The 72,089-nt window shown below is 38.1% G+C and overlaps 2 protein-coding genes and 1 long non-coding RNA gene across 15 annotated transcripts; 2 read left to right on the forward strand and 1 right to left on the reverse strand.

Moving 5' to 3' along the window:
* Positions 1-8,901: 8,901 nt before the first annotated feature.
* LOC129726566 (uncharacterized) lies at positions 8,902-44,938 on the reverse strand. 3 transcript variants are annotated; one of them, XM_055683547.1, is made up of 12 exons: positions 44,786-44,938; positions 44,600-44,730; positions 43,775-44,185; positions 43,334-43,583; positions 10,959-11,203; positions 10,228-10,370; positions 10,078-10,168; positions 9,830-10,027; positions 9,614-9,773; positions 9,438-9,555; positions 9,263-9,378; positions 8,902-9,212 (listed from the first exon to the last, which is right to left on the reverse strand). In XM_055683547.1, the coding sequence occupies exons 1-6, from the start codon at positions 44,811-44,813 to the stop codon at positions 10,362-10,364; spliced, it is 1,074 nt and encodes a 357-aa protein (XP_055539522.1). In that variant the 5' UTR covers positions 44,814-44,938; the 3' UTR covers positions 8,902-9,212; positions 9,263-9,378; positions 9,438-9,555; positions 9,614-9,773; positions 9,830-10,027; positions 10,078-10,168; positions 10,228-10,361. The 3 variants fall into 3 exon arrangements, with proteins under 3 accessions (XP_055539522.1, XP_055539436.1, XP_055539600.1); XM_055683461.1 differs by having other exon boundaries at positions 10,507-11,203; XM_055683625.1 differs by lacking the exons at positions 8,902-9,212; positions 9,263-9,378; positions 9,438-9,555; ... (3 more) ...; positions 10,228-10,370; positions 10,959-11,203 and adding an exon at positions 16,725-17,163.
* Positions 10,695-13,482, forward strand: LOC129726921 (uncharacterized). Of its 3 annotated transcripts, XR_008728435.1 has the most exons (4): positions 10,695-10,979; positions 11,042-12,202; positions 12,266-12,354; positions 12,420-13,482. It is a non-coding gene; the product is annotated as an uncharacterized LOC129726921 (long non-coding RNA). The 3 variants fall into 3 exon arrangements; XR_008728434.1 differs by having other exon boundaries at positions 12,266-13,482; XR_008728442.1 differs by having other exon boundaries at positions 11,042-11,242; positions 11,322-13,482.
* On the forward strand, positions 42,214-49,816 carry LOC129726105 (uncharacterized). 9 transcript variants are annotated; one of them, XM_055682784.1, is made up of 4 exons: positions 42,214-45,254; positions 45,370-45,528; positions 45,586-45,864; positions 45,918-49,816. In XM_055682784.1, the coding sequence occupies exon 4, from the start codon at positions 46,774-46,776 to the stop codon at positions 47,989-47,991; it is 1,218 nt and encodes a 405-aa protein (XP_055538759.1). In that variant the 5' UTR covers positions 42,214-45,254; positions 45,370-45,528; positions 45,586-45,864; positions 45,918-46,773; the 3' UTR covers positions 47,992-49,816. The 9 variants fall into 9 exon arrangements, with proteins under 9 accessions (XP_055538759.1, XP_055538956.1, XP_055538921.1 ...); XM_055682981.1 differs by having other exon boundaries at positions 42,214-43,317; XM_055682946.1 differs by having other exon boundaries at positions 42,214-43,135.
* The last annotated feature ends 22,273 nt before the right edge of the window (positions 49,817-72,089 follow it).

Consider the following 72,089-nt stretch of genomic DNA (forward strand, 5'->3'; position numbering starts at 1 on the left):
TTCCGAGTCTGGCTGTGAAGAAGGCCATCAAAGAGGCCCCCAGACTATTTCGGGAAGTCATGCAGACGTGCCTGGATGACTGTACATTCCCAGAGAGATGGAAGCGACAGAAGCTGGTCTTATTGCCGAAGACAGGGAAACCACCTGGTGACCCGTCGGCATACAGACCGATATATCTGCTCGATACGGCGGGTAAGGTGCTCGAGAAGGTTATTCTCAATAGACTTGTTAGGTACACCGAAAGTGCAAACGGTCTGTGGAGTAACCAGTTCGGCTTCCGAAAAGGCAAGTCTACGGTGGATGCTATTCTGTCCGTCACCAAAACAGCAGAGGTAGCACTCCAGCGTAAAAGATGGGGCATTCGCTATTGCGCAATCGTCACGTTGGACGTGAAAAATGCGTTCAATAGTGTTAGCTGGGATTCCATAGCCCACTCGCTCCGGAAACTAGACATTCCCGTGTCTTTGTACAGGATTCTGGAAAATTATTTCCAGAATCGTGTGCTAGTTTACAGCACAGACGAGGGTCAAAAATGTGTCCCAATTACCGCAGGGGTTCCACAAGGTTCCATCCTGGGCCCGGTACTGTGGAATATCATGTACGATGAAGTGCTGAAACAAAAGCTCCCCCAAGGGGTTGTGATCGTTGGATTTGCGGACGACATCACACTTGGGGTCTACGGCGAGTCGATCGAGGAGGTTGAGTTGACGGCTTCGCACTCTTTAAGCGTCTTCGAGAACAGGATGCGCTCCAAAAAACTGGAGCTGGCGCATCATAAGACGGAGATTTCAGTTGTCAATAACCGCAAATCGAAGCAACAGGCGTTGATCAGTGTCGGGAATTGCACCATCGCCTCTAAGCGCTCCCTGAAGCTGCTGGGGGTGATGATCGATGACAAGCTCGCCTTCGGGAGCCAGGTCGAATATGCCTGTAAGAGGGCTTCAATGGCTATTGCAGCATTATCTCGCATGATGTCCAATTGCTCAGCAGTGTACGGCAGCAAGCGGAAACTTCTAGTTAGCGTGACTTCGTCCATACTGAGATACGGCGGGCCAGTGTGGTCCAAAGCACTAGGTACTAGTAAACATCGGAGTAAGTTGGAAAGTACCTACAGACTCATGTGCCTGAGGGTTGCGAGCGCGTATCGAACTGTGTCATACGACGCAATCTGCGTCCTGTTCGGCATGATGCCTATCAGCATAGCCATTAAGGAGGACGTAGAATGCTTCGATCAACGCGACACAAGGGGCATACGAGGTACCAGAAGATCATTCTCGATGATCAGATGGCAGCAGGAGTGGTCCAATTCCGCGAAGGGTAGATGGACGCATCGACTTATTCCGGATGTATCCGGATGGGTCGGGAGGCGCCATGGAGAAGGTGAACTTCCATCTGACACAGATTCTGTCAGGCCATGGTTGCTTTAGGCAGTATCTACACAGATTCGGGCATGCGGGTTCCCCCAACTGTCCCGAGTGCGTGGATGCGGAAGAGACTGCCGAGCATGTCTTCTTTGTGTGCCCTCGTTCTGCGCAGGCGCGGAGTGACATGATGGTAGTGAGTGGACCAGATACAACCTAGTTCAGAGGATGTGTAAAGACCCGAACATTTGGAGGGCGGTTAGTGCAGCCTCTCATATAGTTTTAGAGCTGCAAAACAGGCGACAGGTTGACCACCGACAAGCCAGTGTTAGCTAATGGCCAGTCTCCAGGTTAGTTAGCTAAGTTACAAATATCTTAAATACCAATATAGTTCACTTACGTGAAATTATGAAGACAAATTGAAAATGACAGAAGCGTTAGTCACCTTTTCGACCGCTAGGTGCGCAGCTTCTGATTTTGTTCTACACGACATGCGAAAAAGAGTAAATTTGACAATAATATTACCCTAATGGGTACACTAAAAAAAATGCACATTTTATTGTGAAGTGGACCATAGTTTGCTGCCGAGCTTACTCAATGCTGTAGAGAATCAAAACAATTTCAACATAAACTAGAGCATTAGCTTGCAGAAGAGTTTACTTAACTCGCAAAAAACCAAGCTACAATAATATAGCATTCTAGAGCATCCTTATTATGAATTGTTGGCTGAACAGAACGACATCAAGGCATTTTTGTATTATAAACTCAACCGAACAGAACAAAACATCCTTATTATGATACCTTCAGAACAGTATATATATATATATATATATATATATATATATATATATATATTTTTTTTTTTTTGTTTCAGGTGGAGGGGAAATTTGCATCCAAACCCCTGAGGTGACCAACCTCAGGGAGTGTGGGGTTGTTTGAATCAGTGACCGGACCCGCTAAAACCCCTCCAGTCTCCAGCCCATAATACTCCCCGGGACCACCGCTAGGTATTGCTTCGGGGAGCGGCTTTTGTGCTCTGTGCACCCTCTTGGTTCTATAGATCTCTTTGCTAACTTAGCTAACTAACCTGGAGACTGGCCGTTAGCTAACACTGGCGTGTCGGTGGTCAACCTGTCGCCTGTTTTGCAATTCTAAAACTATTTGAGAGGCGGCTGTACAAACCGCCCTCCAAATGTTTGGGTCTTTACACATCCTCCGAACTAGGTTGTCTGGAGTGGTGTCTGGCCCGCTCACTACCATCATGTCGCTCCGCGCATGCACAAAACGAGGGCACACGAAGAAGTCATGCTCAGCAGTTTCTTCCGCATCCGCGCACTCGGGACACATGGGGGACCCCGCATGCCCGAATCTGTGTAGATACTGCCTGAAGCAACCATGACCTGACAGAATCTGTGTCAAGTGGAAGTTAACTTCTCCATGGCGCCTCCCGACCCATCCGGATACGTCCGGAATAAGTCGATGCGTCCATCTACCCTTTGCGGAATTGGACCATTCCTGCTGCCATCTGATCACCGAGAATGACCTTCTGGTGCCTCGTATACCCCTTGTGTCACGTTGATCGAAGCATTCTACGTCCTCCTTAATGGCTATGCTGATAGGCATCATGCCGGACAGGACGCAGATTGCGTCGTATGACACTGTACGGTACGCGCTCACAACCCTCAGGCACATGAGCCTGTAGGTACTTTCCAGTTTTCGACGATGACTGTTGGTACCTAACGCTTTGGACCACGCTGGCCCACCATACCTAAGTATGGACGAAACCACGCTGGCAAGAAGTTTACGCTTGCTGCCATATACCGCTGAGCTATTGGACATCATTCGAGATAGTCCTGCAGCGGCCGTTGAAGCCCTCTTACAGGCATAGTCGACGTGACTCTTAAATGTGAGCTTATCGTCAACCATAACCCCCAAGAGCTTCAAGGAACGCCTTGAGGTAATGGTGCAGTCACCGACTCTGACCACCGCCTGTTGCTCTAATTTGCGGTTGTTCACAACCGTAACCTCCGTTTTATGGTGCGCTAACTCCAGTTTCCTAGAGTGCATCCAGTCTTCGACCTTGCGTATGCAATGCGCGGCCGTCAACTCGACCTTTTCGATCGACTCGCCGTAGACCTCTAGCGTGATGTCGTCTGCGAAACCGACGATCACAACCCCTACAGGGAACTTTAGTTTCAACACCCCGTCATACATGACATTCCACAACACCGGGCCCAGGATGGAACCTTGCGGTACCCCTGCGGTGATTGGGACGCACTTCTGACCCTCCTCCGTGTTGTAAACTAGTACCCGATTCTGGAAATAATTTTCCAAAATCTTGTACAACGACACCGGTACGTGGATGCTCCTAAGCGCGAGCGCTATGGAGTCCCAACTGGCGCTATTGAATGCATTCTTCACGTCAAGCGTGACGATTGCGCAATAGCTGGAGTGCTACCTCTGCCGTCTTGGTGACAGAGAGAATAGCATCCAGCGTGGATCTACCTTTCCGGAAGCCGAACTGGTTACTTGCCAGACCGTTTACACCCTCTGTGTACTTCACCAGTCTGTTGAGGATAATCCTCTCAAGCACCTTGCCCGTAGTGTCCAGCAGACAGATAGGTCTGTATGCCGATGGGTCCCCTGGCGGTTTCCCAGCCTTCGGCAACAGCACCAATCTCTGTCGCTTCCACCTGTCCGGAAAGAGGCAGTCATCCAGGCACTTCTGCATGACTGCTCGAAATAGATCGGGGGCCACTTTCATGGCCGTCCTGATGGCCAAGTTCGGGATTCCATCCGGTCCCGGTGCCTTGCTCACCTTTAGGGAGTTGGCGATCACGATGAGTTCCTCATTCGTAACCCTTACCTCCTCCACAACCTCTGCACGGCTGCCGTCTCTCACGGATTGGATGCCCGGCAGGTTGGCCGACCATCCCTGGTCTGTGTCTGAGATACTGGAACGTCGGACGTGAGACTCAGCAACCGGAGGCCAAGGATTTGGCTCGTGTCGTGGAAAGAGTCCCTCGATGATACGCTCCAGCATCGCTGGTGATCGCTCTGCAGGCGCCAACACGCCTTTGGTCTTCGCCATTACGACTCTGTAGGCGTTGCCCCACGGATTCGTATTGGCACTCGCGCATAGCCTATCGAAGCAGGCCCTTTTGCTCGCCTTTATCGCACTTTTAAGCGCCGATCTTGCAGATCCGAATACTACACGGCGCTCTACCCTCTGTGCATCGGTACGTGCACGTTGCAACATCCGTCTTGCACGGAGGCACGCGCTACGGAGGTCCGCTATCGCGTCGGTCCACCAGTATACCGGTGACTTACCATTCCTAGGTTGGCGGGTCCTAGGCATGGTGGCGTCGCACGCCCGCGATAATGTGGCAACTAATTGGTCAGCACTCGGGCGGAGCCAACTGCCCCCCTCGCGCTCTCTTCTCATTGCTTCTGCAAATACCTCGGCATCGAAATGCGATGTCTTCCACCCGCGGACGGTCGGAGTATTGGCTCTACCCGTCGCCTGCCGCCTCACGTTCTGGACTACGCTATAGCAGACCGACTGGTTGTCACTGTAGGTGTAGCCATCGTCTACCCTCCAGTTCACGATCAGTCCTGGGCTGGAGAACGTCACGTCGATGATCGACTCCGCACCATTTCTGCTGAATGTACACTTGGTTCCAACGTTGGCCAGATCTAGGTTGAGCTTTGCCAAAGCTTCCAACAAGATCTGACCCCTCCGGTTCGTGCGGCGGCTTCCCCACTCAACAGCCCAAGCGTTGAAGTCGCCCGCCACTACTAAGGGTGTTAGTCCCGTCAGCTCCATAGATAACAAATCGACCATCTGGGTGAACCTTTCGATAGACCAACGCGGCGGAGCATAACAACTGCAGTAGAACACTCCGTCCACCTTGGCAACCGCGTATCCTTCATTTGAGGTTGACACAACCTCCTGAACCGGGAACTTGCTGGTCGTGCATATGGCCGCCGTACTGGACTTATCTGCAACCCAATTACCGTTTCCGGGAGGAATGCAGTAGGGGTCCGATACGATTGCGATGTCCGACCGCGACTCAGACGCTGCTTGGTATAGCAGCTGCTGTGCCGCATAGCGTATATATATATATATATATATATATATATATATATATATATATATATATATATATATATATATATATATATATATATATATATATATATATATATATATATATATATATATATATATATATATATATATATATATATATATATATATATATATATATATATATATATATATATATATATATATATATATATATATATATATATATATATATATATATATATATATATATATATATATATATACATATTTGTTATTATTATTATTTATACTAATTTAAAAATTTACTTATTTAAAAAAAAAACCTAATTAAAAAAAAAAAAGAATGAACAGTGGATCACGGCTTACTTTAGCATTTTCTTATAGATGGAGGAATCGAGACAAATTCCATGTTTTCGTTGTGAGAGCATTGAAAAGAGCAAGTTGTCACAACAATGGGAGGAATGGAAAGGTTGTTTGGAGTGTTATTTTGAGACATACAGTATTTCTGATCAGCGGATAATGAAGGCTAAGCTTCTACATTTGGGAGGTGTTGATCTTCAACGAGTCTTCAAGAGTTTACCGAATCATGATAAGATTCCGGTGGTAGCAGTAGAACCGAGAGTCTACGACATGGCGATTGAACTGCTTGATGGTTATTTTTAAGCAGGTCGGCAATTTATCATTGAGAGAAGGAAATTGCGACTAATGAAACAAGAAGAGGTTGAAAATTTTTCACATTTCGTGGTTCGTCTGAGACTACAAGCGAAAAATTGTGGGTTTGATAAGTATTCCAGTGACGTTAGTGACATTTTGAAGGAGATATATTTAATTGATGTGGTAGTAGAGAATTGCCGATCGGACGAGTTGAAAAGGAGCATTTTGAAGCGAGATAGGTCGTTGCAGGCAATTGAGGAAATCGCCAGTAGTATTGAAAGTATGGAAATGCAGATGAAAAACTTAAATCAGGTGACTGGATCTGAACATGAAGGGGCTGTTTATGAGGTTACAGGTAGAGCGCGAACCCAACGAAAATACAATGCATTAAGATCTTACGTAGATCAACGTAAGAGTGAAACTCTTGTCTCTATGAAACTCTTGTCTCTATAGCTCCTCTAATGAATTTGTATTCATTAGAGGAGCTATGGAGACAAGAGTTTCTGCAGGGCAGTACAACAAAGTTTGTTTTGCATGTGGGAACGAAGGGCACTTTGCGACTTCCATTGATTGCCCAGCAAAAGAAAGAACTTGTCGCCGTTGTCAACGGCTCGGTCATTTTGAAAAAACTTGCCGAAAGCGAAAAGCTGAAAGTCAACCATTCGTTAAACCGAAGAGAGTCAACCAAGTGAAAGAATCATTGGATACCAAAGATCTTCATCAAAATGAAATAAGAAAGGATTCAGAATCAGATGAGAAGGTGCTGCCTGTGATAATTGGAGGTGTACACATTGAGCTTTTGGTGGACTCCGGTGCAGAGGTAAATCTCATCAACCCTGAGACTTGGGAAGAGATGAAGAGGCAACGAATTCAAGTAAAAACAACTGTGAAAGGCTGTTCGTTTGATATTGAAAGCCTATGGAAGTGATATGCCACTCAACATAATCGGATCGTTTGAAGCTGAGATTGCAGTGGATGCCAAGAAGGTCGAAGCCGAATTTTTTGTAGTGACAGGTGGTCAGCGAAATATCCTTGGCGATCGAACTGCAAAACAGTTAGGTGTTTTGAAGATCGGCGTGAATGTAAATAACATAGAACACACTTAGATTTTATTACCGAGAACTCAACAGCTGATAAACTCAACGAAATGTTCTACAAGTTCTCGGCAGAATTTTCAAGAACTTCGGCAAACGAAACGTCAATACTAGCTGGTTTACGGTAAATCGATATATTTGCTGAATGTTCGTCGAAATATATTGCTGACATTCGTTAAAAACTTCGCCGAGCTCAATCAGCTGTTGGGAAGTTTGCCGAGATAGATTAAGTGTGAAGCAAGGAAGGAACCGTTCAGTAAAATATCCGGAGTTCAAGCGCATATTCGCATATATGCTCATATCAAACCGGTCTTTCAACCACTTCGTCGGGTTCCGATTCCTATGGAAAAAGCAGTGAATAGAAAACTGGAAGAACTTTTGAAACGTGACATCATCGAACCCAAGAAAGGGCCGACTTCTTGGGTTTCACCTTTAGTGGTTGTTGGTAAACCATCCGGAGAACCAAGGATTTGCTTGGATTTACGAAGGGTAAACGAAGCAGTTGTTCGAGAGCGTTTTCCGATGCCAGTGGTCGATGAATATCTGGCTCGCCTTGGTCGAGGAAAACTTTGGATTAAATTAGATATTCGAGAAGCTTTTCACCAAGTCGAGTTGGCACCAGATTCGAGGGACATCACCACTTTTATCACAAACCGAGGTTTGTTCTGTTTCAAAAGGAAGCCGTTTGGTTTGGTCACAGCTCCGGAAATCTTTCAGCGAGTAATGGAAGAGCTGCTCACCGGATGTGATGGCACGTTTTGGTACCTAGATGATATCATGTGATCATGAGGCAAATCTTGTATTATATCTTATGCCTCGAAGTCACTTACCGATACAGAACGTCGTTATTGCCAAACGGAGAAAGAGGCTCTAGCTTTGGTATGGAGCGTAGAGCGTTTCAGGATGTATTTGTATGGCAGATCCTTTGATTTGATAACCGATTGTAAGGCTCTCGAGTACTTACGGCGCGATCAAAACCATGTGCGCGAATTGAGAGATGGGTGCTCCGTTTGCAATCGGTTGACTATCAAGTGATACACGTTCCAGGGAACCAAAACATCGCAGATGCTCTGTCACGTTTAGCGACATTGAAGCCTGTTCCGTTCGATTCCGAGGAAATTTTCATTCACGAAGTAGCCAAATCAGCAGCAATTGCGTCAACGCTAAAGTGGACAGATATCGAAAAAGAAAGTAGATTGGATTCCGAAATAAGAGAGATCATTGATAAGATTCACAAAGGAGCTTATCAGGATTTATCTTTAGCTTATAAAGTGATTGCCAATGAATTATGTTCTGTGGATGATGTGCTTCTGCGAGTCGATAGAATTATTGTACCCGAAAAACTTCGAGAACAAGTTCTTCAGCTAGCTCATGAGGGACACCCTGGAATGCGGCTTACACACTTAGAAAAAAACACCGAATCCGGTAAAATTTTACCGAATTTCAAACAGCTGAACGTTCGGTGAACCGTTCTGTAAATCTTTGATTTACCGAAAAAATCTGCAGAGCTGGAATGTCAAATGTACCGATGATTCCGTAAACTTTACAGATTTATACGTGTTTTCTAATGATTTTTCCTGCTAAACGTACCGAAAAAAAAACGTAAAAACAAAACGTAATTTCGGATCAATTTCAGTTTTTCAGTAAAATTCAAATTAGGTTTGTTTTTATATTCAACCGTTTTTTCGGTTGAGCGTTTATTAGAATCTTTTATAGAACAAAAAATAAAGAATACAAATTACAGGCCTTGTAAAAATTTGGTTCCTGTAGTACTTAATTGTTTGATATTATAAATCGCTCCCCAAAAAAAAGAAAGAAATGTTTATCAGATGGACTAGGAGCAATTTTAAAAACTAAATATAGCTGCAATAAAATCTCGAACGCTGACTTGAGGTTTTCTGTCGTCACTAATTCACCTCGCCAGTATATGGCACAGTCTTCAGAGTCATCTAATTGTCCTCGAACTACGATGAATGGAACTTTAAGTATTTTGGATGGCTCATCTGTAATCTTTAAAAAAAAACAATAATTACTGGGCACTCGTGTTGAAGAAAATTTACCTCTTCCCATTCAATGATTCCATAGAAAGGGTTTTCTCTAGAATTAGCATTTTTGTTTTTTTCAAGACCACGGGAAGGATTTTTAATGCGAACTATTGCTAAAGCTCGTAAAAAATCTGCCAATTGAAATACACTTTTTAATACGATAATTGTAATTATACTGTACAAAAGTTACCATTTTTCAAATCTCTAAATTCCTCTCGATATTTTAATAAAATCTTTGGTTCGAGCTGATCCCACTTTTCTACGAAGTTCATTGCTGATGGGTTTAGCTGATAAAAATCCAAAGAAATCTAGAAAAAAAAAAACTCAAAAGAAATAATGTTAATTAAAAGATTACCACACTCTTACCAACAAACCATTGAAGGCAAAAACAACTGGGAAATCATTTACATACTGCTCTGTTCCTTTATTCAAAATACTCGAACGATGCGTCAAAGTTTTTTTTCCAGAGTTCCAGAATTCGTGTCTTAGAATGGTTGTTTGGTTTGATGTACTTCAGCTCATCCGTCTGAAAAAGGAATCGGTTTTTGCATAAGAATAGTTGAGAAATTTATAACGAATAACCTTTGCAATAAAATCCTCATTAGGAACATTATCGTTATTTATGGAAACATTTTCAGACTGATTTGGTGGTGACAGCTCTTTAATTCGACGTCGTTTAGAGATACGGTCGGCGGACTTTCTTGCCAAATATTCCATGCGGTAATGAATGCGACCAGCGTGGCGGTTGATTCCTCTAGCATGCGCATGAAACCAGAGGGCCTGCACAAGAAAGTGTTATGACTAGAATTTATGCTAGATACGATCATTACCTGTGGTACATCGGATCCAACAGCTGCCAAAATTGGATATGATTTAACCAAAGAAAGCGCAATTTGATTTTTATAATAATTACTCGGACGGCTAAAAAGGTTTCTTTTAGTATCATATAAATATTTAGAAACCTGCATTTTTGTTCATACCACCCGTAGAGATCATGCAAACAATCACATAGCACGCATGTAATTTTCTTTAAAAGAGCATCTGTCGGCCGAGTTCCTTGTTTAAACGTTTCCATTATTATTCTTCCTTCATCTGTTTTTTTCCAAAACTTTGTCTATATACACTAACAAGAATAAAATCGTATAAGAAAACTTACTAAAACCTAAAGAATTTCGCAGAAATGGCAATTATTCAAACGCGGAAGAGTAAACATTTGTATTAAAGATATTTTAAGAAATAAAATTCCAAAATGTACTTACAGCAGTTAAAAAAAGAAAAAGAAAATATTATTTTACGTCGACCAAGCTGAAATCTCAAGGTCAAGCTGTTTTATCTCTCGAAATTATTAATATTGTTTTAAAGTTTGCGTGAAAGAAACAGGTAGACAAAAAATTTTGATTATGTGTCACTTATAAACAATTTTAAGTTTTTTTAGATCTTTTGAAATTACGAACGAACATCTAAGGGTATCCTCAACGCTTCTATACCCAATTTGGCACACTCTATCGTCACTTCGTATACCGCTGCTAAACGCGCTAGAGAAATAGTAGCCGCGCCGTGCGCAGTCATCATAACAACTTATGTAGTAGCGCATCGTTGAGGATGCCCTAAGTGAAAACATTGATATTTGCCCAATGATCACATGCATTAACGGAGTAATCTGCACAGCTAAGATCTTTGCTCAAAAATCTGCCAGTCTTCATTATCTTACCTGTTCAAAATTGAGTTCACCGTAGGGATTATTGTTTACATCCGTAGCATGATTTTCAACATTAACAGCCAACGCCGTTTCAGATGGTGATTCCAACAAATTTTCATCGATCGATTCTTCTGTGCAGCGATATTCAACTTGGAGTTTTTCAATCAATTTAATCATCTTGGTAGTTAAATTCAAGCGTATATAATCAGACTGCCGGAGTGACAGAAATGTGTCAAGGTCGTCAATCTCCTCCTTTCCTGAAAAATGTTTTTTATTTATCCTACATTTGTATTAAGGTATTTTGAAGTTACATTATGATTTAGTAATCTCTATTATAAAATCGCCGTGAAATATATTTCTTTGTGCTACCGTAAGGTGTCCAGAAAGAGAACGTGGCATGTGTGAAACAGTCATCAATCGGTATTAATTTATCTGTTTTTAATGCTACTACTTCGTACGATTCCTAAAAGTGGTCTTTGTCAAGTGTGCTACAGATTCTAAGTAATAGAAAATTACAAGAACTAACTGTCACAATCTCACGGATCATACCGTAAGTAGGAAACAGGGCATCGTTCTCATCAAACTTGTCATTTTTTGAACAGACAACGTTGTTGCAGCGGAACTCAATACTGTTAATAGTGAGGGTTTTTGGTAAGAACACGTATTCAATGCTATCGTCCAAGTATGGCTGGCTAAGACAGTTTGCTGTTGTTACTATTTTACCGGAACCAAAAACTGTTTTATCGGAGAGAGGGTTGTCGATCATGTCTACAACCATTTTCAGGCACTGCCGCTTCGCTAAACTTAGACATATGTTTTTAAAGTTTCTGCAAGTGGCCGATTGTTTTTTTCCAACCTTATTTGCTTGTTCAAACTGAAAGCAGTTGAACTGTTTCATAGAGCCGCTTTTCCTAATGCACATTACGTAGTGCCGTAAATGGTGAAGTTTATTCAAACGACGATCGAATTTCTTAATGAAAGCTGTTTCAAAGAAATTTATGTGTTCATCTAATTGACAAAGTAAATTTTCCGATACTACTGGAGACATTATAATCCTCACAATATTAATCAGGTGTCCTATCATATCCATGTACTCGCAATTATCTGGAACTAAGTGACCAAACAAGAACGGAAAAGCTCGAAGAAATAAAATAGACTGGGCCGCAGTTTGTCGCAGCTTATGTTTCGTTGGATGTTGCATCATTTCTTCCGTGATATTCGGTGACGGTTTATTACACCGATCAGTGTAGCCATACGTAAAAAAATTTAAACGTCTATTAATATATTTCACAGTGATTGTCGAGTTTTTCTCCTTGCAGTAATGCGCCAGCACCAACTGGATGGTAACTGGAACATCACCTTCTGCTAAATCATGCATGCTGTCTAGCGCATTATTTTCGGTTATATGGTAATGTTGCAACTCGTTTAAAATACATCCAGATTTCTTTAGACCACAGTCCTTTGGTATCACAGAACCATGCTGTACAGCAAGCAGATGTTCCTCATACCAGGCTTTAGTTCGCAACGGATAGTCTATAGAAGGATTAGCATGGAATTGCTTTCTAGATATTTGACAAACACGACAGAAAAATTTGATCCAGGGCCGATCAAATCAAAAACGTCATGAGTCGCTAGTGTATCTGCACAGAACATTGTAACAACGGCTCTCAATACAAATTCTTCTAAGCTAAAATATATAGTGACCCCATTTTCTAACAACTTCAGATCGTTTATAAGCGGTGTAAGGATTTTACGATAGCCATTCTTTTTTACGTCGATAGAAGTGCAAAATATCAATGGAAATACTCTCTTTGGTGACGAATTCCACTTTTCAGGAAAATTTTGTATTTTGAAACAAAAATTCGATATTTTATTAATACCAGCACGAGAACTCAATGCATTTCCCAATTCCACGTCGTCCTGGTAGAGACTAATTCTTATGCAGTTCGGGTGTAGTTTGAAGTAGTGTTTTTGGTTATAGGTTTCACCAGTTCTGAAACAACTATATTCCTTGACACACGGGGTGTGTGATGCTAGTTTTTCAGTTTCGCTTAATAATGCACGGGCATGTGGGTCTTTAAAGATAAACTTTAATGTGTCCACTATACTGATGTAGGAAGCGGTTTCATTAACCATAACTTTTCTCGGTACGGAGTTAACGTGTCGAATGTCTTCACGACGACTCAGCAACAATTCTTTCGGTGCTGGTATTGGCCCTGCAATTTTGTTGAGATACTTTGATTGTTTCGCAAGAGTGCTTACATCGTCGAAAAGACCAGAAATTTTAAAGCAGTTTCTAAATTCAACAATATGTTCTAAAGTAATCGAATGATTTCTGGACTGCAAAAAGCGTACTGTTTGTTCTTCGTGATATCCAGCAACTTGTGTGACAATAGACTCACTTATTTGAATTATTTCGGAGACTTTCGTTTGAGGTAATCCAACATCGGATGCAAGTCGACAAACACTTATGTTAATAAACTTTCGAAGTCCATCTACAGTATTTTTTTGATAATCTGTTTCTTTAAATTCTGCCCTTTCTTTATTTGAAGGCTCACATAGCACATCAGAAGCATCAGCAGCAGTAGAAAACAAATCACAATTGGGTCCTAAATCTATATCAGTTTTTATATATCATTTGAAAAAGCCACGTTTTCTGAGCAAAACGTGATTTTTAAAAAAGGTTTATCGTTTTTCTTCGATTTTTAAATGAAGAATAAAAAACTGCTCGAAAGGTCTTAGATGACGTTTCGCCCATGTACGGTATATGAGAGAACTGTCATTTAAGGCATTTCGAGCAGATTTTTATCCTTAATTTGAAAATCAAAGGAAAACGATAAACATTTTTTAAAAATCACGTTTTGCTCAGAAAATTGCACTCTTCCAGCTGATATATAAAAAACAGAAAACCGTTTAATACTTTAGGACCCCATTAAAGTCATTAGCCGGGTGTTGCTCCATGATATGCCGTTTCAGCGCGTCAAAACTCCCATATCGCGAGTTACAATGTGGAAACGTACAATCAAAAAAAATTTTCGACGGATCAAAATCACTACGCTTTATATGTTGGGTAACGTGTCGATGATACCCGGACGTGTAACCCAAATGTTTGGTGGCCGAAAATGGACCAGCAGGTAGAACGATTTGTAAGACAGTGCAAGGGGTGTACGCTTGTTTCTGCACCAAATGCACCAGAGCCAATCATTAGACGCGAGTTACCTTAGCAACCTTGGATGGACATAGCTGCAGACTTTCTGGGTCCACTCCCAGATGGTCAGTATTTGCTAGTGGTTGTGGACTACTACAGTCGATACATGGAAGTTGTAGAGATGCAATCAATAACGGCGACTGACACGGTTTCGGAGCTGGCAACAATATTTAGTCGGTATGGACTACCCGCTTCTTTGCGGGTGGACAATGGACTACAGTTCAGCGAAAAATGCGAGGAATTTCGAGAATTTTGCGAAACTAATGGCATAAAACTGATCAACACAATTCCATTCTGGCCGGCGATGAACGGGGAAGTAGAAAGGCAGAATCGATCGCTACTAAAAAGGTTGAGAATAACACAGGAACTTGGACGAAACTGGCGCGAGGAAATGCGGAAATATCTTCTGACATATCACGCCACAAACCATACTACAACTGAAAAATCGCCTGGCGAATTAATGTTTGGTCGCAAAATACGTACCAAGCTGCCACATATACCTATAGAAAGAATGGAAGATGGAGAGATTAGAGACCGGGACAAAACTGTAAAGGAAAGAGGTAAAATGTACACAGATATGAAGAGAAAGGCCAGAGAAAGTGACATTAATGTAGGGGATCAAGTTTTGACGAAAAGGTTCAGAAAAGCTAGATGCAAATTTCTCACCAGAAGAATTTGAAGTATTAAAAAAGTAAGGTGGAGATGTGATCATACAATCAAAGGAATCTGGAAAAAAATTTCGACGAAACATTGCACATCTTGTAAAGTTTGAACAATCCAATGAACAACCGGGAAACGAAAATGAGTTGCAACAGTCAGTGGAAGGGAAAGAGGTTCAGCAGTAGAGACCTATCAGAGCAAGAGTGGAGCCATCACGCACACTTAGATTTTATTGCCGAGAACTCAATAGCTGATAAATTCAGCGAAATGTTCTACAAGTTTTCGGCAGAATTTTCAAGAACTTCGGTACCTGCTGGTTTACGTTAGTACGATATATTCGCTGAATGTTCGTCGAAATATATTGCTGACATTGTTAAAAAAATCGCCGAGCTCCATCGGTTGTTGGGAAGTTCGTCGAGATAAATTAAGTGTGCGATACAAGGATTTCATACCACATTAAATTTTTTTAGGGTAATGGAGGATTGTAGGGTCTACCTACCACTATATATACAAACCTTGGATAATTGACAAGCAAGTGAATATACCTGAATGAAGTAGAACGTTGGATGGAAAAGGGACAAGTGGAAAGGGAAGAAAAAAGGAACAGTGAATATGAGAGATTGCGAGTGAGTGGATGTACGAGATATAGAGCTAATAAAAATACAGAAAGCGAGTAATTAAAAGAATTGTGTTTTGTTTCATTAAGACGGTATTCTACATCCGCATCCACAGCCACTGCAATTTGTTGCATTCTTTCGGGCTCTAACCATTTACAGTTATGAGTAACACTTCAAAAACAACTGACAAAACGTCGAATATTAGCTTTAGAACAAATACGGAGCCATCCACATACCACGTGGACAGATTTTTAACGATTTTGAACCCCCCCCCTCCCCCTACGGCTTTCGGGAAAAACTGGGTAAATATTACTCAGTTTGAACAATCAGTGTTACCACAGAAAACAGATATCCAAGCTAGAACAAAAAACTCCAGAAATCGTGTGTAAGATTTCAAATTCTTACTCGTTTGGAATGCTACCGACATCTTTCTGCAACTTGCGACTTTAACCACTTTAGTGATGGCAGCGCTGGATTATAGTCAAAGCTACCAAATGAATGAAAATATTCACAGATTATAGAGTCGCTGTTTTTGCAACGATATAACACTGTTTTTGTGAGGTTTGTGTATTTTTTTTTCATATCAACACTAAAACAAACAAATTTATCGCAAATATAAACTGGGATTGATTAAAATTGTCGATTATGTACAAATTACGACAACTCAAAAATTTTACATTAAAAACGGCAACGCTTCTTATTCCAATAGTATCAATAAGAGCTGGAAAAATATCGATTTTATCGAATCATTGACCACTAAGTGTTCTTAGCGCCACCATACTGTGTATTGCGACATGCTAAAAAACCGTTGCGTTTTTTTACACATGAAGCAAAAATAGCTTGGATGTCCATATATGTAAACCATATATGTACTATGTTACAATAAGTTTTGACTATTCCACAAATGGTAATCTGGCAAATAACTATTTGGGAAACTAGTTGTTAAGTATGGTTACCATTCTAAAATGACCATTTTTTCATACAAAATTTTTCGCAAAACTATTCGTGGTATGGTATGCGAATGGTTCATGAAAATGATCTTCAACCATTCAGATTATAATGTGGATATGGTTTTAGTTGGTATCACGAGATGCACCAACTATATGAGTAATAGTAACTATATTTTATTTATCGATATGTGCACCACTCCCGAAATGGTGTTTATACTGTATTTTTTTTTTCAACCATTTTTCAAATAGTTACAACCATGTCATTTATAGTAAATTTCTAATTATGAGATCTATTCTGAAAATGGTTGCAATATAGTTCTCTTTGTTCCAGATTGGAAATAGTACTATTATCAATATAGTATTTTTATGTTTACTAATAGTGTGGTTACCATTTTATTTATGGTTTGGTTATATTATTATTTGGTCAATATACTATATTTAGTTACTACTGGGTAGCAAATGGTTGATGTACTGTTTTAGAAACAGTAGTTTTTTGTTTTTTTTTTTATAATTCAAAAATAAATTGTGAAACCGTTTTGATACTTTTTTTCATTGGTTAATGATCATTTGATGGAACAAGCGTTTTGTTATAATGAATGAAAATCGATTTTCTTGATATTCCATAGATTAAGCATCAGTTTGCTGTCGTGCAGCTTCTGCTTTCTTCAGGTTCTGGATCTTCTGAGCGAGGTATAGGTTGATTTTGGCATTTGTCGAGTTAGCTCGCACAATGGCGACATTTTCAATTCCGTGCTTAAGCATGTTTCTCTCTGCTACCTTATCTAAATAAATGAAAAACAAAAAAAAGCAAAGTATAAAACAATGTAGAAAACAATGCAATGTAAATATTGTTTAGGATATTGAGCTTTAAATGTTGTCGATGAGACTCATAGCTAGATATCACTGCTAAATGAAAAGAAATCTTTCTGATGAGTTTTGAGAAATTAGTATTTATTTGATCCAAGGCAACATCAACAACATCCTTCCTCTTTTCTCCACACAAATTGAATCAGTTGTTTGCTCGATTGGAATGACACTGACAGATAATTTTTATTCCGATTGTGGCAGTGTCGCCTCTCTAAATATATACAGGCATTCTAGTGGGAAGTAGTGAGCTGTATAGCACATCAGATGCGCTATACAGCGCACTATTTGCGACGTAAGGTATAATCAGAGTCTATGTGTATATAGAGTCGGGCGAAGAGAAAATCTATCGTTTCGGCAACACAGTTTTTGTACCGTTTGTTGCCAAGAACTATACAGTTCTGTTTTTCACCATGCATAAGCGAAAATCATTTTTTGAAATTCTTCACAAGGTACACAGTTTTGAAAGATTACACCGGTGATGTTTTGTTAAGTTTAAGTGAACCAGTGTACAGGTTTAATGTTGGATTAAAATGTATAAGTAAAACTTCGGAAAAACACATATTCTTTATCACGCTCAATTACAACACTTTTCATCCACTCCTAACATTATCACTTTGTTTATTTACATTGCTCGATTGGTACCCTCGTTTGACACTGATTTGGTTCCTTTGGTTTCATCCTTGCGGGACTCTTATTATAAACATAGACTCTGGGTATAATGTGCGGCATGAGAGTAGAATCAATTGTCGCCAGTCGGCAACTACAATTTTTAACTAAATGGATGATACTAAAATCCGAATCCGTTGTGTTTGGAACTTAAAACACTTGCCTTCACGCTTTTCGAAAATTTCGAAATAATTACATATTTCGATCATCAGGAATTACTGTGGAGTAATCTCTGATTACCACGTATTTCTACCCCTCTGCTTTAGTTTTTAATCTTAGTTTTTGTTTTTAATATTGTCTGTTTTTTTTTTTTAAACAAAACGCGCCGGATTCGTCGCCATACAAATTGCATGGCGACGAATTTGGCGCGTTTTGTTTTGAAAGAAACAGACAATACATAATTGGCCCTGCCAGCACTGACTTGTGTGAATTCGCCCAACAAGAAACGTACCCAACAAAATCGTGAAATATTTCATTTTGTTGGATAGCTGGTTTTGTTGGTTTAAATCCGGATTTATATATGCTGCGTGATTTTACCCTCCGGAACTAAACCAACAAAAACGAAATATTTCAACTGAAGAAAGCATAGAATGCAGCGCTAATGGTGGGCAGCACTGAAACTAAAAATGTGAATTAAACCAACAAAATTGACAAGAGATAAAACTTAACAACTAATTAATAGGCAAGATAGAGCAATATAATGTCACTAGAATCCTAGAAATGTTGCAAAATATTGAGTTGTTCGGCCCAATTGACATTCCTGGTCACCAGGGTAGATATGGGAAAATTCAAGATTTTTCGATTTTTCCCCATATAAGCCTCCCCCTTATCGCATATAGCAAAAGTCTGCCTACTGATAAGGAAATCTAATCGATTGGAGATGTTGACTAGGACCCTAGGCATGTTGGAAAATTTTGAGTTGTTCGGCCCAATTGACATTCGTGGTCACTAGGGTAGATATGGGAAAATTCAAGATTTTTCGATTTTTCCCCATATGAGCCTCCCCCTTATCGCATATAGCAAAAGTCTGCCTACTGATAGGGAAATCTTATCGATTGGAGATGTTGACTAGGACCCTAGGCATGTTGAAAAATATTGAGTTGTTCGGCCCAATTGACATTTCTGGTCACCAGGGTAGATATGGGAAAATTCAAGGTTTTTCGATTTTTCCCCATATAAGCCTCCTTATCGCATATAGCAAAAGTCTGCCTACTGATAGGGAAATCTAATCGATTGGAGATGTTGACTAGGACCCTAGGCATGTTGGAAAATATTGAGTTGTTCGGCCCAATTGGCATTCCTGGTCACCAGAGTAGATATGGGAAAATTCAAGATTTTTCGATTTTTTCCCATATAAGCCTCCTTATCGCATATGACAAAAGTCTGCCTACTGATAGAGAAATCTAATCGATTGGAGATGTTGACTAGGACCCTAGGCATGTTGGAAAATATTGAGTTGTTCGGCCCAATTGACATTCCTGGTCACCAGGGTAGATATGGGAAAATTCAAGATTTTTCGATTTTTCCCCATATAAGCCTCCTTATCGCATATAGCAAAAGTCTGCCTACTGAAATTGACATTCGTGGTCACCAGGGAAAATACACCCGAAACTGCGACTCCGTCGGTTGACTAGGCGACGCAGTCCTAGTAAAGGAGCATGTTAAAATCAATATATTACATACATCAATCATGAATTGAATACGAACCGGAAAAACCGGCAATGACCTAGCCGACGAAATAAGTACGACGATTAGGATTCTGCTGGATAAGCTAGAACCCCGCCACTTCGGCATCATTGCGCTCCAAGAGCTTTGTCGAAAAGGAAGGACGGTACGAAATCATTTGAAATGGTTTGTATTAGAGCAAAATCATTTCAAATCGCCTTTGAAATACGCGAAAATTTAATCGACCATTTTTGATTTGAATGAAACTTTGCACACGTATTTGGCTTAGCAAACTTAGCATTTTTCACAGGTGGAGAGATTTTTTACACCCATGAGTTACATTCTAAAAGGGCGTATGCCTTTTGGCATAGGTTTTATTCGAAGCATTGTAGCCCAGAAACCGTTGGTTGTATAGAAAAACTGTTTGAGAATGAGTTGCAGGGAATTAAAAATGCATCATAAAAATAATATACACTGTACAAAAAAAATTTTTTTTGACCAAAAAAAATTAAAAATAAACATTAAATTTCAATTAAAAAAAAAAGTTGAATTATTTTTTAATTTTTTTTTAAAGAAACTTGACGTTAATACGCAACTTTTAAAAAAAAGTCCAGGATGGAGAAATGAAAAATATTTTTTTTATGGTAGATTAATTTTTTTATGAAAATTCTAATTCAAACATTTTTCAAAATATTTGTATTCTGATGATTTTAAAAGATCTTGTCATTTTAAATCAAAAAGCTCTTGGTAGTTAACATTCTAAATGCATTGGTTTTCGAGTTATTTCTAATTTAAGCTCGAACAATTATTAAAATTTAGGAAAATACACGTTTTTCTTAATTTGTCCATGGTTCTCCAGCAAAAACCATACATTCATTGGAATGCTTGATCAAAAATATACAATTCATTCTTTGACAACAAAACGATTGGGCGAATGGTTCTCAAGAAAAGAGTTAAATGTTCTAAGTGATATAAATATATATGAGAATCAAATATTTATTTTCGAGTTTCATTATCTTAGGAACATATTTTTTTATGACATAGATACTTTACAGAACTAGTTTCACCTTATATTTTATATACATCATAAGTAAATGATTCGACATCTTTTGAAAACAGCTTCGTTTGTATCTTATTTTCTGAAATCGGAACAAAAGAGTAATACTTTTGTGTGGCAGCTATTATTATGGATTTTTTTTAAATATTGCTCAATTCTGTTACTTCTTGTTCATATTCTTCATATGATACCCAACTAAATGACATTTTTGATGAAATTTCATTACTTTTCTGATTAGCCCAATCATACAATTCTTTTGCGCTTGTAATGGGATGTTCATGTTCTTTAGCTAAGCTTGCATTTCTTGCCATTCGTTTTAATGTGCCACCAATTGCATCGCATGGGCCTTTACCATGAGAAGTGGCGAAGAATGCCACTCTGCATCGACGTTATATCTTGTTTTAAACTTGCAAAGTTTTTTCTATTTTTATATTGTGAGGCAGCTCCATCAGACATAAATATCGCTTTTTTCAACTGTATTTTTGTTGAGCATGAGCATGAGCATGATTGACCGCCCGCGGTTGCTACTCCGTTATTGCCAGATCAGCTGTAATTACACAGAGAACCAATAGATGATGCTTGGGATTAACATTCATCCTCAATGTGTAAAAACTGGTGACCTTAATCTTTATATTAGGCAATACCAGCGCCGGCCGCATCCGAATGCAGGTCAAAGAAGGAGTGTGTATAGGAATATGTTGACGTGATACTCGCTTTATTGGAAGCCGAGAACACCTCTGCACTTCCACGAGAAATCACTGGGATGTTGGAGAAAAGGGTAAGGTTTGCAGCAGATTTCGTTTTGGTAAACGATGCGCTGAGTTCTAATACCGGGTTCATAATACCAAATATCGCGCGTACGAGTTCATTATATCTTTTACGGAAATCATAACGCGATCCGAACTCATTCCGGTTGATGATGTAACACCGCAAAAATAAAGCTCACGCAAGGATACCGGACCTATAACCTGATCAAGACAGACTCAAATGTTCTAAAATCTGTTTATGAAGTCATTATGCAACTACCGAAACGTATCTCTCATTGATTTATCTCAGCTGACTACACGATGTTACGAAGCAACCATATATGCATTAACCAAAAACAAGAAAAAATTAAATATATAGGCCCTCAACACATACTGCAAGCGGTCAGCAAGAGAACTTCAAAAACGGCCTATTTGCTTGGCCATCGCCGTTTGAAACGAACGAAAAAAGAAAGAAAAAGAAATCCTGATATTAATTGCAAATAATTGCGATATTTGGTGGCGATAAATTACGATGTTTTGTCGCGATTAATTATTTACGATATTTATCGAACGAACGGAACCTACTCCGAATCACTGCGTGCTGGAAAAGAACCTACGGGTGGACAGTCTGCGAATAAATGGTTTGGTACACCTCGGAAGTCACAACACACCGAAAATCCATATTCGAGCAAAGCTCACCTGGGCCGAAAACACGTTTACCCCGGAAAGTTATGCGCGACCGCTCTATTCCCTCTTACCGACGCATACGCGGAGACACGGTATTCCGCGTTGATTACCACTTACTTCTTGAATAATGAAGCGAAGATACCTACTGAGTATGAAAAACTGGCAAAGTTTCATGCATTCATAGCTAGACAATTTTAAAAAATGCAAATATGCATATCTAACAAGACCGAGTACTAATTAGATTCAACAAAATGCCAAAATAATCGCAATCAAAATTTATTTGCCATGCTAACCGACAAGATTTCTACTTAATTAAATTAAAAATTGTCTATGTGTTTCAGTATTTACTCAAAAGCTAGAAAAATCATAAAACAAGGGCATAAAACTGCTCAAAATGAAAGCAGAGAAAAAAAACAAAAAAAAAACATTGGTTCCCTTTTGCCATGCAAATCAAACAAAAAACACAGGCAAAACGTCACCAACACCAACCCGGTGGCATCGGTCTTGTTTCCTGAAGCTGCCGTGAAAGACAGTGGCGCTAGTCTCATTTATGTTCTTGAAGGTTTGTTCACACAGCAGTGTAAGCGTGACTAGCAAAGCATAATATATGTTGTAGAGAGTTACGCGGCTTGAATCAATTTAAATAATAAAATTAGCTTGGCTTAGCTTTGTAAATTTGAAACACACATGCATTGATACGCTTTCTCTTTTACACATACATTGAGATTGTATTCTTTAAGTCATCGCACGTTTGCCAGCTACCTGCAAGAAACACCGCCATTCGCAATCGGCAAGAGCAAACGTTGTGTACATTCTATAACAATGCAACGCATTTATTTTTTGTTTTATCAAGTAAACCTCTCGAAGTTATGTGTAATAAACATATCATCCGAAAACAACACACTGCCGCTGAACACCGACACTGTGTGCACGTATGAACAATGCTTTTTTTCTTGTTTCGATGAATCAGCTGTCAAATTGCATGTAAAATTGATCCAGTGATCCAGCTAATGCTGGCTTCACTTATGTTGTACGTAAACGTCAGTGATGCCACCGGGTTGACCAACACTAATACTTATCCTTTAATTCCCGCGTCCTCTCTGAACTATCATGCTAGTGCGAGAAAGTGCCGCACGCAAAAGCAACGGTCATCCTGCACTCGCACTTCTCTCGCTTTTCCTTGTTCACCTTGCACTTACTCACACACACACGTATGACAAGGCAAGGACTAGCGGGAAACGTGCTCCGCCACCGAAAAAGAAATGCAGCTCTCACAAATTAGCCACAAAATTGCACGAATCTTTCACGGATTTCAACATTGACGTCACTCTCACCGATAATACGAAACCGCCACATTTCGTATTACCTTTTACTCCACCCTTTGCACTTAAAATATAACGATTACGCGACGGGAAGGCTAAATAAAATACGTCGACATTATTGCACTATCCCCAACCGTACTCGACAATCCTCGGAACACTTCATCGCGATTCAAATCAAACACTCGGAATTCACACCGAAACAACAGCGGCCTTCATTCAATGAACGTAGACACATCACTTTTCCAGATAGAAAATATATAACTTATAAAAACTTGAAAAAACGATGAAAAAATTCCGACGAGAAACATTTTCACGTCCGTTCTTGATCACAGCTTGCTTCGATCATAGTAAAAGTTCTTTTTCATTGACTAGGCTGCGAAGTCTGTGTATAATAAACAAAGGGTCAAGTTCCGTATCGGATCGGAATAGAACTCTATACCAGTGCTGATAAAAATCATTTTCCCCAGTAAAATTCTTCGAAAATTACAGCCAATCATTTTCAATTTTCACTTCCAAAGATCGCAGCACTCTTTCAGATACACTAGATTTTCGTCCTAGTAACGTGACTTTTTTCAACTGTATTTTTGTTTTCAAAAAACTCATTAATTTGGCAATGAACACCTGAACCGCAACAGTATCATGATGGAGTACTTCCGATATTATGATGAAGCTGATATTCTTAAGTTTTCCAGATTCTGGATAGTAAACAACGAAGGGATGAATGGTGGCTTGACTATCATTCCAATAACTACACGAATCACAAATTGATATAGACGTGTTAAAATGAGCTTGACTGTTCAATATTTTTAATTTTGCAATAACGTTTTCGTTTAATTTGCGTAAGCTTGATGAGCATCGATGATCAGAAAAGGGCCCTTGGGCTTGGTGTATTCCATTTTCACTTTATTCAACTTCACAAAATGCAAACTGTTACTAACACTTCTGGAGAAGTGCAATCGTATTTATATACGGAAACAGATATTATGGGTTACCCAGGAGGTAGGTAACTTACTTTACAAAGAGTTGTTATTAGTAAACAAGAAGGTAGTGTTGCACGACAAACATACGTGTAGGTAAGCTAAGATACAGCGCCTGAGTTATTTATCCAATCGTTTTGTTGTCAAAGAATGAACTGTATATTTTTGATCAAGCTTTCCAATGAACGTATAGTTTTTGCTGGAGAACCACGGACAAATTAAGAAAAACGTGTATTTTCATAAATATTCATAATTTTTCGAAATCTAATTTAAAATAACTCGAAAACCGATGCCTTTAGAATGTTAACTACCAAGAGCTTTTTGATTCAAAACAACTTTCTGCATCTTTTAAAATCATTAGAATACAAATATTCTGAAAAATGTTTGAATTAGAACTTTTATAAAAAAATTAATCTACCATAAAAAAAATAATTTTCATTTCTCCATCCTGGACTGTATTTTCGATGTTTTGTGCAACGTAAGAACCGACGATCACATTATGCGACGCGACGCGAGACCAGACAAACAACACTTATTGTTCTTACAACATATTTTTTTTTGTTTTTTTTTTTATATTCCTGACGCTGTGCCGAATCGCCGATTTATATATTGGTTGGTCGTATTGGATGGCACTTTCGATATTATTAACAATATCAGCGAGAGGGGCGTACTGGGGGGAAATAGCAAAATTCAAACCTTTGTTGAGGAGATCTAGCTCAGCTTGTGTGAACTGCGCGGATGAGAGATTGACCACAAAATTGTCGATCGTTTGCGGTGAGCATTTCTTTCCTGGAGCTTGTGTATTTTCGAGGTAGCGTATTTTCTGACGATGTCGCTGTTTCGTTGTGCGCACACGCTTGTCTAGGTTGTAGTGAATACCATCCAAAACCTTCCGCCAACAGTCTTTTCGCTCTTCCACACACCTATGTACAATACACGTGATTTGGCGGGGAAGCAGGTTCTTCAGCGTCTTCCTCCTTTGACTCAATCGATGGGCCACGGACGAGACCGTATTGGCGCCACCGAGAACTATCAGGGCCAGTTGCTATCAGGGCCAGTTGTCCGAGGATTCCGCGGGCTCGTTGCTGCCCGGAACTCCTTTACGGTTAGACGTAGGCGGATTTCACCACCTAGGCCGACTCGTGTGAAGTGAGCGAACGACGAACGAATAAAATATTCGTTTTGGTGAAAAAACAGAAAAAAAGATCCTACTCGGACATAAACTATTAGCACGCCATAGCTGAAGTGGGGTGGTATTCTTTACCTGGGTGCACACTTTCTTTGACTGATATTCGGCACTCACTTAGCTTTTTCATATTTTTTTCTAAATCTCTACTCACTTGCTTCTTACACGAACGCTGCGGTACTTCTGATCGTTTGGCGGTTTTTCAACTCTTGATTTCCCTCCTTTCACCATCCACCATTTTCTTCCCTTTTCCTGTTACTTTTTGATTGCCCGGCGTCACTCATTTTTTCAGGGTCGGCAAAATGTGCTCAAGGAGACTTACCTTCCAATGTAGCTTCAGTTCGGTCACAACCTAAAATCGAAAAGCTTAGCTTGACTGACTGCACATATCAATGGTTGCACTCCGTGATTGATCCGAATCAGTAAAATTGCACAGTGTATCAACTGAATGGGGCTGGGAGTCACCGACTATTCTCATTGTACAAGTTTTAGTGACTCAATACTTTAAAGGATCAATAACAACGCCGGCCACGTCCTTGCAATCAGGTAGGAAGAGGGTAGGGATGTAAGTGTGACCCTTGCTATTTGGAGACCGTGTTTATCTCTGCATCTCCACAAAGGTCACGGGAAGGAGGTGTTGTTAGTTGGGAAGGGTAAGTTGGATCAGGATTCACCTTGATAAGTGATGCGATCATACATTCACTCGTCGCTTTTGAAATATTACCGGTTTATTCTCCGTTCGGTCGGCTGATTAGAAATGCAAATTTGGTTTATTTATATTTGATAGCGGTTTAAACTAGCAGACATTAGTAATGCTGTAGGGACCTGTAGCCGGCCCTGGTCGATCCCTAATCAGCGTGCAGCTTAAGCGCCACTCCGTTAGGAGACTGCACGCCACGCTGTTTTCCCGGTGAGACCCCCTACGGGTCAGTCAAAGTTGCCATAAAGAGAAGGAATCAGGATCGGACCAGATAGGCTAATAAATTTAAGGCTCCAAAAGCGGGTAGAAAACCCTTTTATCAGCCGGCAGAAATTTTCAACACCTACGTAAACGCATAGAAAGCTTGCGGTAAGGAATCACCCATACCTTGATGTTATCATCACAGGCAAAGTCGCTATTTGCCGCTAGACGGCGCAAACATCTCGAACAATGAGCTTTGCTCGGCATTCAAATTCCGCCACGCGGAAGACACAACGAACCGAACTACACGAATACGAATGACGTGAACATATTAGAACGTACTAAATCCTTCCAGTAAACACATTACATTATTTGTTTAACTAATCAAACCATTTATTGGAGACAACAAAGGACAGGTTTGTATTTTATATTACTAGCATGCTTTCATGTGTGTTGTATTGGTATAGAGCAAGATCGCGCCAAATCACCGATGGTCGAATATCGACCATTTTCGATTTGAATGAAACTTTGCACACGTATTAGGCTTAGCAAACTGAGCATTTTACACAGATGGAGCGATTTTTTACACCCATGAGTTACATTCTAAAAGGGCGTATGCCTTTTGACATAGGTTTTATTCGAAGCATTGTAGCCCAGAAACCGTTGGTCGTATAGAAAAACTGTCTGAGAATGAGTTGTAGGGAATTGAAAATGCACCACAAAAAAATATACACTGTACAAAAAAAATTTTTTTGACCAAAAAAAATTAAAAATAAACATTAAATTTCAATTTAAAAAAAAAGAGTTGAATTTTTTTTTATTCTTTTTTAAAGAAACTTGACGTTAATACGCAACTTTAAAAAAAAAGTCCAGGATGGAGAAATGAAAAATAATTTTTTTATGGTAGATTAATTTTTTTATAAAAATTCTAATTTAAACAATTTTCAAAATATTTGTATTCTGATGATTTAAAATGATGCAGAGAGTCATTTTGAATCATAAAGCTCTTGGTAGTGAACATTCTAAAGGCATCGGTTTTTGAGTTATTTTAAATTTAAGCTCAATGAATTATTAATATTTCGGAAAATACACGTTTTTTTTTAATTTGTCCTTGGTTCTCCAGCAAAAACCATACGTTCATTGGAATGCTTCATCAAAAATATACAATTCATTCTTTGACAACAAAACGATTGGGCGAACGGTTCTCAAGAAAAGAGTTAAATGTTCTAAGTGATATAAATATATATAAGAATCAAATATTTGTTTTCGAGTTTTATTATCTTAGGAACATATTTTTTTATGACATAGATACTTTACAGAACTAGTTTCACCTTATATTTTATATACATCATAAGTTTGTCCGAATGTTTTATAAAAATGTTTTATAAAAAAATATGTTTGTCGTGCAACACTACCTACTTGTTTACTAATAATAGCTGTTTGTAAAGTACGCAACCAATAACTACTGGGTCACCTATGATATCTGTTTTCGTATATAAATACGATTGCACTACTCCAGATGTGTTAGTAACAGTTTGCATTTTGTGAAGTTGAATAAAGTGAAAATGGAATACACCAAGCCAAAATGCTGTAAACCCTTTCCTGATCATCGGTGCTCATCAAGCTTACGCAAATTAAACGAAAACGTTATTGCAAAATTAAAAATATTGAACAGTCAAGCTCATTTTGATACGTCTTTATCAATTTGTGATTCGTGTAGTTATTGGAATGATAGTCAAGTCACCATTCATCCCTTCGTTGTTTACTATTCAGAATCTGGAACACTTAAGAATATCAGCTTCATCATAATATCGGAAGCACTCCATCATGATACTGTTGCGGTTCAGGTGTTCATTTTCAAATTAATGAGTTTTTTGAAAACAACAATAGAGTTGAAAAAAGCGATATTAATGTCTGATGGAGCTGCCTCACAATATAAAAATAGAAAAAACTTTGCAACAAAAAATAACGTCGATGCAGAGTGGCATTTTTTGCGACTTCTCATGGTAAAGGCCCATGCGATGCAATTGGTGGCATATTAAAACGAATGGCAGGAAATGCAAGTTTAGCTAAAGAACATGAACATCCCATTACAAGCGCAAAAGAATTGTATGATTGTAATAACAATTCATCAAAAATGTCATTTAGTTGGGTATCATATGAAGAATATGAACAAGGAGTAACAGAATGGAGCAATATTTTCAAAAAATCTATAATGATAGGTGCCACACAAAAGTATTACTCTTTTGTTCCGACTTCAGAAAATAAGATACAAACGAAGCTGTTTTCAAAAGATGACGAATTATTTACTTATGATGTATATAAAATATAAGGTGAAACTAGTTCTGTAAAGTATCTATGTCATAAAAAAATATGTTCCTAAGATAATGAAACTCGAAAATAAATATTTGATTCTTATATATAGTTTCTTATATATAGTGATATACACTAAGAACATTTAACTCTTTTCTTGAGAACCGTTCGCCCAATCGTTTTGTTGTCAAAGAATGAATTGTATATTTTTGATGAAGCATTTCAATGAACGTATGGTTTTTGCTGGAGAACCATGGACAAATTAAGAGAAACGTGTTTTTTCCTAAATAATTATAATTTTTCAAGCTTAAATTAGAAATAACTCGAAAACCAATGCCTTTAGAATGTTTACTACCAAGAGCTTTTTGATTCAAAATGACTCTCTGCATCTTTTTAAATCATCAGAATACAAATATTTTGAAAAATGTTTAAATTAGAATTTTCATAAAAAAATTAATCTACCATAAAAAAAATATTTTTCATTTCTCCATCCTGGACTTTTTTTTTAAAAGTTGCGTATAAACGTCAAGTTTCTTTAAAAAAAAAAAAATAAAAAAAAAATAAACTCTTTTTTTTAAATTGAAATTTAATGTTTATTTTAAATTTTTTTTGGTTAAAAATTTTTTTTTTGTACAGTGTATATTTATTTTATGGTGCATTTTCAATTCCCTACAACTCATTTTCACACAGTTTTTCTATACAACCAACGGATTCTGGGCTACAATGCTTCGAATAAAACCTATGCCAAAAGGCATACGCCCTTTTAGAATGTAGCTCATGGGTGTAAAAAATCTCTCCCCCTGTGAAAAATGCTCAGTTTGCTAAGCCAAATACGTGTTCAAAGTTTCATTCAAATCAAAAATGGTCGAATAAATTTTCGCGTATTTCAAAGGCGATTTGAAATGATTTTGCTCTATATGTACTTCTTAACTCTAGGCCTATCTTCTATTGTTCGTGTGTTTTTTCTCCCTACTGTGCTCGTGGACCCATGTGCTTTATATTTCAATCAGCTACGTTATAATGAATCTGCAGTGACGTCACCGGCTTAAGCAAATGCTTGCACCCGGGTGTCTAATCTGGTAAGGTGGCGTTCATAAAAGTGGTTCTGTCATATTTGCGTGCACGCTAAATTATGCTCACCCTATAATTTAGGACACGGCGTTAGCATGCCGGTCACGGCCGACTTAAGTCGGGAAAATTATTACAGCATCTACAGGGCGTCCTTTAAGGAGGCCTCTTTGATAGAAAAAACGATACGACTCACCGAGACTGCTGCGACGGTCGCTGTTGTTGCTGCTATTGGTTGCTTCGCTGGATACTGCTACGGCTGGCTGCTGATGATGATGTGAGTTGCTTTGCTGGCTACGGCTGGCTGCTGGTGATGACGATCACATGTGGCAACAGGCGTGCGATCGGTCGGCAAACGCCGATGGGGGATGAACTGCGGCGGGGATTAACTCGCTTCCTTAGTGCCGCTTACAGGGAGATATCTCGACCTGAAACGGACACTAGTTCACCGGAGGGCTCCGGTCTACAGGATGTCACAAGATGATGCGGGTTTTGGGAATACCGCGTGTCTTGCGACGATGTAGCGCTGTCGGGAATTTCGTCCAATGGAAAAAAAACCAGTGCGCGGTGCGCCTTTCGCTGTCCCTTTCCTCTCGTTCGTCGTTGGTGGCTGTCGAATAAACGTGTGTAGCCGGCTGGCTATTGTACAAAGGGTCATTAGCACACGAGCGGGTCATTGACATTATACATGAGCACATTTACCTATTCTGAACTTTCTTGCACACGTTTTGTATTTTAGCGAAACTATTGCACACTTTATCGACACTTCGAAATCTAATTTAAAATAAAGAAATTTAATACAACTCTACTACGTTCACATTATATGACTTACTATTAGAAACTCAAAGGAAAAACGCGGACAACAGACACACGCGCGACACTTCCGAAATGCTTGGCGGACTAGGACGAAATGAACGAGCAATGTAAGTCCTCAGATAAGGGAAGGTGATTCCGTACGACTTACAGGAAATACGTAATGTCCCGCCAGCTTCTTCGGGTTACTCGGAAATCTACGATTCTTTTGGCTGTTTCATTTTGGAATCTTAAATTGGCTCTATCTGTCCCTTTCCAACCTTTCTTCGAGGTTTCTTTAGAGACTATCGCGCTAAGTGAGTCTGAACGGGATTGTGAGCGGCTGATACTTAGAGAGAAATTATGCGATGGGATTGCGACAAGTGTACCGAAATAGCTAGCCTACATCTTGGCGCCAGCAGTTATGTTGATTTCGAAGTTACTAATAAATGCTACGGCTACAGACCACGTGCGTGTGTGGTTTACTTCACTAGAGCACAAGACTGCTCAACATCCCGATTTTTAACCGATTCCAACCAGCGTACAAATGCTGTTTGGGCCACTTCCAGTTAGTGGTTTATTTCAGTGTTCTGCTGAATGTTATGCTACAAGATGTGGTTCTGATTTACACCGACGTACAACCGAAAGGCCGTTCGTACCACTCACAAATTTGTGGTGTTTACTTGGGAGGAATGATATGACGCATATTTGATTTTTGTTTATTTTTTCGACCGTATTAAACCGACAAATACTAAATCTGTTGTTGGGACTAGTGTTGTCTAGTAATTATCAGAAGTGTATTAGATTCTACCAAACCAACAACAGAAGATGCTGTTGGTGCCAGGCACACGTGTGCATGGTTCGTAACAAAAAATACAGTGATGTATTTTTTTTTAATTTTGAACAAAGATTTTTTGAACGAAGTGGTTTTTTTCACCGTTTTTGTCCACGCGTTAAACAGCTGCCGTAAGTAACAGACTACTGTAACAGTTAGATATTTTTACACATTTTTATTTTTACACGTATGTTTACACTCTTATCTGTATCATCGGTGTAATGAACAATTTACTTCATTCAATACAAAATTTTCTATATATTTTGAAGGGAAGCCTATATATAACGAAACGAATCGAAATAATATTTGAATTGCCTAGTGTATCCGGAAGTATATCATCTACATTCACAATCATTATCTTTTTATACCACGATAGCCGTCTTCAGTATTACGACGATATACACTGGCCTTGTCTTCGTTGACGCGGGAGAATATTCCTATGAAATTCAAAAACTTGGCAACATTCATGCATCCAAAGCCCAAATATTAGACAAAAGTGCTTCAACACTATTTACAACATAAAATTCCCAATTTATCCTCGAAACGCCAAAGTAATCATGATTGGCTTTATATTTTTGAACTTGTGCCATAACGATCCTTGAACATATGAATATCAAAAACTCTGCCTGGGAGCAGAGGAATTATTCAAAAGCTATAAAAGAATAAATAGGTATGGAGTTCAACATCAAGTTCGGTATTATATTGCACACAGATTCATCAACGCGAATGCACACAATTTCATACGATTAATATAATGTACAGCTCTTTATTCTTCATTCTCTAATGCAAGAAAGCAAGTAAAAAACAGCAATATCGTGTTGAGTTTCTCAAAATAGTATTCTCTACAAACTACCTTTAGACATTATCCTTCTTTTTTGCTTCCTTTAGCAATTAGCGACAGCGCGAAATTTTGAATTACCCAATAGTTTCAGGATCAACACTCGAGAAGGTATCGTTGATCTCGGAAGCAACCCCCAGGAGTTATTAATTTGGCCCTGATTTCAGCCCTTTCCGAACACTGTGCCACGTCCACCTCTATCGCGTGGATCGGCCACCAAAATTAGAAAAAATTCACATCAGAATAGAAGAATAAATAAAATAGTAGGAGGGTGGTATCCAACATACGACCGCATAGTTGACGTAGAACTACAATAGTTTTATATTTCCCTTTGAGGCTCTGTTCGATTTGAGCTCGTTTTACTTTTAGCACGGTTCGATTTTGGCACACATGTTCCAAAAACGAGCGATTATGTCTAATCACATTTCCTAGTTTTCTTAGTTCCAAAGAAGGGTATTTTGGTTCTTTATGTTGCCGAAGCGGATGACCGGAATCGGTAAAACGGTTCCTGGAATATGACCGGAGCATATGCCGGTAATATAATGATCATGATCTAAGCAGTACTAAGCCTCTAATTACTCGGGTAGTAATATCAAGTATCTAGGTCGTCAGCTTAAATTCATCAAGCGACACCTCAAACGACTTGGAACTAAAACTATTTATATTTATGAAAAAAAGTCATGAAAAGAGAATCGTTCATTTTTGGCATGGTTCTATCTTGGCAACAGGAAAATTCTGCCATGTCTTGTTTGGCAAAATCGAACGAGATCTGTATTTTGATTATTTATTTGCAGCACTCTATTTTAGAAGAAAAAATATTCTCTTCAACATTGATGAATATCTTTCATTTTTTTCTGTGTGGACTCATCACTGCGACCAGAGCTTAGATCTATTGTGATATTGCCCAGGTGTTTTATGTACTCGCACACGCATATATCAAGATGGCTTGACAAAGTAATTTTTTTTAATTCTTTTATCACCAATATTTAGTGGTTAATTTGTGAGTTCGAAATCCAATTTGTGGTAATTTGTGGTTAAATGGTTTCCGAGAAATTTTTAAAAAACTGAGTCAAGCCATCTTGAAACATGATTTTGCTTCAAATGAATCGGACAACGATGATATATACATCAATCGAATGCTCTTAATTTGTAGTTCACGAAAATGTAATTTTTAGAGTCATAACTACTAGTGTTTTACAGAAATTTGTGTTTTGTTGTTCACGTAGTTCTACGTTTTGTTTATTTGTTGATGACGCTGCTATCCGCTAGTGGCGTTGGCTGTTTGCGGTGTTTGTCACTGCTGTACCGAGCGTGCGTGTGGGGAATATGGAAAATATCAAGATTCGGGGAACTTGCCAACACACTTGCTATTACAGGTAGCCCAACAGGCGCAGAATGGATATGTGTAAATTTTTTGTCAAAAGGGATATCGGTAACGAAAATGTACTTTCAAAGGAAAGCGATCCAAATTCGACGGATTATTTTTATTCGCAAACAATAATTATCACTTCTTCATCACCTAGATTCTGAAAAATGTTTCGGAAATATTCAAACAAATGTTCAAATAAGCTGCCGGGATCCATCTTTATGTTGCTCTTCTGTTATTTTTCCATGCATATGTGCTAACTTATGAGCAAAGTAATAAAGAAGATGTCTGCTGTCCGCGGGTCTGTTAAGCTACTAGTGGCACTGTCGCACTGTCTGCAGCTGTGTTGTCACTGTCGTTTTCTGCAGCTTAAATAAATGCTTTAAAAAACACCATCACTTAATTACCGTTAAACGGTATTATCATATGCTGGGAGCGCTGTAAACATTGACAAGTTTTCAAGCATTTTTTGGGAATGGAACCATTTATAGTAACAAGTTGTGCCAGGCGTCAAAAAAATGACAATTGATCAATATTTTGCACCAAAATTCCAATATTAAAAATTATAGCAACTCTTAAGAAGTTTTCGAAATTAGTGATTTTTACGTATTTTTGAGTATATTCAATATTGAAAGAGTTATCAAATCTCGCGGAATCCGATCATATAATCATCGGGGGAATGGATGTTCATAACATCACGAACACATCCTCGCAAATATCTCATCCGGTAACGACCGGATTGACATTTACGACCCGTTTGAAAAATGTTGTTTATGACATATTTTGACGTTAAGTGTTTACGCGTACATGAGAAATGAGAAAAAATATCTGCCTCATGCTTAAAACAGAGTTTAAGCTCAACGAAAATGAAATGAGATAAGGTAAGTGAATGAATTTCAACTAATTTAAGTAAACTTGAATTAACTTGATGCACAGAATCAATAATCCAGGTAAATAACACTCCGTACAAAAGGCTTTTTCCAACCTAAGCAGGGGTGACATTGCGCATTTAGTTTCGAGCAACTCGAACAAAACTAAATGGTCGCTGGAGGGCGTTATGTTTAGTTTTTAGTATTTTTTTTTCGATTTTGCGGGTAAGATGAGCCGAAGGATAAATGACAATGACAGCTTCTTTTGAGCTCAGAGCAAAACTGGCAGTATGTGACGTACTCGAAAATAGCGAAAATCGCTCGAATCGAGCTGCACAATGCCACCCAGGTTCCACGAGGCATCATATAATCTGTGAGCAACAAATTGAAAATTCAAAATGAAGATATTTTGCTACATCATTTTTCTGGTAAATTCTTCGATTTGTTTCGCTGCCCGTTTTGCGGACACAAATTATACGAGCGTATTTCTTCATCTGCTCAATAACATTAATGAAGACACATAGGCTATGTAAATGTAAACGAACCAGCCACTTCCACTTCTCACTTAAATATTTCCCAACATATTACTAAACAGAAACAAAAATAATTTTGGCCAGGTTTCCACTCGAGTTACTCCTCTGTGCGCTCGAAAAATAATCCGTCGAATTTAAATTGCTTTGAAATTACTTTTACGTTACCGGTATCCTTTTTGACAAAAAAAAAACTACACATATCCATTCTGCGCCTGTTGGGCAACCTGTAATAGCAAGTGTGTTGGTTAAGTTCCCCGAATCTTGATATTTTCCATATTCCCCACACGCACGCTCGGTACAGCAGTGACAAACATCGCAAACAGCCAACGCACAGTGGCCGGAAGCCGGACAAAACTCATGTTCTAATTATTGATATTTTATATTTTTTTTAAGTTCTACTGTATTGAAAAACGTGTTTTCCAAATATCAAGACAATTGGATTAAATTTGAATTTTTGAGAGCACTTTAAACGTTGTTAAGTCATTTTATTTCAATGATTTTTTTCGCTTAGAAAGCACATTTTGGGGTTTACTTTAAATAGTAAATACTCACCTAATTCTTATTCGAATTCAATGCGATAGGTTGCATTTTGAAGATAAATATTCAAAATTGTAATAAGTGTTGAATGTTTTTATATAATTCATCTTAACTTTTGTAAAATGTTTGAAATACCTATTGAGTGGTCTGAAAAAAACTTTTTTTTTCGCAAATGTATCCTGTACGATCTGACCCATCGGTTGACACAGGTCGCATAGTATGCATTTCATAGGAAATTTTCTCTCCTTTTCGAATATTAAGGTCCCATTTTGCCCCTTTCTTTATTTTAATTGAAATTAAAATAGTTTGAATAAAGACGCATGGTGATTTGTGAAAGTTACATTGTTTTACAAAAGTAGTTAGTAGTTTCATTCAATTGTTCTAGAAGAACATCGTCGGCTTACGTTCAAATGTGAAAACAAGGTAAAAGAACACATATAATTATATTAAATTTACATGAATATTCATTTTTAAAGCAACGCATTAGGTTTTAATATTTTACTCGTCATCGTCAGTATCATCATGAAAGTTTGCTCGGGGACTCGAAGATAAAACGATTATTTTACATCCTTGAATTAGTAATTTGTGTATTGTTGTTAAACATCCATACAATTTTACGTAATAATGAACGGTAGCGTTGGACTTAGATTTTCATGCGTCAATTCTTTCTCCACTCGCAATCGTTGCTATTAGCGTTTGAAATCGCTGGATTAAATTTAACTCGTCTCCTGTTATCTCCAAAGAAACTTCTGCATTGGAAAAAACGTCTTACTGTAACACCGTTATTGCTATTGCCGAAGCCAGCGTGCGGTTTGTCGACATGTAGACCAAGTTTTACAAAAAAAAAAAAAACTATTTGAATTCTCTGTTTATTGCTGTTGAGCTGATCGTTATTACCTGTTTTCAAATATTGAGAATAGGTAATATTTCCATTTAATTCTACTCCGAAAATTTATTATGAAATTTAAGTTCAATATTCAATATTAAATTTAATTTCAATATATAATCTGCTCTCTAAAAAAACTGCAAATATCGACAAATCAATAAAAGTCGGCACACGGACTCTAAAAATCTTCTTTTTCAGATAAATTTGCATATCTGGTATCCCTAATTACTATAATACGATGGTGACACGTCACAAATTATGCACTAACGTATATAGACACTGTATTTTTACTAGTATGAAAACTCATAAAACGGGCCCCCTTTTTGACCATGTTAAAAGACAAATTTTTACATAGACTCGAGTTTTTTTTAAATCTATTAAAATTACCATTTTGCATATTTCAACATATAATTTATTGTATAGTTCGTTTCGAATGCATATTTCTCTTAAAATAGTATAGCGTGAAAAAAAGACAAAACAGTTAATTAATGACAGTGGATTTTCTTTTAAAGACAGCTGATTACACACAACATTTATCTTATATGAATGAATATTTCTTTGTATTCTACACAAGTATTTTAGTTTAACGTATTTAACATTTTGTTTCCTAAATTAATGCGATGTATTAATTGAGCGAAATTTGGCACACAATCGGCTGGTTCACATTTTGACAGTTTATACTGGTTTCCTACATTCACTTCGCCAGAAACTGACTATACTGACACCGTACTTATTTAAATTATATTTATAATTAAAATTTTAAATTATTATTTTGAAATAATTCATTATTATTAAATATTTTATATTATATACTATTCTCAGTTTCGCTGATGACTACTGGACTACTGGACTACTGGATCCTCAAACATAACAAAATACCTACATACATGAATAATGATATACAGTCATGAAGAAAATAATAAATACACTTGCAGTGTTGGATAATTTTTCGTATTTGCGCACTGATTGTAATTGTTGTATGATGTTATGTTACATCTTTATGAACTGCAGACACTCTTTTTAAAAGAGGCACGGAGAAATAACTGGAGAAATTACTTTGTCGGTGATTCCGAAATTTTTTTGCGCGAGTTAATGTTTTGAAAGTGGCGACAAAAATAAACACACTATTGAAATATATATACAAACGAATCCAAATTAGCTTTATTTCTCTACATATTGTTAGCAAAGTGTTTTTTCACGTTACAAAACTCACTTTCAAATTTTGTGGCCTGTTTTTTGTTTTGTAAAGCCATATTCAATCTTCATGGAATGTTTACCCCCAGGTTTTCACGAGTAGAAGCTGAATTAGCATTTCACGCTGCCTGTCCGACGTTCCATAAGTCTGTTTTATTCTTTGGATGATGCTTTGTAACCTAGACTTTCCCAATCTTCCATAGAATTTCTAAAGGATTTAAATTAAAAGTCTGCGCTGGTCAAACTAATAATTTTATATTTTCGTTTAAAAATCATCTTCGTGTTTTCAACGCTGTATGTTTAGGATCGTTACTCTCCAACGAAGGAGCATGTTCTCTTTGGCATACGGAAGCATTGCGCTACGTAAAACATCTACACAGTCGTTAGTATTCATAGTCTATGCTATAAAATCAATGGGTTCCATACCAGCATCAGAAAACAGTATTACACCGTTTTGTGGTCACTTCCAAATTTTGCTACTTTCGTGGTTAATTGTGCGTTGAAGCCAGTTTTCCCCGGTCTTCTCAACAGCTGCTGACCGTTTGAACCAAAAAGGTTGAATTTCGACTCATCCGACCAAAACACGATGTGCCAATTAGTTGCACCCTAGTCTAAAAACATTTTAGAAAAGTCAGTTCTTGCCAAAATGTGTAGCTTTTGAAGTGGAACAAAGTTTCCTGTGTACCTAGGTGGTCGATTTTGCTCCCATATGCCGAAGAAAACATGTCAGTTTGCTGGATCTCTATGCAGTATAACGATCCTAAACATACAGCATTGGAAACACGAAGATGATTTTTAAACGAAAATATAAAATTATTAATTTGACCAGCGCAGACTTTTAATTTAAATCCTTTAGAAATTCTATGGAAGATTGGGAAAGTCTAGGTTACAAAGCATCATCCAAAGAATAAAACAGACTTATGGAACGTCGGACAGGCAGCGTGAAATGCTAGTTCAGCTTCTACTCGTGAAAACCTGGGGGTAAACATTCCACGAAGATTGAATATGGCTTTTCAAAACAAAAAACAGGCCACAAAATTTTGAAAGTGAGTTTTGTAACGTAAAAAAAACAAATTTCGGAATCACCGACAAAGAAATTTCTCCAGTTATTTCTCCGTTCTTCTTTCAAAAAGAGTGTCTGCAGATCTTAATGACGTAACATAACATCATACAACAATTAAAATACTGCGCAAATACGGAAAATCATCCAACACTGCAAGTGTATTTATTTTTTTCTCCATGACTGTACATAAAAACACTACGACGTAATTTTAGCCATAGGAAAATTTCATTTGCACTTTAGGGAGATATTTTTCCAACTTTTTGAATTTTTGATACCAAAATTGATTTTTTCATAAAAAAATCAACCTAATATGGATTTTTCTGCTTTTTAAATGAACATTTTGGGTTTTGTCCGACTTTTGTTCGGAGACCCGCCACTGTGCAACGCCACTAGCGGACAGCAGCGTCATCAACAAACAAACAAAACGTAGAACTACGTGAACAATAAAACACAAATTTCTGTATAAACACTAGTAGTTATGACTTTAAAAATTACATTTTCGTGAACCACAAATTAAGAGCTTTCGATTGATGTATATATCATCGTTGTCCGATTCATTTGAAGCAAAATCATGTTTCAAGATGGCTTGACTCAGTTTTTTGAAAATTTCTCGGAAACCATTTAACCACAAATTACCACAAATTGGATTTCGAACTCACAAATTAACCACTAAATATTGGTGACAAAAGATTTAAAAAAAATTACTTTGTCAAGCCATCTTGATATATGCCTCGCACACTTACACACTTAATATTATTAGCAGTAACACTATTGAAGTAAGTAATACGCTTATCATTCATATCAGTGCTTGTGTGTAATTACCTTTCCGTTTCAAGCTTACTGCTCTACTATACCGAGCCACTGTCCATCCTAACAATATCGCCTAGTTACAATTCCCTGGAGAGAACTTTCATATGTTACTCACACCAGTTTTATTATAATAGGGACTTGTTTTTGATAGGAGGAGAGTCAACAGAGGTACTGTAGAATCCAAATTGAAGGAAGGGTACGTGGTGGGGAGCCTGGGAATAAACCCATGCTAAAGCCTTTGACAACCAAATGGCCTGATTCTATTAAGATTCGAACCCACCACCACCCGCTTACCAAAGCGGACTCTGTAACCTTGCGGCTACGGAGCTCCCCAATACCTTTCATTCTAATACAGTCAATTTTCTATAACCCGTAAAGACCCGGGACGGAACTTGTTTTTTGAAAATGCTCGTTCTCAGCACTGGAACGGCCGATTTGGAAAAACTTGGAATTTTATTCAAGAGGAATAGTTGCAGCTCTAAAGTACGTATTTTCATGTAAACCTGATTTTCTCAGTCTCTCACATTAGGTTTCAACTTAGTTCTTCAATTTTCAAGCTCTAAGTTTCTAGAGTAACGTCTTCTGAATTCAAAGATGGTGAAAATTTATTCTAGTATGCACAGATTTAGAGAAAAACGAGTTTGAATTCACTGAAGTATGAGTTTTTTTGAAAACTTGATTTTCTCCAAATCTGTGCATGCTAAATAAATCTTTCACCATCTTTGGATTCAGAAGACGTTACTCTAGAAATATAGAGCTTTGAAATTGAGGAGCTAAGTTGAAACCCACCGTGGGAGACTGAGAAAATCAGGTTTTCATGAAAATACGTACTTTGGTGAATTTGAACTCGTTTTTCTCAAGATGTTTGGATGCTAAAATAAATGTTTCATCGCGTATGGATTTAGGAGACCTTACCGCAAAAATGCAGAGCTTAAATTTTGGAGAACGGTTTTGTTGTTTGAATTTTTATAAAAATACGCCACGTTCTCATAACTGGTAACTCCAGATATCGATTTGATCCAGTCATACATTTTTTTTTATAATTCATATGAAACGTAGTTTCTGGTCAACCCCCATACAGCCCCTTAATAGTCCACGTTGTTTATGGTCGTCCCTATACTCACTGTTTTATCATATTATTCATGTGCGCTACTGTTTATTTAACAGGTATTAAATTCAACTTTTTGTTTTTGGCACAATCTCACCCCATAGAAGGGGTGAGATTAAGCCAAAGTTTATTTAATTTTAGCAAAAATATAGTTTATTGTAACTTAACCATATTTGCGGCAGTCGTTACCTAAACATTCAAGTGTGCACTGGCGTGATTTAGATCAAACTCATTGCCTAAATGTGTGCATTACAAGCTAAGGAACAAAAACATATCCTTTTTTGGCACAATCTCACCCCGGCAGACGGTACTAAAAACTTCAATTTTACTTTCGTATGACGAAAACACAAAAAATCTCGCATTTTCTCACAACGGCCGGCCTAGCGGAAAATTGTGAGTATGAGCGAATGTTGGTCTACTAGTGGGTCACCATTCCTGAAAATATCATTTTTGGGAATTTCCTCATAGTGGAGTAGTAGTCGAATAAGTGACCTACACAACAAGAATACAAGGCAAATTATTGAAAATCTCCAATCGATTAGATTTCTCTATCAGTAGGCAGACTTTTGCTATATGCGATAAGGAGGCTTATATGGGGAAAAATCGAAAAATCTTGAATTTTTCCATATCTACCCTGGTGACCAGGAATGTCAATTGGACCGAACAACTCAATATTTTCCAACATGCCTAGGGTCCTAGTCAACATCTCCAATCGATTAGATTTCTCTATCAGTAGGCAGACTTTTGCTATATGCGATAAGGAGGCTTATATGGGGAAAAATCGAAAAATCTTGAATTTTCTCATATCTACCCTGGTGACCAGGAATGTCAATTGGGCCGAACAACTTAATATTTTTCAACATGCCTAGGGTCCTAGTCAACATCTCCAATCGATTAGATTTCTCTATCAGTAGGCAGACTTTTGCTATATGCGATAAGGGGGAGGCTTATATGGGGAAAAATCGAAAAATCTTGAATTTTCCCATATCTACCCTGGTGACCAGGAATGCCAATTGGGCCGAACAACTCAATATTTTCCAACATGCCTAGGGTCCTAGTCAACATCTCCAATCGATTAGATTTCCCTATCAGTAGGCAGACTTTTGCTATATGCGATAAGGGGGAGGCTTATATGGGGAAAAATCGAAAAATCTTGAATTTTCCCATATCTACCCTGGTGACCAGGAATGTCAATTGGGCCGAACAACTCAATATTTTGCAACATTTCTAGGATTCTAGTGACATTTCCAATTCATTATATTGCTCTATCTTGCCTATTAATTAGTTGTTAAGTTATATCTCTTATCAATTTTGTTGGTTTAATTCACATTTTTAGTTTCAGTGCTGCCCACCATTAGCGCTGCATTCTATGCTTTCTTCTGTTGAAATATTTCGTTTTTGTTTGCTTAGTTCCGGAGGGTAAAATCACGCAGCATATATAAATCCGGATTTAAACCAACAAAACCAGCTACCCAACAAAATGAAATATTTCACGATTTTGTTGTGTACGTTTCTTGTTGGGCGAATTCACACAAGTCCAGCACTGTCGATATTTGTTTGGTTTTCGCGTGAGAAAAAGAAAGAGGGAAATATTTTTGCTTTTGTTTTCACGCAATGACAATTCTCGGAGGCACGGATCAAAACAATAAGGAATAAGATTAATCGAATATCTAGTGCAAACTTTTTCTAGCAGTTTTGATAAAAAAAGATAGATTAGGCTAAAATCCATTATTCGGTAATCTTGCTGATAGCAACAGAGTTAAAAGCTAGGCATCTGGATTTAGTTGTTGATTGCGAATAATCGAAATCAATTCATATTATTCATTAAGCCCAGAGTCTGTCGATAAGCCAAGAAGGGTGCCGTGTTGCTAAATGCGATTTGTTTTGGCCAACCTAACTTTGAAGCAATTACGTAGCGCACTACCGTTACTGCATACAACAGACGATGAAACGAGTTTGTATTATTGGCTAATCAATATCAACTAGAATATTGTGTTGTTGACGGATATGTGTTTGAGATGAGCATGGATGTCCGTATAGAAAAAGTGCATATTTCAATCCCTTTGCGGATTGCATCTATGATTGCACTTCACGAAAGTACGATCGTAAGTACAACCCTGCTGGTAAACATGCATTTCTACTTCGTGTTTCAAGCACTCTTATGCATTGGATCTTGAAGAAAAATTGTTCCGGAAGCACCAAGGTGATACTACTCTTCTGATCGCGTCTTTGTGGACTCCTTTTTATATTTATCCTGAAGGGTAGGGTTCAATCAAACCATATATTTTTTATGCGTATTTATGCACACATTAAATACCATCTACCAACATTTCTATTAAACTTCATGACGTATCCATACATTCATTCGAATCATTATAAGTTCCGAAAGACGTGGTCACAGATACAGAAAAAGAATGAAATTTGATCGGGTCTGGACATAGCAAACTTGTGAACATAAAAAGCAAAAAGTAAGTAACAGCAACGGTCATATATGATGTGAATATAAGTTTAAGTTTAATGCCACAGAGTGCTTAGTAAATACTTTAACTTGCCTATGACCAACACAGTTTTGTTTCGTTCTTGTGCTGATGCTCTTATCTGTCGGGATTATCATTTGCAATGAAACGAATCAGTGGAAGTTTTTTAAAAGGTTTGTATGTACTTACTACATATGAATTGAACCACTTCGGGGTTCATTTGTTCAGCTGGGGGATACGCGCTGGTACCATCAGCGTGACGTTTTTTTGCGAATCGCCGGCATACTTCTCCCGTAACACTCTTTTTCATGAGCTCTGATGCGCCGATCAACTTCATGGCTAACAACCCAGCAAATATGCTATCTGTTGACGCTCTTTTTGACAATTCCTTAATTTCTGACTTAGTCATTGAAATTCCGTCCATTTCGGTAAAATCTGCCTGTAAAATTCAAACGTTTGAAGTTTCGTTAGTTATTTTTTTGTGAAATGGCAACGGAGAACTTTTTTTTATTTAAAGGGAATGAATCATGTAGAAAAGACTCACATGCTTAAACAAACACACACATGCTTGCTCGCACTTACAAGTAAATGTAACTGGCACAGCATTTGCACGTATAAACAATAGCCTACCTTAGGAATGTTGCTAGAGTCTTTTAAGGCCATGCACTCTTTTGATAAACGCAATGCATGATTTTCAGTATCCAATTTGGCTTCTGCAAGAGCTGCCACTTTCTTGTTAAGTATTCTTACTTTTTTCTTTAAGCGATTGTTTACCTTCCTTAGCATTTCCGTTGTTGGATCATCAAACTCTTCGATTGTATCTACTTCCTGATCACTTATTTCTTTATTTTCTGCCGCCTCTTCCTCATTAGATGAATGTTGCTCCTGTAACTCGATTTCTTCTTGCGTTTCTACCTGCAGTTCTAGATCTGAATCCTCTTCTATCTTCTCTATCGCAATCGAATTTTCAGTATTTTGTGAATCTGTAGCGTCAAGAAACTCCATTTCTATGTATTCGCTACGCGAAAGTTGATCCTGCAACTATACAAGGAGGCGAACATTAATCTTATTTTGTGATTTAAATGATATGAAGCGCGACAAACTTGCTCCCTTTTTCTGTTAGTTATACCCATATACAGTCAGGATGTATCAAAAGGTCAGGATGAGGGTATCCAACTAATAGTTTAAGTCCAAGTCGAACCGTGGATTCTATTCTCACCGTCGTGTGGTGAAAATAAGGCCCAGGATTCGATTTTTCAGACGTTCAGCTGGATATTCGCATCAACTGGCCAAACTGAAACGAACAACAAATTTTTGATTTAAAAAATCAGTCCTGTGCAGTCAGTGAAGGTACCTATGTGAGCTCTGAAAAACTTTTTTTCGGTTAGTTGACTGGTGAAGGACATTATGACGATAATGATGAGAATTGAGCCCTCTTTCTAACTTGACACTTACCAATTCTGAAAGGTCCTCGGCGTTCGTAGCTGCAGCCTTTTTTTTCGTACATTGAGGTTTTGCCAAAACCGTCTCAATTTCTATAATTAACGTTGGTTTTATGGATTTTACAGATGTTCCTTTTTGAGGAACTGTTGGTAAAAATAGTTTAATATTCGAATGATTAAGAATAAATCAGTTTTTTACCTGTAAGGTTCTTGATTTTGCGAACCATCGCTACCTCGCTGCCTGACGCCGATAAATGCAGTTGCAAAATGGCCGAAGCAAGAGGATTTTGAACCAAGTATGGAGTCCTGTCAGTGTTACCAGGTTTACTGCCAAAAAATATTTACGCATCGAAGTAAAAATCGATTTTGTCTATCAGTAAATACAGCCGAAATTGTTATCAGATACAGGTCAGTGTTTTCTGGTCAAATATCTCCACTATTGGATCACAAAAAGAGTATTTTTCATCAGGTTGCTATTTCATTTTTAATATATCTCCAGTACTGATTGTATGGCAGCTCTGATTTCAAAAGTTTTCATGCACTAAACAAGTTTGTCTGCATTTGTCGTAATGTTATTTAAAAATAAAATGTTGCTATGGACTATTTAATTTGTGGGTCTATTTTTGAACAAAATTATAAATGGCAAATCTAGTTAGCGTATTCTGGAGGTATTAATTTGATAATCATGACTGTGGTCAAAGCGAACTAGGTGTTGTTTTGTCAAACGTGTACAATTTTGAACATGTTGGTGAAATGCGAATTTTTTCTTTTTGGTCTACTAAGGTATTCAAGCTCTTCGAGTTGTCCATCGTATAAAATTATTATTTACTGTCGAATCTTGAATATTGAAAAAAAAATCAAATAAAAATGTTAAAAAAGTCACGAAATCCGCGAATGAGTTATATATTTAACGGAATCAGCAGTTCTGTGAAATTTAGAAAGGTTTGTATAAAATATCGACTACGTTTTGTCTTTACTTAATTATGTTTTTTGGCTCAGCAACAATCAAAACGTGTGGACAAACGTACAGGAAGTTGTTCCAATAGAGATAAAGTGCAGACAGAAATTAGTGCGGTTCGTGACAGCGAGCCTCAAGAGATAGAATGTCAGCAATCGGACGAGCAGATCCGAGGAACGTCTTTTGTTCCAGATATTTTTGATCGCATGGATACATCTGAATCACTCCGGAGCTCTGACGATGACGATTTTTCAAGCAACGACCAACAGGATTTTTTAAGCCAGACGTTGAACGCAACCGGCAAAGAAAATGAGCCTACGGTGTGGTTCCAATATCACGATATTTTCAATTTTGTAATTTTGTAAAATTTCAGAATGATTCGACGCATAGTGAACTTCTTCATCCGATGTTGACAATTACGAAAAATGAGGTGATGTTTCTATTGCTGAACATTTTCATACGGCATAAACTCACTAACGTCGCTTTGGTGGATTCACTGCAAATGCTAAACATATTTGTTGGTGTTGATGCTCTTCCAGACAATTTTCGACAATTCAATAATTTTTTCAGCCGAAGATGTTACAGACGACAGTTCATGCGTGTGGATTGCGGGTTATTTTTGGGCGAGCAGAAAGAAAAATGCGAGAACTGTGATAGTGTGCCGGTCACATTTTTTATTGAGTTCGACTTTGTTTCCGAGCTTCGCCGCATATTATTACAAAATTGGCAACAAATAAGGAATTACGTGATAGACTCAATCAAAAATAGTTACGTGGCAGATATTATGAACTCAGCCGTTTATAAGGAAAGGAACTTAAAAAATGGTATTACTCTCAGTATGAACACCGACGGTGTAAAAATCTTCAATTCGGCGAAAAGTTCATTATGGCCAATCATGTTCCAGATCAACGAACTACCACCTTGTCTTAGGTTTCTTCGAAAAAATATGGTCATAGCAGGTCTTTGGTTGGCAAACAAAGATCCTAACCTAAACGTTTTTTTTGAAACCCTTTACGCAAATTTTCCAAAAACTCTACAGTGAAGGACTTGATTTGGGAGATGTCAAAATAAACACGATCCAAATAATTTCGTGCTGTGTTGACACGATGGCCCGTTGCAAGTAACAGAATATTAAGCAATTCAAAGGATACGAGGCATGTGGGTATTGCTTGCACCCCGGTGACCTATCTGGGAAGCAGGTTAGGTACGGATACAAAGAGGGTATTAAAATGAGAAACCATTATGATACTCTACATGCTATGGCAATGAGTGAAGAACGTAAGATTTCAGTTAATGGTGTTAAAGGCTTATCTCCGTTACTAAGAGTTACTGGGTTTGATGTAATAAGAAATGTACCTGTAGACTATATGCATAACGTGCTGTTGGGCGTTTGTCGTCAGTTATGCTCGATTTGGTTCGAAACACCAGGTAGTCCTGCCTACATAAAAAGAAAATTGCCAGTCATAGACGAAATCATCTTTACGATACATCCTTACGTTGAGGCTTCGCGAAGAACACGGAGAATTACAGAAGGAGCTTCATGGAAAGCCAACGAATGGCTCCATTGGTTGTTACACTATAGTCCGATCTGTCTGTTCACAACTTTACCAACGCTATACTACAATCATTTTCTACTGCTAGTTGACGCAGTTACAAATCTTTTGCAAAGTAATCTTACTGAATGTAAATTTGAACTTTGTGAAGAAATATTGAAAAAATTTGTAAAAGATTTCGAGACGCTCTACGGGATTGAGGAAATGACTTATAATGTCCATTTATTAACGCATCTAGTCGCTAGTGCTAGAGACTATGGGCCATTATGGTCATTTGCACTATTTCCTTTCGAAGACATGAATGGTATTTTCAAATCCTATATCAAAGGGCCAAATGAGCCATTGATGCAAATAGCTAATCGGTGTATTTTGCAATCAGAAGTTAACTATCCTCGTAACAGAACACTACAAAAGAAAGTAGCAGATTTTTGTGATAAAATAAATCGAGTTCAAACCATAGGTACAATAAACACACAAGAAAAATATATTCTCGAAGATGTTGTTAAAAATAATTACAGTAATAGTAGAGAATTTGATATTCTATCACGATTGAAGTACGCCGAATTTATTTACAAACCTACTTTCATTATAAACTCAACCAAAGGAAAACATAAAAGAAAAAAGCACAATGATTGTTATTTTAGTATAGAAGAAGGCCAGCTCCGAATGTTTGGTATATTTCAAAAAATTTTGTATGATGGGCACAATCCTTATTTTCTTTACACAATTCTGAAGGTAAAACTAATTAGAAGTCATTTCTGGAAGATATTGAATGTTGCCGACGAAGGACTCAAGCTAATTAGAGTGAACAACTCCATTTCAAAATTAATATCATTCAAATATGACAGTGAAACATACATTAGTAAACTGCAATACAAGTTACGGGTAGATTGACATGTTACACAAAAATTTAATAAAAGCATTTTTAAATGATTCTTTTCGGTTTTATAATAAAATTACATCCAATGAAAGGTAAACGACGGTAGTAACAATATTTTGGTTTACTTTCTAATCATGACCAATAAAAGGTTAATTTATTTGTTGTTTAAACCATTAATGCTGAACTGAGCTGTACTATTTTGCAGATAGTTACTATAACAGATTTGGTATAATTATGGTACAACCACAGACAAACAGACGTGCCACTCGATGACGATTTCATCGACCAGAAAAATAACGATTATTCTGAAATTTTGGTTAGTGGGCAATAATGCCGCTAGTGTCGTCATAAGCAATCGTGCACAAACATTATCAAAGACAAAAACCATCAGTAATGCTCCTGGTGTTAATTTAAGCAAGCGTGCACACCCATTAGCAAAGACAAAAACCGTTTTACGAAAATAAGTTAGTAGGCAATAAGCTCACATGGTGGCGCACGAGTGTAACGTTTCGAATAAGGATGAAGATTTTTCAGGATTTTTCATCGAAGAGGCACGTCTGTTTGTCTGTGGTACAACAATTCAAATATTTCATACCATATGCAATATTGTTGGCATATAGTTAAACTATTTCAAAATTCAATATTTTTCCCAGTGAGAACTGTAAAGGACATAAACCACAAACAGTTACCATTTATCAAACTGTACAGTAATAATCCTGACTATTTTATAAATGGTTTTTGATTATACCGGATAGAAATATAAAACAGAGTAGATGTTACTCAGTTTAGGGTAAAATTGAAGGAGCGTGTTTTAGCATTGGCCAAAAATTGCAGAAGTATCGATACTTGAGTATCGATAATTTCTCCCTAATTGTATCGATGCCAGGTTGATATCGAGGGCGGAGCATCGATACCAGCTGTATCGATACTCTGCCTGCTACTTGAAACAGGTCTATGAAAAGCTACCATTTTTTCTTGATTATTAATACGGAAAATCAGAGAAGCCAGGTGTTTTTGAAAATTTTACGCAACTATTCGAAAAACCGACAAAATCTGCTTACAGTCTGTAAAAAATTTGCCTGTGATTTGAAAAAATACGTTCGCGCAGGCAAAAGTCTGCAAAAATTTTTAACAGATATTGAGAAAGTCTGCGTAAACATGAAGAAACTCTGACAAAAATCTGCAGAGACTCTGGAAAAAATATAATTATCTGCGAATCAGTAAAAATCTGCACACCGACTCTAAAAATCTGCGTTTTGAAGACAAATCTGCATATTTTGTATCCCTGCGGTCAATAGACTAATGGTACCAGAATGGGACAGTAGTGACAGAATTATATGTCACACACACAAATCAATGCAATAGCATACGCGAGACTGCGGCCTTATTTGAAATATAGGGCAGCACGATAATCCTGGCTTCTTATTCTTAATTGCCTGCCTTTTTGCAAAAACTCGGCGCTTGCTCTGCACAGACAGTATTACCAAATGCGGCAGCATTTTTCTCGCAAGAGGCATGAAAAACCGATGTCTCTTAAGCTGGAAGTACAAAGTCAGCAGAACAAAGAGTTAATAGCATGAAAATTTAGTGCTCATTCGATGCTCATTTAATGCCATATCGCCGAATTTAATGCTCCATCATTTCTTTGAAAAATGTATTTGTTTGCTAGCTTAAGAAAATAGCTAGCAGACAATATACGAAAATAGCATTTTTAGTCACAAAACGGTTCTATAACGGTCAAAAACATTTAATGCTCATTTAATGCTCTTATAAAAACCTGATTTTCATGATAATTTTATTGATTTTGTATAAATTTTTCAAAAATATGACATTATATGAATAGCTTCAATTTTTTCAAACATTTTCCTCTGAAAACAATCAGAATCCTTTTGATACGATTAGATACCAATTAAATGCTCCCATATGCGAGCAGTTTCAATAACTTAGGTGCATTTTTCATTAAATATTTTTTTTTTTTAAATATATTTTTGCTAGCTTAAGAAAAAAGTTAGCAGAACATTGGCCAGAAACAGCATTTTCCAGCAATAAACTGTTGTAGAATGGTCAAAATAATTTAATGCTCATTAAATGCTCTTGAAATAACCTGATCTTCATGATAATTTTATTGATTTTGTATAAATTTTTCAAAAATATGATATTATATGAATAGCTTCAATTTTTTCGAACATTTTCCTCTGAAAACAATCAGAATCCTTTTGATAGATTAGATACCAATTAAATGCTCCTATATGCGAGCAGTTTCAATAACTTAGGTGCATTTTTCATTAAATATATTTTTTTCAAAAATATTGTTATGCTAGCTTAAGAAAAAAGTTAGCAGAACATTGGCCTGAAACAGTATTTTTAAGCAATAAACTGTTGTAGAATGGTCATAATAATTTAATGCTCATTTAATGCTCTTGAAAAACCTAAATTAATCCACCTAGCGGTCAGACTCAGCCATTCTCATTCAAACTTATTATTTGTAAAAATAGATTTACATGAATGCTTAAATCCAATAAATGTTTATCCACTCTTTGGGTTCTAAAATATTGATGTTGTAATTAAAGTATAAAATATGAAATTTGACGTAATGTTAGTACTTAAGAAATAGCGAAATAAATGCAATGACTCCTCATTTCGAACAATTTAATCACGAGCGTTGCCGGGAACGTTCAAATAGTACGATACCACATTTAAATCATGTTGATGCCATATATATTGATCGAAGCAGGTAAAGTGTTGAATAGTCTTTGAATTTCTGTTTTTTCTAAAACTTTTAAACAGCATATCAAATTGTTATGAAGTTTGTTATTTGTAAGTTTGAGAGATGACTCATTTGTATGACACTAGTTATGTTCAAATAAGTCGTGTAATACTTGAGATAATAGACTTTCGTTGTTTTACAAATTAAAACATAACGCTTGCTTAAGTTTGATTACAATCAAATAAAAAGGTAACGTATGAGGCAGCCACACTTTGAAACCACGTGTTCAATGATAATTCATCAGTTAACCCTTAACTAGCTCGTTCATCTGATATCAATATTGTTCAAATCTGTTGTGTAGTTTCTAAGATAATGAAGTTTCGTGATTTTCACATTTCGATACATTACAGACGAAGTTACATTCCGATTACAGCAAAATTCAATAGGGTGTTATGAGGCAGCTAGACCTTTCATTTGATGCTAATTCTGTGGAAATCGGGTCAACCATCTCCGAGAAAAGTGAGTGAGCCCAAGTAGTCATCAGAATATGTTTCTTTTCATAACTGGATTTCACATTTTTAAACATAACAGGAAAAGTAATAATCCGTTTGTAAAAAAAAATCATTAGGGTCTTATGGGGCAATAAGACCATTCATATGACACTAATTTTATAAAAATCGGTCCAGCCATCTCTGAGAAACATGAGTGAGATTAAATAGTCTCCAGAACACGTTTCTTTCCATAACTTCTGAACCACATGTTCAATCTTCATAAAATTCAAAAGTTAAGGGTTTTTAAGGTAGCCCGTTCATTTGAAACTAATTTTAATCAAATCAGATGTGTGGTTTCTGAGATATTGATGTTTCGTGATTTTTACACTTTGATACATAACCTCTAAACTAGAAATCAGATTACAAAAAAAAATCAATAGGGTCTTATAGGGCAACTAGACCTTTCATTTGCAATTAATTTCATTGAAATCTGTTCGGTCAGACCATCTCTGAGAATAGTGAGTGCGAAAAAAGGTGCACATACACACGTACACACCCACAAACAAACATATACACCTATACATGCTTATATGCAGAAAATGCTCGATTCGTCTAACTGAGTCGAGTAGTATATGACATTCGGCCATTTGGATCACTTTTCTACCTTTTAATTAGCCAGTGATCGTTAGGAGGAAGTCAATATGTTTACTTTCATTATGTGATTTCACATTTTCATGAACAACGGACAAAGTTACAATCCGATTGCAATGAAATTCAATAGCAACCTATGGGGCAACTAGACCTTTCATTTGACACTAATTTTGTGAAAATCGGTTCAGCCATCTCTGAGAAAAAAGAGTGAGTTTAAACAACCTCAGGATAACTTTTCTCTACATAACTTTTGAATCATATGTTCAATCATTACGAAATTCAAAAGTTAAGGGTTCTGGAGACAGCCCGATCATTTGAAACCAATTTTATTAAAATTGGTTGTGTGGTTTCTGAGATATTGATGTTTCGTGATTTTTACATTTTGATACATAACCTCTAAACTAAAAATCCGATTACAATGAAATTCAATAGCAACGTATGGCGCAACTAGACCTTTCATTTGCAATTAATTTCATGAAAATCGGTCCAGCCATCTCTAAGAAAAGTGAGTGAGAAAAAAAAGTTGCACATACATACACACACACACATACACACACACACACACATACACACATACATACATACATACAGAAAATGCTCAGTTCGTCGAAAGGGGTCGAGTGGTATATGACATTCGGCCATTGGGACCACTTTTATACCTTTGGTTTTTCCAGTGATTGCTATACCTTTCTAGGAGAAAGGCAAAACATGATTTTCATGATAATTTTATTGATTTTGTATAAATTTCTCAAAAATATGATATTATATGAATAACTTCAATTTTTTCGAACATTTTCCTCTGAAAACAATCAGAATCCTTTTGATACGATTAGATACCAATTAAATGCTCCTATATACGAGCAGTTTCAATAACTTAGGTGCATTTTTCATTAAATAACTTTTTTTTCAAAAATATTGTTCTGCTAGCTAAAGAAAAAAGTTAGCAGTACATTGGCCAGAAACAGCATTTTTAAGCAATAAACTGTTGTAGAATGGTCATAATAATTTAATGCTCATTTAATGCTCTTGAAAAAACCCAAATTAATCCACCTAGCGGTCAGACTCAGCCTTTCTCATTCAAACTTATTATTTGTAAAAATATATTTACATGAATGCTTAAATCCAATAAAGGATTATTCACTGATTGGGTTCTAAAATATTGATGTTCTAATTGAAGTATAAAATATGAAATTTGACGTAATGTTAGTGCTTAAGAAATAGCGAAATAAAAGAAATGACTCTTAATTTAAAACAATTTCAATTTAATCACGAGCGATACCGGGAACGTTCAAATAGTACGATACCGCATTTAAATCATGTTGAGGCCATATATACTGAGCAAAGCAGGTATAGTGTTGAATAGTCTTTGAATTTCTTTCCTTTCCAAAACTTTCGAACAGCATATCAAATTGTTATGAAGTTTGTTATTTGTAAGTTTGAGAGATGACTCGTTTGTATGACACTAGTTATGTTCAAATAAGTCATGTAATACTTGAGATAATAGACTTTCGTTGTTTTAACAATTTGATACATAACGGTTGCTTAAGTTTGATTACAATCAAATGAAAAGGGAACGTATAGGGCAGCCACACTTTGAAACTACGTGTCCAATCATAATTCATCAGTTAACCCTTAACTAGCCCGTTCATCTGATATCAATATTGTTCAAATCAGGTGTGTAGTTTCTAAGGTAATGAAGTTTCGTGATTTTCACATTTCGATACATTACAGACGAAGTTACATTCCAATTACAGCAAAAATCAATAGGGTGTTATGAGGCAGCTAGACCTTTCATTTGATACTAATTCTGTGGAAATCGGGTCAACCATCTCTGAGAAAAGTGAGTGAGCCCAAGTAGTCATCAGAATATGTTTCTTTTCATAGCTGGATTTCACATTTTTAAACATAACAGGAAAAGTAATAATCCGTTCGCAAAAAAAAATCATTAGGGTCTTATGGGGCAACAAGACTTTCCATATGACACTGATTTTATGAAAATCGGTCCATCCATCTCTGAGAAACATGAGTGAGATTAAACGGTCTCCAGAACACGTTTCTTCCCATAACTTTTGAACCACAAGTTCAATCTTAATAAAATTCAAAAGTTAGTGTTTTTTTAGGTAGCCCGTTTATTTGAAACCAAGTTTGTTCAAATCGGTTGTGTAGTTTCTGAGATATTGATGTTTCGTGATTTTTACATTTTGATACATAATCTCTAAACTAGAAATCAAATTACAATAAAATTCAATAGGGTCTTATAGGGCAACTAGACATTTCATTTGCAATCAATTTCATTGAAATCGGCTCAGCCATCTCTGAGGAAATCGAGTGAGATTGGGAGAGCGTTACACACACACACACACACACACACACACACACACACATACACACACATACAGAAAATGCTCAGCTCGTCGAACTGAATCGAGGGATATACGACATTCGGCCCTTTTGAGCACTTTTATACCTCTAGTTTTTGCAGTGATTGTTATACCTTTCTAGGAGAAAGGCAATAGGAGAAAGGCAAAAAGTGAAATGATAGAAATGACTTTTTATTTCAACTTCAATCCTGAGCAAGGCCGCAAACATTGAAATAGTACAATATCAAAAACAAAATATTTTGATCGTAGCTATAGTTTTAAACAGTCTGCGGGTTTCATTTCTTTCTATAACTTTCAAACCACTCACTGTTCATAGCTTCATAGCTAAAAGTTTGATTACAATGAAATTCAATAGACCCTTCATTTGACACCAAGATAGAAAGAATCGGTCAGACCATCTCTGAGAAAAGTGAGTGCGAAAAAAAGGTGTACATACACACGTACACACTCACACACAAACATATACACCTATACATGCATATATGCAGAAAATGCTCGATTCGTCGAACTGAGTCGAGTAGTATATGACATTTGGCCTTTTGGATCACTTTTCTACCTTTTAATTGGCCAGTGATCGTTAGGAGAAAGTCAATATGTTTACCTTTTTTATGTGATTTCACATTTTTATAAACAACGGACTAAGTTACAATCCGAATACAATGAAATTCAATAGCAATCTATGGGGCAACTAGACCTTTCATTCGACTCTAATTTTGTGAAAATCGGTTCAGCCATCTCTGAGAAAAATGAGTGAGTTTAAACAACCTCGGGATAACTTTTCTTTACATAACTTTTGAACCATATGTTCAATCATAACGAAATTTAAAAGTTAAGGGTTTTGAAGACAGCCCGATCATTTGAAACCAGTTTTATTGAAATCGGTTATGTGGTTTCTGAGATATTGATGTTTCGTGATTTTTACATTTTGATACATAACCTCTAAACTAAAAATCCGATTACAATGAAATTCAATAGCAACCTATGGCGTAACTAGACCTTTCATTTGCAATTAATTTTATGAAAATCGGTCCAGCCATCTCTGAGTAAAGTGAGTGAGAAAAGAAAGTTGCACATACACACACACACACACACACATACACATACACACATACATACATACATACAGAAAATGCTCAGTTCGTCGAAAGGGGTCGAGTGGTATATGACATTCGGCCATTGGAACCACTTTTATACCTTTGGTTTTCCCAGTGATTGCTATACCTTTCTAGGAGAAAGGCAAAACATGATTTTCATGATAATTTTATTGATTTTGTATAAATTTTTCAAAAATATGATATTATATGAATAGCTTCAATTCTTTCGAACATTTTCCTCTGAAAACAATCAGAATCCTTTTGATACGATTAGATACCAATTAAATGCTCCCATATGCGAGCAGTTTCAATAACTTAGGTGCATTTTTCATTAAATATATTTTTTTTAAATATTGTTCTGCTAGCTTAAGAAAAAAGTTAGCAGAACATTGGCCAGAAACAGCATTTTCAAGCAAAAAACTGTTGTAGAATGGTCAAAATAATTTAATGCTCATTAAATGCTCTTAAAAACCTGATTTTCATGATAATTTTATTGATTTTGTATAAATTTTTCAAAAATATGATATTATATGAATAGCTTCAATTTTTTCGAACATTTTCCTCTGAAAACAATCAGAATTCTTTGATACGATTAGATAACAATTAAATGCTCCCATATGCGAGCAGTTTCAATAACTCGGGTGCATTTTTCATCAAATATATTTTTTTCAAAAATGTTGTTCTGCTAGCTTAAGAAAAAAGTTAGCAGAACATTGGCCAGATACAGCATTTTCAAGCAATAAACTGTTGTAGAATGGTCATAATAATTTAATGCTCATTTAATGCTCTTGAAAAAACCTGATTTTTATGATGATTTTATTGATTTTGTATAAATTTTTCAATATTATAATAATATGATAATACATGAATAGCTTCAATTTTTTCAAACATTTTCCTCTGAAAACAATCAAATCCTTTTGATACGATTAGATACCAATTAAATGCTCCCATATGCGAGCAGTTTCAATAACTTAGGTGCATTTTTCATTAAATATTTTTTTTTCAAAAATATTGTTCTGCTAGCTTAAGAAAAAAGTTAGCAGAACATTGGCCAGAAACAGCATTTTTAAGCAATAAACTGTTGTAGAATGGTCATAATAATTTAATGCTCATTAAATGCTCTTGAAAAAACCTGATTTTTATGATAATTTTATTGATTTTGTATAAATTTTTCAATATTATAATAATATGATAATACATGAATAGCTTCAATTTTTTCAAACATTTTCCTCTAAAAAAAATCAAATCCTTTTGATACGATTAGATACCAATTAAATGCTCCCATATGCGAGCAGTTTGAATAACTTAGGTGCATTTTTCATTAAATATATTTTTTTCAGAAATATTGTTCTGCTAGCTTAAGAAAAAAGTTAGCAGAACATTGGCCAGAAACAGCATTTTTAAGCAATAAACTGTTGTAGAATGGTCATAATAATTTAATGCTCATTAAATGCTCTTGAAAAAACCTGATTTTTATGATAATTTCATTGATTTTGTATAAATTTTTCAATAATATTATAATAATGTGATTATACATGAATAGCTTCAATTTTTTCAAACATTTTCCTCTGAAAACAATCAGAATCCTTTTGATACGATAAGATACCAAATCAGGGGCGACTCGTCCATAGGTGCAACCTGTGCAATGCACATGGGGACGTCAGGCAAAAAATGAATCTAAAATCCAAATTCATGCTCTTATTTTCTATTTTTTTAGTTTTATTTTTAAATAGTAGCAAAGGAAATTTCTTGCTTTTATTCGCGGATAAAATTGTAATTACTTTTTCAAACTCTGATTTTCAGAATTTATAGTTGAACAGGTAGGTTCAACAGCCACGAGTCGCCCCTGTACCAAATAAATGCTCCCATTTACAAGCAGTTTCAATAACTTAAAAAATCAAATTAAAATAAAATTAAAATTAAATTTAAAAAATGTAATTTAATTTATTGCGATTTGTTTCAATTAGGACTTATCATTCGTAGGGAGTTAAACCTACTTATCAAAAAAAAAAAAATATATATATATAAACTGACAACTAACTCAATTCAAAACTTATTGACTTAAAAGAGAGCTACATGTTTCAACACCAGTAAGTCTATGTTATTCGAGTGTACCAAACCAAGACGCTTCAAAATCATTTTCAGAATTTTATTCCGAACCTGTTATCTGTGCAAAAGAGTAAAAAAATGAGCGGTACAGCGGTACAGCTTGGAAAATTATGTTTTGATTGTGAAATTGAACTTTGTTTACCTTGCCGTGCCTTAACAATTGCTAGACGGACTGGGCATTAATAAAAATTTGACATATGGTTGCCGTTACAATTCGCACAGCGAAAATTTTTACTCTCTTTCACAGGACATATAGCCTTTTTGTGAGAAGAGTCTCCACAAATGCGGCATTTTCGGTCGAAGTTACAGATTTTTGAACCATGGCCATAACGTTGGAAAATTCCTCCCCCAAACTTTCAATATAACTCCCACTTTACCTGAACATTATGGATGGCATGTGGTTTGTCAAAAAATTTCAAATTTTTAACCTCAGTGCGGTTAGTAAAGCAAAGCCTGGGTGCTACATTCCGATTCGGAAACTGACATTCTGTTTACTATACAAAGACTTCGCAGCCGACTGTTTTAGTGGTGCGGGGCTAGCGCTACGATCCTACAGACACTAACAGTCTCTCCCAAACCGAGACTCAAACTTACGACGACTGGCTTGTTAGGCTTGCATCGTACGACGAGACCATCTGGGAGATAAGTCCGGTTAAAATGAATTAAATAATTAACAAGGGAAATTCCAGCTCTCTGACTTTTCTCACCTCATGATTTTCGTTTCAATAGATATGCCAATTAATTCTGTTGGGGTAAGTTATATATATGATCGGTGGTTGAGCGGTGATGGTGATCTCATCAACGGTTTGATCGCTGGTGAGACCTTTCAAGACAACCTCGACCGGCTTGGCGTTCTTGATGTCATAGGTTAAAAATTTGTATATCTTATCAGTTTAATACTGAACAAGACGATTATGGCCTTTAATTGACTCAGCTAATAAGCATTCGCCGCTAATAAGCATAAGCAGTTGATCAAACAATTGATCAAATAGTACCCAACAAATCGAAAAAAGGGACCAACAGTTGTTAGAAAATAGCCAGAGAAGTTATTGCTAATGAAAAGGATACGGAATAAGGGATTGGGTGATCTACAGGTAAAGATCAATCTTCAGGATCGATTCAGCTGAGCGGTCCCAGATCGATCCATCTAAAAAATCGGAGCTGCAGGATCGATCTCTGTTGAAAAGATCTTTCAAAGCATTTTTTTTGAGGCGCTGTGAAATTCACTGAACCAAGCGCCATTTTTTTTAATTGAGTTAAGTATTAACACCAGTGTAAGGGTATTGGGGGTAAGCCCGGCCCCCTAAGGAAAATGATTCTTTAGTAGCACTTGATGGCGAATATTGTTGAATTTTTTTTCACAGAATCATTGCTTAGATTGTTTTCTACAAGATATGAAGGTTTTCAGTACTTTCAAATTGTTATTTTACAAGGAATAGTGAAGTTTGGAAACTAGGATAAAAATGACGTTTAGCAATCAGTGCGGGTGAAACCGGCACCCCTTGGGGGTAACACCGGCACCTAAGTTTGTTCATGAATTAACTCGAATTAACTGAACCAATTTTAATTCGGAAACCACCGAATGAGAGATCTTACATTTCTGTATGTTACTGTTGAATTTGGTTGTTGTCGGTTAACTGGTTCTGGGCAGATTACCGGAACAAGTTCCGGTGAAAACTATGTATACACAATGAAAGAATTTGATACTCGGCAAGCCTATCATGTGGCACTCTAAATCATATTATTAACTAGTTTAATTGAAACCAGGATCACATTGACCACACCGGAGCATATTTCAAATACCACCGGAAAAGCCGTCAGTTTTGTGACTTGATTCAGTACATTTGGCACCTCTAATAACCCTTGGAATCATTCATAAATCACAGAAGAGCTTGAGTGCATGGTTCTAAGTCGATTAATTAATTCATTTATCAGCGAGATATCGGTAATAGATGAGAAATATGTGTCAGTAACATCCAACTAGCCTCAGACCATGTCGGGCTTACCCCACTCACTGGGTGACGGTGTTACTCCGACAGCACACATTTTTTTAAAAAGAGTATTTCTACAAATTTATCGCTTCAATTTACCTCAGATCGAATTCCTGTGATTGCTTACAATACAGACAATAAATTGCAGAGCAACGAAAAATTATTTTAGTCTTTTCAAATGAATAAAAGCTCAAGTTCCACTCACAAAAAATTACATCCGTTCACGCATCAGCTGCAGTAGCGTATGTTTTGTCTATTATTTTGACGTTTGACGTTTCACGGTGGCTTCGATGTGTCTTAAAATATCTAAAATATTAAATACCAACACTTCACATATTCCGAAACACAGTTAATTAGCGTTTTCTAGTAAAATCCTAGGGGTGACGGTCTTACCCTCAGTGCCGGGCTTACCCCCAGTACCCCTACGTGAGAATGAATAATCTATCATACATGAAGAACAGAAATCATTTAAATAGTTCATAATGATATGGCCTCACCTCCAGTCACTGACGGACGAGCAAAATGTTGTATTAGAGAATGCGAGTGAAACATGTTTGGTGACAGCTGAGTCGAACAGTTTCGCAGACCAGCTTGTCCAAATCCAGCCATCTGCAATATCAAAATTGGTCAGGCGAGTAACTCGCCGCTCGCCTCGTTTTCTGTAATAAGCCCCAATTACAAAAAATCCCTAGAACATTGAACACCGAAGACTCGAAATCATGTTTTTGGAGATTGGTTCGATCTGGTTGTACTCCGATCATTTCATTATTGCTAGTCCATCACCAGTTGCATTATGGGCAGGAATGAAATGGACTATATGGAGGCATGATGATGTCATAATCGCACGCAACCATTCAAAAGCCGATAAGACAATATTAGAAATGGTACACGATACCTGACAATCACTCAAAATTGCATAAAAAAAAGTTCTGCACGCTGAAAAATAATTTTTTTTAAATCGAAAAAAAAAAACACAAAATAAACGATCTTTCTAACTTTTTCAGGTCAACAGAATCGATCTGAAAATCAAAAAACAGGAACAGGAAATCATATTTTTATCTTATTATCGAAAATTTAGAAAAAATCAATAAAATTATCATTGATTGAAAAATGCACCAAACTGCTCGCATATGGAAGCATTCAATTGGTATCTAATCGTTTCAAAAGGTTTCTGATTGTTTTCAGAGGGAAATGTTTGAAAAAATTGAAGCTATTTATGTATAATCATATTATTATAATATTATTGAAAAATTTATACAAAATCAATAAAATTATCATAAAAATCAGGTTTTTGAAGAGCATTTAATGAGCATTAAATTATTATGACCATTCTACAACAGTTTATTGCTTAAAAATGCTGTTTTTGGCCAATGTTCTGCTAACTTTTCTCTTAAGCTAGCAGAACAATATTTTTGAAAAAAATATATTCAATGAAAAATGCACCTAAGTTATTGAAACTGCTCGCATATGGGAGCATTGGATTGGTATCTAATCCTATCAAAAGGATTCTGATTGTTTTCAGAGGAAAATGTTTGAAAAAATTGAAGCTATTCATGTATTATCATATTATTATAATATTATTGAAAAATTTATGCAACATCAATGAAATTATCATAGAATCAGGTTTTTTCAAGAGCGTTAAATGAGCATTAAATTATTATGACCATTCTTCAACAGTTTATTGCTTAAAAATGCTGTTTCTGGCCAATGTTCTGCTAACTTTTTTCTTAAGCTAGCAGAACAATATTTTTGAAAAAAATATATTTAATGAAAAATGCACCTAAGTTATTGAAACTGCTCGCATATGGGAGCATTTAATTGGTATCTAATCGTATCGAAAGGATTCTGATTGTTTTCAGAGGAAAATGTTCGAAAAAATTGAAGCTATTCATGTATTATCATATTATTATAATATTATTGAAAAATTTATGCAACATCAATGAAATTATCATGAAAATCAGGTTTTTTCAAGAGCATTTAATGAGCATTAAACTATGTTGACCATTCTACAACAGTTTATTGCTTGAAAATGCTGTTTCTGGCCAATGTTCTGCTAACTTTTTTCTTAAGCTAGCAGAACAATATTTTTGAAAAAAATATATTTAATGAAAAATGCACATAAGTTATTGAAACTACTCGCATATGAGAGCATTTAATTGGTATCTAATCGTATCAAAAGGACTCTGATTGTTTTCAGAGGAAAATGTTCGAAAAAATTGAAGCTATTCATATATTATCATATTTTTGAAAAATTTATACAAAATCAATGAAATTATCATGAAAATCATGTTTTTTCAAGAGCATTAAATGAGCATTAAATTATTATGACCATTCTACAACAGTTTATTGCTTAAAAATGCTGTTTCTGGCCAATGTTCTGCTAACTTTTTTCTTAAGCTAGCAGAACAATATTTAAAAAAAAATATATTTAATGAAAAATGCACCTAAGTTGTTGAAACTACTCGCACATGGGAGCATTTAATTGGTATCTAATTGTATCAAAAGGATTCTGATTGTTTTCAGAGGAAAATGTTCGAAAAAATTGAAGCTATTCATGTATTATCATATTATTATAATATTATTGAAAAATTTATGCAACATCAATGAAATCATCATCATTCCGCGTCGAACACTCGACAGAAACGGACGTGCAAAGTGGTCGTTCTATTACAATCCGGTCCGTGTGTACGAATAGCCAAACAAAAGAGTGTATTATTCAAGGCCATCAGTTGACAGTCGAGTCCGTGTCGCTGTGCTGAGTGATCTCACACCCGGCTCACTGCTGGTGGCTGTATTGGTGCTGCTGTACTGGTGCTGCTGGCTGCTTTGGGTGCAGCTTCGAACGATCGGACAACCACTGCTGGAAGGAAGAAGTAAAGAGGTACGTGTTCTCGTCGGCGCTAGTTCGCTAGTGCGCTACATTTAGCGCGATGGATATAGATCCCTCGCCTCCCGTGCCACCATCCCCGAACCCCCCTGACCCTGACCCTCCTGTTACCCCCTCCCCTGTTCATTCTCCAGTCCCCCCTCGCCCCAGGCTTTACCCGGACGGATCTCAACAGGGCAGCTATACTGTTTATTTTCGTCCAAAGGCAGGAGTGAATTCAAAGCGATTAAACACACTGCAAATTTCAAAAGACCTGACGAAGGGGTACAAGGCCGTGACCGAAATTTCCAAGGTCCGACCTAACAAGCTCCGTGTCGTGGTCAGTGATCTGGCACAGGCCAATGCTATCGCTTGCTCTGAGCTCTTCACACGCGAGTATCGCGTTTACATACCCGCACGAGACGTGGAGATCGACGGTGTCATAACAGATTCGAGTCTGTCTGTCGAGTGTATCCTAAAAAGTGCAACCGGTTGCTTCAAAAATACCGAAACACAGGCGAAGATTTTGGATTGTAAGCAATTGCGGTCCATGTCTCTCGTCGGCGGTAAAAAAGTTTACACTCCGTCAGACTCGTTTCGCGTTACGTTTGCCGGATCTGCACTCCCTAGCCACGTCTCGATCGACCGGGTTCGTCTGCCTGTGCGATTTTATGTACCCCGTGTTATGAATTGCACCAATTGCAAGCAGTTAGGCCACACAGCCGCCTACTGCTGCAATAAGGCACGATGTAGCAAGTGTGGGGAGACTCATGCGGAAGATTCTTGCAGTGTTAATGCTGAAAAATGTATTCACTGTGGGGAAAACCAGCATGAGCTCTCCACATGCCCGGTGTACATGCAGCGCAGAGATAAAATCAAGCGGTCACTTAAGGAGCGTTCAAAGCGTTCTTACGCTGAGATGCTGAAGAAGACCGTGACCACTTCTACCATAACATCGAACCCCTTTGATCTGTTGCCCTCCGATTAAACCGATTCTGACGATTCATCAGCGGGAACATCTTATGCCAGTCCTGGGGAGTCTAGGAAGAGGAAAAATGTTTCTTCTCCTAAACTTCCCCGTAAAGGTCCTAAGATTTCCCAAAGTGTAATGAAAAGTACGAACAAACCAAACAATGCTGCGGAAAAACCGAAGCAAACTCCTCCTGGGCTTGCAAATTTAAAGTCCCAGAAGGAGTTCCCAGCACTGCCAGGAACATCTAAAACCCCAGTTGTTCCTTTTGCACATCCAGTTGATGAAACAAACTCTGGATTAGTGAAATTTTCTGACATTGTGGACTGGATTTTTGAAAATTTCAATATACCCGATCCAATTAAAATTTTTCTTACAGCATTCCTCCCAACAGTTAGATCATTTTTGAAGCAGTTGACTGCCCAATGGCCCCTCCTTGCAGCGAATGTATCCTTCGATGCCTAATTCAACTGCGTATATGAAGGATTCTATCTCTGTCTTACAGTGGAATTGTAGAAGTATTTTACCAAAATTTGATTCTTTTAAAGTTTTGATAAATAAAAACAAATGCGATGCATTTTCCCTTTGGCTTACTTCAAATATTGATCTCAACTTCCATGATTTTAATATTATTCGCCTTGATCGAGACACCCCATATGGAGGAGTACTTTTAGGGATTAAAAAGTGCTATTCTTTCTATCGTATTAACCTCCCCTCGATTCCAGGCATCGAAGTTGTCGCATGTCAAATGACAATACAAGGTAAAGAGCTTTGTATTGCCTCAATATATATTCCTCCCAGAGCACAGGTTGGGCAACGGCTGCTCTTTGATTTAATAGAACTTCTTCCCTCGTCACGTTTGATTTTGGGAGACTTCAACTCTCATGGCGTGGCTTGGGGTTCCCCATACAATGATAACCGCTCCTCTTTGATCTATAACCTTTGCGATGACTTCGACATGACTATTTTAAACAACGGTGAAATGACACGTATCCCGAAACCTCCAGCGCGCCCAAGCGCTTTGGATCTATCCTTATGTTCGACGTCGCTACGGTTGGATTGCACATGGAAGGTAATCCTTGATCCTCACGGTAGCGACCATTTGCCTATTCTTATTTCAATTAATAACGGGTCGACTCGCATGCGACCAATTGACATTCCGTATGACCTCACACGGAATGTCGATTGGAAGTTATACGAGGAAATGATTTCAAAAGCGGTCGAGTCGATTCAACATCATCCACCACTTGAAGAATACAACCTCCTCGCGGGCTTGATTCTCGACGCCGCGTTGCAAGCCCAAACGAAGAAATATCCCGGCGTAACGATCAAAGAACGGCCTCCCACTCCGTGGTGGGACCAAGAGTGCTCCGATGTCTACACGCAAAGATCCGACGCGTTTAAGGCCTACCAGAAGGGAGGTATACCTGGTGACTATTTACGGTATTCGAAGCTTAATACCAAGCTTAAAAGTTTGGCTAAAGCAAAGAAACGCGGATATTGGCGTCGGTTCGTGAACGAGACGTCGAGGGAGACATCGATGAGCACTCTTTGGAACACAGCCCGAAGAATGCGGAATCGCGTAACGGTCAACGAAAGCGAGGAGTCTTCAAGTCGGTGGATATTTGATTTTGCCAGGAAAGTATGTCCGGACTCTGTTCCTGAGCAAAACATTGTTCGCGATGCGTCTCCGGGCCACGACGCGATAGAATCACCTTTTACGATGGCAGAATTTTCAGTTGCCCTCCTGTCCTGTAACAATAACGCGCCTGGGTTAGATAGAATCAAATTCAACTTGTTGAAGAATCTACCCGGCAATGCCAAGAGGCGCTTGTTGAACTTGTTCAATAAGTTCCTGGAGCAAAACATTGTATCGCAGGATTGGAGGCAAGTGAAGGTGATCGCCATCCAAAAACCAGGGAAACCAGCTTCTGATCACAACTCTTATAGGCCGATTGCAATGCTATCCTGTATCCGAAAATTGATGGAAAAAATGATACTCCGTCGTTTAGACCATTGGGTCGAATCAAATGGTCTACCATCAGATACTCAATTTGGCTTCCGCCGTGCCAAAGGGACGAATGATTGTCTTGCGTTGCTTTCAACAGATATTCAGGTGGCGTATGCTCGCAAAGAACAAATGGCGTCTGCGTTCTTGGACATTAAGGGGGTTTTTGATTCCGTTTCTATTGACATTCTTTCGGGTAAACTTCACCGACAAGGATTTTCTCCAATTTTAAACAATTTTTTGCACAATTTGTTGTCCGAAAAGCACATGCATTTTACGCACGGCGATTTGGCAGCTTTTCGCATTAGCTACATGGGTCTTCCCCAGGGCTCATGTTTAAGCCCCCTTCTTTACAACTTTTATGTAAATGACATCGACGAATGTCTGGCAAATTCATGCACGATAAGACAACTTGCAGACGACAGTGTAATCTCTGTTACAGGAGCCAAAGCTGCCGATTTGCAAGGACCATTGCAAGATACCTTGGACAATTTGTCTGCTTGGGCTTTACAGCTAGGTATCGAATTCTCTCCGGAGAAGACTGAGATAGTAGTTTTTTCTAGGAAGCATGAACCTGCTCAGCTTCAAACACAATTAATGGGTTAAACGATTTCTCAGGTTTTGGTACACAAATATCTTGGTGTCTGGTTCGACTCTAAAAGCACCTGGGGTTGTCACGTGAGGTATCTGATGAAAAAATGTCAACAAAGAGTGAATTTTCTTCGTACAATAACCGGACAATGGTGGGGAGCCCACCCAGGAGACCTTATAAGGCTTTACCAAACAACGATATTGTCTGTCATTGAGTACGGGTGTTTCTGCTTCCACTCCGCAGCAAACACACATTTGATCAAACTGGAGCGAATACAATATCGTTGTTTGCGTATCGCCTTGGGTTGCATGCAATCGACCCATACGATGAGTTTGGAGATCTTAGCTGGAGTACTACCATTGAAAACCCGCTTCTGGAGCCTGTCTTCTCGTATTCTAATCAAACGTGAGGTCTTGAACCGTCCCGTGATTGAAAATTTTGAAAGGTTAATCGAACTTAATTCTCAAACCCGTTTTATGACATTGTATTTCAATCACATGTCCCAAAATATTAACCCTTCTTCGAATATTCCAAATCGTGTCGACTTATCAAATACTTCTGATTCTACTGTGTTTTTCGATACATCCATGATAGAAGAAACTCGTGGAATCCCGGATCATTTACGCGTGCAGCAGATCCCTAAAATTTTTTTTTCAATAAATATCGAAACATCAACTGCGACAATATGTACTACACTGACGGATCACTTCTTGATGGGTCCACTGGCTTCGGTATCTTCAATAACAATTTAACCGTCTCCCATAAGCTCGATAATCCTGCTTCTGTTTACGTCGCAGAATTAGCTGCAATTCAGTACACCCTAGGGATTATCGAAAAAATGCCCACGGACCATTATTTCATCTTTACGGACAGTCTCAGTTCCATTGAGGCTCTCCGATCGATGAAAGATGTTAAGCACTCTCCGTATTTCCTGGGGAAAATACGGGAACATCTGAGTGCTTTATCCGAAAAATCTACTCAGATTACCTTAGCGTGGGTCCCTTCTCACTGCTCGATACCGGGTAATGAGAAAGCGGACTCTTTGGCTAAGGTGGGCGCAACAAACGGTGATATTTATGTAAGACCAATTGCCTTCAATGAATTTTTCGCATTTGTACGTCAGAATACGATCATCAGTTGGCAAAATTCTTGGACCAAGGGGGAACTGGGAAGGTGGTTACATTCCATAATCCCCAAGGTATCGACGAACCCGTGGTTCAAGGGGTTGGATGTAGGTCGGGATTTCATTTGCGTGATGTCCCGGCTTATGTCCAATCTCTATAGATTTGACGCGCATCTCCGTCGTGTTGGGCTCGGGGAGAGTGGTATCTGTGCCTGTGGTGAAGGTTATCACGACATAGAGCACGTTGTTTGGTCATGCCCTGTACACCGTGACGCCAGGTCTAGATTAATAGCTTCCCTGCAGGCCGAAGGTAGGCAGCCGGCTGTTCCTGTTCGTGATGTCTTGGCGAGCCGTGACCTATCCTACATGTCCCTTATATACGTTTTCCTGAAATCCATCCACGCCCCAGTTTAGTCCTATCCCCTTCCGCCTACATCCAACCAAACGACAAGAACACGTTAAGACCCCGGATCCGGAAACAGCAATCAGACCCGCACGATACTCTCAAGGCCCGATGGAAACAACCCAATATGCCAGTCCGTAATATCTTGGCCCAGCAGAGGAACAAATTTAATATGCTGCTTACCTATGGCAATGAAAACCATCAAACAGCAAACCTGTGCTTTTAATGCAAAATATTCTAGCTTTAAGTTAGATTTAGTTTCAGCTCGTAGTCGGCAGCGAGGATAAAAAATTTGCTTTTAGTTATTAAGATACTTTAGAAAGTAAGCTACCAGATATAATTGGCGCCGTTAAACATTGAATTGTATTTGTGCCGTGTCAAATAAACTATAGATGAAGAAGAAAAAAAAAATGAAATTATCATGAAAATCAGGTTTTTTCAAGAGCATTTAATGAGCAATGAACTTATGGTATCACTGGGAACACTGAACCGTGGGAGAAGTGAGCAAAGAGACAGTAGAAAAATAACCCCTTTGAACGCGCACGCGGATTCTGTAACGAGCGATTTAAATAAAGATTTACTTAGTTAAAACTTTCGACAAGCGTTTTATTTCGTGTTCGAACGCTACATTGGTGACCCACGACGTCGCGAACATTAAAATTTCGCTATTTTACCTCGTCATTCGTGTTGTTAGTTAAACGCGATATCTAACCTCAACATGGCGAATGCAAACGAAAACCACATTACGGCGTCTGTCGCTATCAAACTGCCGGATTTTTGGAAAACAGATCCGGCCATGTGGTTTGCCCAAGCCGAGGCACAGTTCCATTTAGCAAAAATCGTTAATGATGAGACTAAGTTTTACCACATCGTGGCGAAAGTGGACCAATCAGTCATTTGTCATATATCTGATTTGGTAGCAGCGCCTCCGGAACAAAATAAGTATAAAACCGTCAAGGAACGTTTAATTTCCCGCTTTGCGGTATCCGCTGAAAGCCGCCTCGAACAGCTGCTAGGAGCCCAAGACCTCGGTGACATGAGACCAACCCACCTCTTGGCAAAAATGAGAGAATTGTCTGCCGGTTTGGGCGTTGACAACAACCTATTGAAAATGCTTTTTATTCAACGTCTTCCGCTAAAAATACGACCGGTATTAGCCTGTCATGACGGCACCATTGAAAAGCTCGCGGAAATGGCGGATAAAATCACGGATACTGCTACTAATCCGTTATCCGCAGCAGGGATAGCACACAACGAACCAGAATCCAGACACGATAGCAAATTATTGGAGCAAATAGAATACCTTACAGCAGAAATTCGTCAGCTCAAAACTTCCAAGTACAACCGAGGCAGATCTACTTCACGAAGCCAAAGAGATTCACGCTCGTCATCGGGATCTAGGATGTGCTGGTACCATCGGAAGTATGGGAACGATGCTCAACAATGTCGTGAGCCGTGTACATGGAATTCAAAAAACTAAACATCTCCCCACCGTCGTCGGCGAAGGTGGCAGGAGTATCTGAAAGCCGCCGAATGATAATCTTCGATAAAACAAACAATTCTCGCTTTTTAGTTGACACTGGATCAGACGTTTCGATCTTGCCGGCTTCTAGGAAGGACCGCGTTGAAGGTATTAAAACTCAGCAACTGTATGCCGCCAACGGCAGCCGCATTCGAACGTTTGGAACGAAATTGCTATCCACGGATCTTGGGTTAAGACGTAAATTTACCTGGAACTTCCTGATCGCTGAAGTGACGGTACCAATAATTGGAGCCGATTTTTTGGCCCACTTTGGTATACTCGTTGATCTCAAAAGCCAAAAACTAATAGACGGAAAAACGGGTTTAAACTCCTCTGGTGGTATGATAACTGCTGATCAGCATAGTATCACAATTGTGAACACCGGTCATCCTTTTCGAAAGTTGCTTGAAGAGTTTCGGGAAATTACTCTCCCTTCGACAATGCGCTCTGTGTCACAGAGTGACGTAACTCACCACATTGTTACTCGTGGCCCACCGGTAGCGTCAAAAGTACGACGGATGCATCCTGATAAAATCAAAGCAGCCAAAGAAGAGTTTCGACTTATGTGTGACCTGGGAATCTGCAGACCATCAAGCAGCAGTTGGGCGAGCCCTCTACATTGCGTACCTAAAAAGAATGGACAATGGCGCTTCGTTGGAGATTACCGGCGTCTTAATCAGGCCACAGCACCTGATCGCTACCCGGTCCCGCACATTCACGATCTGTTGAATTTGCTGCACGGTAAGTCCGTTTTTACAACCCTCGATTTGGAGCGAGCATACCACCAGGTTGCAGTAGAGCAGGCAGACATTCCGAAAACAGCGGTCATCACGCCGTTTGGCTTGTTTGAATTCACCCGCATGCAATTTGGGTTATGCAACGCAAGTCAAACCTTCCAACGCTATATGAATCGCATTTTTGGTGACCTAGATTTTGTTGTCGTCTTCATAGATGATATATGCATCGCCTCTGAATCCCTGCAGGAGCACCAGAAGCATCTGAGAATGGTCTTCGAACGCTTAAGGCAGCACGGACTCGTGATCAACTTGGAGAAAAGTGTGTTTGCCCAGAAGGAAGTGAAGTTTCTCGGATACCTAGTCAACAATGACGGAGTACGCCCGCTACCAGCCCGCGTTCAAGCGGTTTTAGAATACAAGAAGCCTTCCACGGTTAAGGACCTCCGACGATTTCTAGCACTTATCAACGGCTACAAACGCTTTATACGCCACGCTTCCCACATCCAAGCTGAGCTTCAAAAGCTTATCATCGGCAACAGAAAAAACGATGTTCGTAAATTGAACTGGACAGATGCTGCCGTGTTAAGTTTCGAGCGTTGCAAAAAATCGTTGGCGGAAGCCTCTCTTCTTCATTATCCCGATTCGTCCAAACCGCTCGCTTTGAATGTAGATGCATCAAATATTGCGGCTGGAGCCGTCCTGCAGCAATTAAGAGATGGAGTGTGGGAACCTGTAGGATTTTTTTCGGAAAAATTTTCCAAGTCACAGCTTAAGTACTCCACTTTTGGACGAGAATTAACTGCAATGAAAATGGCTGTGAAGTACTTCCGGCTGTTCCTGGAAGGACGCAGTTTTACAATCTTTACCGATCACCGTCCACTGACTTACGCGTTGACAACAGAATCTAACTGTCGGTTGCCACATGAAGAACGCTATCTGCGTTTTATATCACAGTTCACAACGGATATTCAGTACCTCAGTGGAAAGGAAAACCACGTCGCCGATGCACTGTCTCGCGCCGAAAGTGTTGCCGCTGTTTCAATAAATTACGAAGAAATCGGACGCGAACAAAAATCTGATTTTGAACTAAAACAGCTGATGAAGTCGTCATCCACCTCATTAAGGTTTGAAGCTAGACAAATGAATGGCTGCTCACAGTTAATCTTCTGCGACACCTCTACTGGTAAATTACGACCATTTGTCCCGAAGGCTCATCGTACAAACGTCATGCATAACCTTCATGGAATTTTCCATCCCGGTACCAGAGCTACAAGGAAGCTTATTTCGGAGCGTTTTGTTTGGCCTTCTATGAATAGTGACATAAATACATTTGTAAAAAATTGTTTAGCTTGCCAACGATCGAAAGTACATCGACACACTGTGTCACCGCTAGGACAATTTGACGTTCCCAGAGCTCGTTTTCAACATCTGCATATTGATCTGGTGGGACCTCTCCCCCCATCTAACGGACATCGCTATTTGTTGACTATGGTCGATCGGTTTACACGGTGGCCAGAGGCAGTCCCATTAGTGGACATGACAGCAGCATCAGTAGCTCAAGCACTTTACTCCACGTGGATTTCAAGATTCGGGGTTCCGGAGAACTTAACAACTGACCAAGGAAGACAATTTGAGTCAGATCTGTTCAGGGAGTTGACATATATTTTAGGTGTTCATCATATTCGCACGACGGCTTACCATCCGCAAGCAAACGGATTAGTGGAACGATTCCACCGAACGTTGAAAGCATCGATAATGTGTGTTAATCCAAAGAACTGGTTCAACGAGCTTCCCATGATACTACTTGGCCTCAGAACAGCGTACCGAGATGATTTAAGGGGTTCTGCCGCGAATTTGGTTTACGGCCAATCTTTGCGTGTTCCTGGTGAATTCTTCCAGCCTTCTTCAGAATATTCAACGCGGTCTGAATTCGCCGAAATGCTACATCGCACATTCGATAACATTAAACCGCATAATATTCGACCTCATGGCACTCGCTCGATGTTTGTTAATGCTAACTTAAAAACGTGTACACATGTATTTGTTCGGGTAGACTCAGTGAAACGACCGCTGCAACATCCATACGAGGGCCCATTTAAAGTGATTCAGCGGGGTGCAAAATTCATAGATGTTCTTATTTCTGGTAAACAACAGCGTATTTCGATCGACCGTGTTAAACCAGCTTTTTCCTGTAACCGGGATCTAGAGAGATACCCGCCAGACGACCACCACACTAAAGTTACGAATTCGGGACATCGCGTTAGATTTCTTGCGTAATTGGGGGGGACTATATGGTATCACTGGGAACACTGAACCGTGGGAGAAGTGAGCAAAGAGACAGTAGAAAAATAACCCCTTTGAACGCGCACGCGGATTCTGTAACGAGCGATTTAAATAAAGATTTACTTAGTTAAAACTTTCGACAAGCGTTTTATTTCGTGTTCGAACGCTACAAACTATTTTGCCA

This window comes from Wyeomyia smithii, chromosome 1 (genome assembly GCF_029784165.1).
Source record: "Wyeomyia smithii strain HCP4-BCI-WySm-NY-G18 chromosome 1, ASM2978416v1, whole genome shotgun sequence".
Taxonomy (NCBI): domain Eukaryota; kingdom Metazoa; phylum Arthropoda; class Insecta; order Diptera; family Culicidae; genus Wyeomyia; species Wyeomyia smithii.

Excerpts from the sequence above, each read along its gene's own strand:
- LOC129726566 (XM_055683547.1), bottom strand. The coding sequence starts at position 44,813 with ATGGTTCGCAAAATCAAGAACCTTACAG. Across the intron at positions 44,731-44,785 it reads CAAAATCAAGAACCTTACAG|TTCCTCAAAAAGGAACATCT; the intron begins GTAAAAAACTGA and ends TTTTACCAACAG. Across the intron at positions 43,584-43,774 it reads ACTCTAGCAACATTCCTAAG|GCAGATTTTACCGAAATGGA; the intron begins GTAGGCTATTGT and ends TGAATTTTACAG.
- LOC129726105 (XM_055682784.1), top strand. The coding sequence starts at position 46,774 with ATGAGAAACCATTATGATACTCTACATGCTATGGCAATGAGTGAAGAA.